Source organism: Photinus pyralis, unplaced genomic scaffold (assembly GCF_008802855.1).
Source record: "Photinus pyralis isolate 1611_PpyrPB1 unplaced genomic scaffold, Ppyr1.3 Ppyr1.4_LG5, whole genome shotgun sequence".
NCBI classification, from domain to species: domain Eukaryota; kingdom Metazoa; phylum Arthropoda; class Insecta; order Coleoptera; family Lampyridae; genus Photinus; species Photinus pyralis.
Genome location: NW_022170596.1, coordinates 3630643 through 3692892, shown reverse-complemented (window position 1 = coordinate 3692892; position 62250 = coordinate 3630643). Strand labels below are relative to the sequence as shown.

Sequence of the window (62250 nt, the reverse complement as noted above, 5' to 3'; positions counted from 1 at the left end):
ATGGCTAGTTATTATTATTGGCTTGTCGTGCATAGTAGCATGCTCAAAAGTCGCATGTATTAGAACAGCACACATAGTGCTTATTGGGTTTCTTTCTATCTCATAAGTCAGACCCGCAGGCCGCAATAATTTTTTTCCATACCTGCATAACCAAAGAACAGCATGAGACTTAACTTCGGAGTTGACGTGAGCCGCGGGCAGGGGCTTTGTTAGACGTGTCGCGTTTGTTTACCTTCACCATCTCGTTAGTATCTTAAGTCAGCAACAATTCGTGTTTTTATCGCATAAAATAAAATAAAATATAAATTCTAGTTTTTATCAAATTTGTAATAGTACATATTTACCCTTCTGCTTCCGCAGAAACATATTTTGTGTTCTGTTTCCGGTTCCATTATAACACTTCCATTGCATCAGTAATCATCGCACCAAATGGGTATTTTCTACTATTTCTTCCCTCCACTCTCCTACCTCCCACATCTTGTATGTATTATTCCTTTATATTATGTTCTTTATTAGGTTATTGCTTTCTATGCCATCTTTCACTGTCGCCTTTTCTTTCGGAAGCCTTTTTAATTGGCCCCATCTCTTGCCTAATTTTTCATTGTCCCCTCATCTACCCTTCTCTGCTTTTCTTATAGCACCTTGATAAAGTGCTTTTGTCAGTTGTAGCTGTATTTTTGTTCTTCCCATCTTCTTGTATTTTCCCCTTACTTTATTTATTAAGAATACTCTGTTTTGAATCCCTTGATTTCTTTTTCATATTCTCATACACACGCCGTTCCCTTTCTTTCCATCGTTGTTTTGTATCTATTTTTCACTTCCATAATTCCCATGATCCATCATTTTTTTCTTTATTTGTCTTTTTTTTGCATTTCTAGTAGGTATTTGCCTACATCCTTCACCTTCTTGTGCCACTCTTCTATATTCTGACGTTATATTGTGCTTCTCGTTTGTCCGGCCTTTTTTTATAATTCTTGACACTTTCTTGGTTCATATATCTGTACTGCTTTTCGTTTTTGTGTCGTTAAAACGTGCTTACTCATCTTATTTTTCTTTATAAAACGATCGCTATAGCTAACTAGAGATTGGATTCCATTGTTGTTCCTACCTATATCTATTTCATCTATATTGTTATTATATAATTTATTATAATGCGGCCGCCTTCCCACTATCATATGCGTATTGTCCTTTATGTGCACCTTCCATATGTTTGTGATTATCCTCCCTACTCTTTCTGTCCATCTAATAACAATTCTCCCTCTCGGCTGCATTCTTTATCTATTGTTGATCCTTTCCCATTGATACTATTCATAATCCCCCCTGACCCCCTAATTATCATTTTTTTTTAAATCAAATAAATAAAAATTGTAAATCGTTAATCGTTATCTCTCATTATTTTTACTCTACTTCCTAACTAATTGTTATTGCACCACTTTTCGTTCTTCTTTTTTTATCCCTCTGCGGATTAGTTATTTTATGTCAACTCTTTGGGTATCCCATTCTTCATTTTTTCATCATTTTCCAGCAATTCTACTACATACTTCAAATCGAGTTCAACATCCCAGAAATGTATTCTTACTACCTCTACCGCGCTCCAACATATAATCTTTGTGCTCTTTTTCTTGCGTCTCCCCTTTTCTCTCTATGCCCAATATCCATATATTTTTTTCCTCAACGTCTTCTCGGTTATCTGATTCTGTTTTCACCAATCAATTTTGTTTCATTTTACTTCCATTGTATTTTTAATAATTCAGAATTACCTATTCCCATCTTACTTTCTTCCTCCTTTCGCTCTTCGCCACGTTTCTTATCTTTCACTACCAGAGCTATACTTCTTCATCTCGAATCTACAAAATATATTGCTGCTCTTCAGTAGGTATATAGTACATACTCATAATTTTGCCACACTTCTTCGATATTTTGAAAAAAATTAATTGACGTTTTTAAACAGTTCAAATATTTTAGTAACAAAGAGAGCTATATAGAAAAGAGTTTCAAATAAAAGTTGCAAGATGCGATGGGATGTAGAAAAAAATTTTCAAAATGGCGGTTTTCGAGATATTGACATCGGATTTTTACGTCACTCGATAGAGAAAAAAATTACAAAACCAGTAATATTAATATTTCATTTGGGAATCAAGCTTGCATTTTTGCTTTGAAGTTTACAATGTATTTCTTTTGGCAATAATGACATGGCTGGTTCTGATTGAAACTAAATTCGTTCGTTTATTGTCTCGCCTAGTCAACCACGGCACGGCCATGGAATTATTGCCATAAGAAATACATTGTAAACTTCAATGCCAAAATGCAACGTTGATTCCCAAATGAAATTCTAAAAGTGTTTAGTATCACTGGTTTTGTATAATAATATCAAAGATGGCCATGTTATTCTACTCTATTTAAGAGGGCACTGGTCGTTTTGGATAGCCCATTATGTTCGATTAAATTTGCAACCCTATGATAAATAAAAAAGTCAATTTCTTTCTTAAGCCGTACACTTTTATTGGAAAATGTTCAGGACTAAGTGAACCTATGAATTTCAGAAACTTCAACATATACTAAACAATCTTTTGCAGTGAAGCTGAACATTTTGTAAAACAGCACCGCTTGCGACGCCACTGGTAACAAGACAAAAATTAATCGATCTGCTTTGTGCTTGTTGTGTTGCCTATACAGCCATATATTTTCAACTTGTGAACCAAAACCAAACTATTGCTGTATCTATACAGTAAGGGTTATCAATTAACGAATGTTAAGCAAAATCAGGGACTCTCTTTTAAATAAATTAACAAAAAAATACAAATAATAAACTTGGCGCAATCACATTTGTAAGGTTGGTAATAGCGCGACATTAGTGTAGGAATATAACCGAAAATGCGCATGTAGGAGCTGTCAGATTCTCATTCTACGTTTCCGCTGCTTCATCGTGAGCGGCTTCAGTGAGCAAGTGCAAGTAAAAAGATATAGCTTAAGATATTAATAAAATTCGCGTGTGCGGAGTTAGAATAATAATTTTTAAATCAAAATGAGCTGGCAGGATTACGTTGAAAAGCAGCTCTTGGCTTCACGTTGTGTAACTAAAGCTGCAATTGCGGGACACGACGGAAATGTATGGGCCAAATCAGAAGGTTTTGAGGTATGTGCCTTTAGTTTCTTTTACGTTAACGTTTAATCACGCAAAAATGACTCCGGTGCTATTCATATTTCTTACGATTTGGTTTGAATCAGGTTTGAGTCATTTGAGAACAATGACAGGTAAGGGCTGGGCTCTGAACATCTTAATGTGAGTTAAAAATTAGTCTTTCTTTAACAGTTTTGTGCCGTAGGTGTTGTTTTTGCGGGAAATTATCTTGTAAGGCCATTTTAAGGTGATTTCACCAGTTATATGCAGAAATTAATTGCTTCGTGAGACAATGCAGCCGGTTTATAATCAAGATGGCGGACACCGCTGAGTACGTGTATTTCGCGATTTTAGAGTTTATGTTGGCGATTATTTTTACTTGTTCAGGGAATGTATATTAATCTCGACGGTATTTGCACATTTTCGCTTTTGCCGGTCGTATTTCGCGTTATTCACATTTTGCGATTGCACCTGTAGCGATTTTACAATGGAGATTGCTTCATTAATTTTCAACTTTGCTTAATGATGGAAAGAAAACGAAGCTATGCCCTTACTAGGATATCGTTAATAATTCTAGATATTTTTAGAATGCGAGTTTTTAGATTTGAAAAGAAAATTCCCTACATCTGGAATATGTCGTTTTAGAAACTATTTTTATATCGACCAACCAGCAGAATTTGTTGTAAATGTTGTAAATTTATTGTTCGGGCATGATTAGCGAAAGTTATGTCTGAACGGCATAAACCCCGCCAGCATCTATTGATCGTATTTCTCTATTTGGCGGGTGGCGGTCAATGCGCTTTTGCAGCCTTCACCTTCATGTGCTCCAAGGTCCGTACGTTCTCTTTATAACACTGCAATGTTTTTTTTTCTCGATTGCCGGAAAAATTAAAAGAAAATGATATGTGGGTTATTTGCAAATCGCACCAAGTTCGATTTTATCCCAAAACTAAAACCTGTTTCGCAATGCCATGTCTGCCGTGCTTGTCTTTACATCAATATACCCGAAGCGCGTCTTCACGAACACATTTGGCCGAAAACAAAGGTCGGGGTTCAATTGTAATTCTTGCCACTGGAATTTGAGCTGGAATTAATGGTGTTTGTTCGCAGAAAATTCGAGGGTGGAACACAAAAAACACGTCGAGGGGCCGATGATCAACTGAACCGAATATTTAATGTACAACAAAAAAGTGTCTATGAGGATAAGACCAAATGGGGTTTTCAAGGTTATTGCTATGGCTTGCTGGAGCCCAATTTAAACATGTGCACACAATCCGTTTGAAAATTCTAATTTCAAAGACCTGCACGATTCTCAATTAATCTTGTTTTGTCTTTCGTTAGAGGTTTATGGTAGGTATAATACTACCTACATGCAATTTATGTTTAGTTCTTTTATAAATTGTTAAAGTCGGTAGCGTCTCGTCCACCTGAGTATGAAATTAGATCTTGTAACGGATATTGTCAGGGTGACATCCCTCAGGACTTCTTTATTTTTAGGAATTACCTACAAGTCTGAGTCAATAAATTAATGCATTTTGTTAATGCACTCAACATACCTTATGAAACCAGTTTCTCTAATGAGTCATTATTCAACAAAAACATTTGTAGATAGTGATAATATAATACAACTAATTCAATAAATGACCGTAAAACAGAATGTTTTCAGCGATTTCTTACTATATGAGTAAAAAGTTTAGTCACCTCACTTTAGACGTTTACAAAAAAAGGAAGATATTGGGTAGGAACGAATTTGATATGAATCACCATTTATTTATATGTGTTATTCTTGCCACCATGTATGAATCAATTTCAGTTTTCTGTACAGGGTGTCCCAAATTCGAAGATGACCATTGGAACCTCTATAACCGAGAGATACGAAGTCAGTTGAAGCAAAGCTATGTATTTTGAGACCGAATCAAAGCTGAAAAAACCGATATTCGCTAATTTTTAATTGCAACTCCCTACAAGCTGGAATAATTAGATTTTAAGTTGGACGTTTCGGTTTTTTTTGGGGCATCAACTTGATTTTTTAAATATTTTATATTTTGAGAGTTTCTGATTCTAGAGAAATAGATGTATCCCAATTGAAATTACCCTCTTCTTCAAGGCATTTAACGTTAATCCTTTTTGGCAAACTGAGCATTGCACGTTAAATAAGGCAGGATGCAAGCCCATCAGGCGACGAGTAGGCCCGATTAGAAAGTTGTAGTTTATGGCTCATAAAAAAGACAGAGTGAGCACTAATTTATCAAAAGGACATTCGCTTGTTTTGCGAGGGCTGGCCTGGGGAGGAGTGGAAGAATTAATTTGAAAGGATTAATAAAATCTTCAGTGCAGAGCTGGACATTGAACCTTGTTCTTGATGTTACTCTTTGCTTCCAAATTGTCAAAACGTTTATCATTTTCAATATGGTTGAAATTATAATTCTGAAGTTTTGCGGTTATGGTTAACATTTCAAAAAGATCTAAGTAAGAAAGTTGATATTGCGCTGTGTGATAACGGGCAATCAAAAATGAGTTGCTGTCGAGTCGCCTTTGGAAGTTCAAGTTAAGTACGATTGGATATCTAAATATTCTACACTAATCACACTAATATAGGTACACTAGAAAAGCTAAAGAGCATAGGATTTTACCTAAAAATTGAGTTAAGTAATTTGAATACTTATTTTAATATCAAAATGTCGAAAGTTGATATGGCGTGTCATGGTACACAGTGGGGTACAGTGGCGTATAGGGTTTCACCCAAAATTTGTTTCATCTTCTCTTACCCTTTCCGATTTTGTACATAATTTCTAAAACTCCGCCTCCATTGGCGTATGGGGGTGCAAACAGAAATTCAATATTCACGAAATTTGGGACTTTTCAACACGAAAGTAATGAACTCAAAATTAGATTTTCAAAATATTAGAATAGTTTTTCCACACGAATTACAAAAATTACGGGTAATTTGTCGGAATGGCCTTAACGTTCGTTACACTTGTGCTTTCCAATGAAGGTCTGCCACAGTCGAAGTCACTGATTTTTCTGAATTGTCATTTTCAAATAAGTATTTAGAATACCGAATTTCGTCCTCGATTTCGTCCACATGAGATTTTTTGCTGCAGCTCGAAGGAAATCTTTCGTAAACAGTTTTTGTACAGCGCGTTCGAGATAAGAGGGTCACTTCAATATCTCTTTTATTTGATGAGATATGAACTATTTGTCAAATATAATTATGTGACATTACGATCTATCCGATCGCATATTGAAAATTCCGGTTTAACGGGAAATCGATGCAATTTGTATTGCAAATGCAATGCGGATGTTGTTTTAAGATATTTGAAAAGAGCAATCAATTTGCTGTACGACAACATAAAATATGCATGTGGTTGATATACTCCGCCCTCTTCAAAAAAAAGTCGGATAAAATACTGTTTGATGCTTCTTGGTGTTCACCAAATGTTTCAGTTTGTGCAATTCTCGATGTGATGTTTCGTTTTCTTGCGATCATGATGACTTATTAAAATGCAGTAAAAATCTACTTTTATTGCCACAAAATCAACAAATTCTTAAGCGCCAACTAGTAGACTATGGAAAGGGCAAAGAATAGTCAAAACCGTTTCAGTTGTATCATAGACCAATGGTCTATGGTTGTATGCAAGGGTAACTAATCTGAACGTGCACTATTACAGTCAACTAGGTACTTGACCTTATGGCACATTATTGGAAAACCCATCAAACAGTGTTTTCCTCGGTCTTTTCTTTCACATCATATAACACATTTTTATACGTTCAGAGTATTTAGCAAAGTGCGGAGTATTCTGAGAATAAAACTCCGTTTTGTAGCGCATTTTTGAAAAATATAAAATTATATTCGTTATCGCTGGCTGGCTGGCTGTCCGGCTGAGATCTCGGCAATTACAATAGCTAGCCTTCAAATTTTCACTAAAAGCTTTCTGCTATAGTGTAGATGTGCAGGCTCTTGTCTATTTTGAGTTAGATTACTTGTGAGATCGATGATTTTTACCTTTACTAATAAAATACTTGTTTATAACTAGTTTTTACTTAAATTGGATTTAATTGTAAGTTTGCCGAATGTAAATTTCTTGATAAGAGCTACAGATATCACTATCACAAATAGAAATGTCGAGGTGGGGGCGGTTGGGGACAAGTAAATTGAGATGATACTCCATGTTTAAAGTGGTTGCTACGATTTTGAGCATTTTTGATATCTCTAATCGAAAAACAAATACGGCCGATTGCAAATTTTAAAATGGTCGCCTGATGTAAGAGTAAATATACAGAGTGCCCGTTTTTCGCGTTCGGTTATTTGAAGAGATGTATGTAATGTAATTTAAATTGGGGAAAATTTTGCTTTTTCTTGTCTATTTGTTACAAGTTTCTCGATAAAATTCTAACAAATTTCCATAAATAATTTTTCAACAGATTCGACATAATTCTTTTAATTTTTTTTCAAATATAATATTTACCGACGAGTGTAAGTTTATATACTCAGTCATGTTTAATCGTCGTAATGAGCACGTCTGGTCCATTCAGAATCCTCATGAACATCAAGGACGTCGACCACAAAGACGATTCGCTCTCAATATATGGTTGGGTTTATCGGTCCATACATGCATGAAGACACTTTACCTTCTAATGGATACTTGCAATGTTTAAAGACATATCTCACGAATTAGATTGACCGAGAGATTGATAATAATATTTGTCTCAACCGCTTGAATAACATCTGGTTCCAGCAAGACGGTGCTCCACCACATAACGCTAGAAGGGTAACTGATGATTTGTCACAATTCCCCCGTAAAGTTATGTTATCTCTAATAATGGAGACATACGTTCGCCGCGACGCTCGCCGGATATTTCTCCGTTAGACTACTATTTATGTGGAACTATGAAAAATTTTAACATTGCAACTGTTTATGCTTTCAAGAGTGTTTTCGTATATGGGTACAAAGTTATGGGTTTCGTTCAAGCTGCGAAAAGACAACGGTGTCGCATCAAGTGACGATTGTACCGTAGTCGACCGTGATCGATAGGTGAAGGAAAAGTCGCGGATGCTGTCGGTACAGTACTTATTAATAGTGCTCAATTGTTGTACGAAGAAGAAACATTTTAAGAGCAATACAAAATTTGAGGGGACGCATAAATGTGTGTTGCGAGGTGGATGGTGAACCCTTTGAGCATCTTTTGTTAATGTTCTTCTTTCGGTTTATGTTTATTATGCATTTATAGTTTAGTTTTATCTATTATTATTTAAATTAACTCTTTAATAGTTTCCATTTAACCAAAATCAAAATGTGGTCTTGTGTGCGTTAGAAAATAGTTTTGAGCAGGTTTTCCCCTTTCTTCTTCATAAAAGAATTTTTCCAAGAAGCATAATAAGTTTCTAAAAAATAAATAATTTTTGAATTTCATCAATATGTGGTTTTTTAACAAAAGAATGCATGTTCTTTCCAAAGCACTTTTCACAAAAAACGGTTTTGTTCCATATTTCGACGGAATCTTAAAGTTGAAACCTCGGTTGAAACACATATGGTACATCATTGTAATCACAAAAACGAGCTTTATTCAAAAATGCTAAAATCCAATATGGGTGCCATAAGAAATAATAAAGTTACCTACTTAACTTCCAAGTCTAGAGTGCCTTGGATCTTTCGATAACATATTTGAATTCCCCATAAAAAAAGACTTTAATAATGTTATAGTTTAAAACGTCCACTTTTTATCGTTTTCGAAATAAAAGAGGAAAAATTTAATTTTTCTACAACTGTCAAAAAAACCTGTCATTTTCTGACGGATTTCGATACGCGAAGTACTAGAATTTTAATCGGTTAATTAATAAGTAAGGTTACTCTTGACAACGTGCGCGAAATCGTCAACAGTGAAAAAAATTATCAAAGTCCTCGTTTGAGATCGAAGGGACTTCAGCGCATTTTTCTGTGGCAGATCAGTATTCTATTAGCCACTTTCGACTCAACCATCAATAACAGATCTTGTCGAAGGCTACTAGGTACATTCACTAACCGCTTCCCACTTTCCGCGTGCACCCGCAATTCGCTTTTAAAGATTTGATCACCACCATCAGTAAGATCGTGTCGGGGGCTACCACATTCCCTTTGACGGTACCCTCTTCCGACGTCCCGTTCATCCGCAATTCGCGTTTGAAGATTTGACTCCACCATCAGGAAGATCGTGTCGGGGGCTACCACATTCCCTTTGACGGTACCCCCTTCCGACGTCCCGTTCACCCGCAATTCGTGTTTGAAGATTTGACTCCACCATCAGGAAGATCGTGTCGGGGGCTACCACATTCCCTTTGACGGTACCCACTTCCGACGTCCGGTTCACCCGCAATTCGCGTTTGAAGATTTGACTCCACCATCAGGAAGATCGTGTCGGGGGCTACCACATTCCCTTTGACGGTACCTCCTTCCGACGTCCCGTTCACTCGCAATTCGCGTTTGAAGATTTGACTCCACCATCAGTGAGATCGTGTCGCGGGCTACCACATTCCCTTTTACGGTACCCACTTCCGACGCCCCGTTCACCCGCAATTCGCGTTTGAAGATTTGACTCCACCATCAGGAAGATCGTGTCGGGGGCTACCACATTCCCTTTAACGGTACCTCCTTCCGACGTCCCGTTCACCCGCAATTCGCGTTTGAAGATTTGACTCCACCATCAGGAAGATCGTGTCGGGGGCTACCACATTCCCGTTGACGGTACCCCCTTCCGACGTCCCTTTCACCCGCAATTCGCGTTTGAAGATTTGACTCCACCATCAGTGAGATCGTGTCGCGGGCTACCACATTCTCTTTTACGGTACCCACTTCCGACGTCCCGTTCACTCGCTATTCACTTCCATTGGCGACACGAGAAAGAGAGACAGCGATTCGAGATTTACGAAACGTTAAACCGCGTGAGTTCGCAACGGAAGGTAAAAGGCGAAGTTGACTACTTCTCGAAGACGCGCGCGCGCGCCTCGCAAAAGGTCGTTAATTTCGCCCCTAGGACAAAAAACAAAATTCCGCCACGCAGGAGTTGTGCGCGCTTACAACATCTTTCCGACGACACCAATTTGAAAAGAATCGGACCAAAACTGTAGTAGAAGATAGGAAAAAACTGAAAAACCTTCACGTTAGTATACTACGCTCGAGGATGACGCCCAGATGTCGCCAACCCCACATCATGTAGCCATGTCCCTAAGGTTGACAAATTTCACGGCCCTGTAGATACACGTACACCCGTTGCCTTTCTACAAGAGTTCTTCTACGCGCCCACATTTGCTGCCAGCCAGCCAGACAAAGTGAGATTAAAAGCTACTTTTTACAAATAAATTTGCAAAAATGCGCTAAAAAGTATTTCGCGCACGGGACAAAGTTGAACTTAAACAGCAATTTAATTAACAATCGGTTCAGTTGTAGAAAAAATATTGTATATAACGCTAGCGCGAAGTTATTTCGCTCATTTGACTGATATTTTAACTCGGCTTCGCCTCGTCAAAATACCTTCAGTCTCAATGCGCGAAATTGAACTTCGCGCTCTTGTTATATAAATAACTATTTCGGTTTTTGTTAAAAAATCTCAGCAACCTCTGAAGACATTCGAATTTTCGTAATTGCATATTATTGGGCTCCAAAATACGCAAATTTTCCCCATTTTAAACTACATTGCATCTCTCTTTAAATAACCGAGATTCCCATGATGGCGCTCGAGAAACTGGCACCCTGTGTAAGTGTATATCACCATCAATTTTGCATGTACTCAGGCTAAATGATGATTACGATACTGGTTATTGAAATGGAATCTTTGGCTGTTATCATTCACAACTGTAAAGACCTCGGAAGTAAGCTTTAGTCCGTCGGTTTCGCCATAGCTGAGCTTTAGGTAGGAACTTGTCGGCATCTCCAGATGACCAGATGTGCAAGTATCAAAAAAATCTGTTGTCCCCACTATGTTCTCGCCCATTCCATAACTTGCTTTTGTTGTTCAATGCGTTTTGGTTTTGTCAAGTTTATGTAAAACAACAAATGGACTGTGCAGCAGAAACGGTCGATGCGACAGTTGTGTTCAAGATGGCAAGGACGTAAAAACGAATGTAGGCAGATCATTTGGGCCGCTACGTATTTTATATTCACCGTTATTAACGTGGGGACTGGGGAGTATCGTAAATTTTCTACTTAATCAATTAACGCGCTTATACTAAAGTGCTGTAAAACATTTTGTACGCACAACAAATAATGTAATCGTTTACAACGGCCACTTAAAATTTCTATTATGTTATCGTCACGATTACATTCACATTTAAGCAACCTTCTTTTTTAACCGTAAGTGGCAGCCGCGTCAGATGAGAGAGGGTGGTAATGGGTCACGCACTGTTGACGAAGACAACGCGGTGGTTTATGTGTTAGTGCATATACCATATGGTAATGGAGATAACATTTAACGAAACTCTGATGTGGTTTATAAATATGTATTAAAAGTAGTATGTCACTCGCCCTTGCATTATTTTACATCACGCCTCGCCAGTTGGAAAGAGAAGTGCAACGTACTATCTCCGAAATGGAAGAAAAAGCGATGGAGTTTGTTTTAAGCGAAAAACGGGCGGGGGCCGTTTGCCCGTTAAAGGTTAGGGAGCTGCAGGCGGGCGACATTTGGATTGCACCTTTCCTGCGGTTTTATAACGAAATGCCACCGAATCCAGAGCGTTGTTTTTAAGCTCATTTTTTTGTAATAAACGTTTCATCTATTTTTACTCTAGTTATTTTCGTACAATTTGGCATCGGCAAGCCGAGTCGAACGTTCATATTTCCTTCTAAGACAATTTTTGAATAAAGATATCGAATTAATTATGACCTACGTAAAAAGCTTCGCGTGCGAGCAAGCCACAAGTTATCCAATTGATTGACTTTAAGCACCGCAATTATTTCGATTCACTTCCGATTTCCCAATGTTTGCAGTTTCAATTATCGCACTCATTTGTAAGTAATTATCACCACATCTGATCCAACATAGTTCACCTAAATAGCTTGCATAATTTGAAATAATTTCCATAGGTACATTGAGCTGACAGATGGACGTAGAATATATTCGTAACCGTTGGCGTCGAAATGCGTGGAGATTAAATTATAATGTCAGTGGAATTTATTAGTCTTCGTACTGATTAAATTCCACGACGTAACTAATCATAAAATTAGCTAATCATAACATGAAGATATGCAGTTCGATTAAAAACGTGATTACGTTACGAGCACATATTCAATGTACTTATTTACTCTGCTTGTAGGTACCTGAGCTCGTACACGAGTGATGAACAAGCAAAACTGTTCTCATTCTGGCAATATGTTGATGTATAATTTCAGTTTCGAATATGGTAAGTTTTATGTTTAGTAAAGGAATGTAGTAGTTTGGGGTAATTCGGGTATTAGGGTTTTTGCGTATGCGCATGAGCATAAACGTACTTGATCTACTACTGGTCTAAGAACCAATTACGCGAAAATATGACTATATTTGCTGAGAGTTCAGATAAAAAAATTGGAAACTTGGAAGTGAGATGGAAATTCCTCTGATTATTTTGCGTTGGCTAACCAGTATCGAATCATGTAAACTGTGAGAAGTGATACTTTCACATTGTAATCAAGAGCAACCATTGTTTTTGTTAGTAGCCATATATAGCCGATACTAACTCAACTCCATGTAAAATCCCATAAGACGATTTTCAAATCTCCTGAAGGTCATCTTCCTCTGGCGGCGATTTTGAAAACTAGAGCTCTCAAAGGGTAACGACCTTAATGGAGCCTCTGGTAGTCACTTTGAGGTCAGCCATTTACCAGAGGGAGGGGATGTCTTAAGAGGGCGTGGTTAACTACTTGGGGGAATATAAAGTGGTCGGTTGTTAGACGTAATTGATAGACAGCAAGATGACAAAAACCACTGAATCAGTTGCGAGAAAAGCAAAGGTATCGCCAGTGTATATATCACAAAAGAAGAGGCTTGAGAAGTTACTCATAAATTTGAAAAAATTAAAGTGGGATATTGAAGTATTTCAATGCCAACGACAAATTAATAAGTTAAATTTAAAATGATTGATGTGTTGGAAGAAATTTCGCTCATGGAGTTCTCGGGCTGGAAGACCTTCTGTAGAGATTAATGGAAACTAAGGAGCTACCTATCTATAATTGAATATAAGTTTTGTGAAAAGTTACTCGCTAAACAAAGAATTTGTTACAATTTTTGTAAACATGCAACCAATAAATTTTGTTTGAATGCATCTAATTTAATTTGCCAAATCCATTAGGTATCTAAACCCACCTACCAAGTAAATATTAAGAAAATTAAGTAGTTTGAGAGTAAGTAGGAGTAAATGTGTTCCGGTTAAAGTACTTATTAATGGAAAGGCATAATGGTTAATGCACGGTGGATAATTTTTGAAGCCCTTTGTAATTTAGGGGAAGGAAAAAGCCGTCCCTACACTCAATGGAATTAACGAATTTAAACGAATCGTTCCAGATGTTATTGTGCACTTTTTGACCTTATTATCATAAATGTAGGTACTATGTAAAAATAGACATTTTATCTCCGCCTATAAGAATGTATTCTCAATCTTCTTTTCACCTTTATATTGGGAATATTAGAGTAGGTACTTAATTTTCATTAACGAGTTACATCTTTAAAACGTAATCCTAGTAAAAGTATATTTTGTCCTATTATAAGAAATTTTGATAAGGTACACGAACTTAATTGTACATTTATTCAGAAAAGTGGTACCTACTTTAAGTAGAGCACAATGTTAAACAATATTTTGTTTAAAAACTTTAAAAAAATTGCTCTGATGCCGTAAGTAAATTCAGCGGGATTTATTGCGGTGGTTTTCCATACAGCGAAAGCGAATGATATCACAATGCGAGAGCGGCTTCTAATGAGACAATGTACCACGGTCTATCGCTGTAAGCCGCCGAGTTCCCCTGAAACATACTCGTCTATAGGGAATGATGTTTAGCGCGGGCGACCGTAAAAGCGCGGAATATGCCTCTCCGCAATATCCAGAAGTAAAGTGCATATGTCCTTTTTGGTTTATTGTACTGATTATTAAAATATGCACCGTTTCCAAGTAAATTCGAATGAATCGTACGTAGTATGCCCCCCCCCCCCTCCAACCACTTTTTTGAGACGTCACAAGGTCGCGACCTTGTGTTGTGGTGCAAGGTCGTACCCGTGGAAGTCCTACCGGTGAAGTACGTGGAATTTGAGTTTTTGAATCCTTTTGGTTTTTTTGCTTGATAAATCGATAGCGAGACGGAAAGATTTTAATTAATTAAAAATTAGTTGTTGATCCCTGTACCATTTCTTCAGAATTTGTAAAATTTTGAGGTTTTTAATTTTAGAAAGATATTTCACATACGTTTCAGAACTTTCGAATCGAAATGTCGATATTAATTTTATCATATATAAAAGAAATGAATTTTTTAATTATTTAGTAATTCACAATTTGATTTCTCAAAAAAAATGACAAATTATGCATTTGAAGATTTACAAAGAAGAAAAAGCAAAGAGTTATGCACTTACTTCTAACGTCCTTATAGTTCTGATTTGAAAACTATTATTTTTCAAAGCTTACACAATATTCAAACGTGAAAGGAATGCACAATTGCTTCAAGAGATGATGAAAAGAGCTGATAATATTTGAAGAGAGAGAGAAATAGACAATGCAGAAATGGTCCCGCGCATAGCAAAGAGTCGGAAAAGTGTTGCAAATATGAATAACGAAGGATTAGAGGATTCTGAAGAAATAAAAGATATAGATTAAAATTCACAGATTTCGCAATGGACGCAACCATCGGAGATATTGGAAATGATAACCGTATTATTCACCCGGGCTTGCTCCACTCGATCGCAAGCTCGCTGGTGTCCTCGTAAACGTAAACTTTCTGAATAATAAGCCTCATAACATACTCGCATTCCAATTAAAGGAGATGCGTGAGAATTTTAGATTGGAATTAACAAAACAATTGTACAATATTAAGTAAGTACCGTATCGACAGTATCCGCGGCTTTTCCTAACGATTGCGACCGAGTACGGTACAATTACCACTTGATGCGCCACCGCTGTCTTTTCTGCTTGAGCGAAACTGGTAACTTCATAACCATATACAAAACATAAGCATTTACAATGATAAAACGTTTTTGACAGTCTTACATCCTTTATGCTTAATGTACATTGCCAACATTTTGACGAAATCAAAATCACTGTTTTGCGGAAAAAGTGTTTTAGTTTCCGTATGCCTAATATACCTACCTACACATCCAAAATTTGAACAAAATCCGTCGAACCATTACCTCCGAAAATTGCCAACCAAGTTGCTTAAAACGTCGACATTTTTGGAGGAAAGTTTAACATGTCTCAAAAATGGCGATCGCAATAGACACCTAGCTCGAACTACGAAGCTAAAAATTAATCTTGAAATTCATTATTATGAGCCTTTCCTCCGTGCTGTTGTCTACTCATTGTATTGCCCCACCGTCAGATTTATTTATTAATTTCATGAGTCATTTGACTTCATACCGAGAGTTCAATCGCCGGTCAAAATGAAAATGTACGGCTTTTCACAGACTTTTTATATCCAAGTATTCTCAGATATTGTCAAATTTTCCCAGGTGTGATATGCTTGAAATTAAAATTATTGCTATTTATTGTAATGATGGCATGTTTCGATGGTATCAATGATGTAAAAAACAATGTCGGAAGCAGATCAACCATATATTCACCTTGTGCGAATTTTTTGGAAAGGATACTTCGAGTGGAGCGTGATCTGATAAATCTAGTTTCTGCGGGCCTCGGTAATCTAGAAATGGTAAGAGAGACAAATCGTTTATCAGGGTCATCTAAAAACTGACGAGATCGACACGGGTGGGTATACTTTTTTAGTAACATTTTTGAGGCCACTACTAAAAGAAGCAATGTTTCCGATTTTTGTAAATATCATTTCGGGAAGGATGTGGGATTCAATTTCAGGGTCTTTGACACTAAGTGTCTTTGCATCTTTTAGGTCACATGTCGACTTTGGGGTTTCTTTGCTAATTTCGTGGAGATTTTTTCCGCCGCCTTGGTCCTTCGTCCTTCTTTTCTGAAAAAATTACAAAATTGAAAGGAGCACGCAAAAAATCTAGTAAAATCGTTTTAATCTGTTGTATCGAAAAATATCGAACCCTGGTTTATTTGAACCTACTCCATTATTTTCTCTTCTGTTTTGTTATATATACATATGTTAAACATCATTCCCAAACATAGAAAGTATGAGCAACACATCGATTTTAAAAATTGGCCGATGTGAATTCAACCAACATTCACCCCATCTTTGATTTAGGTCTTCGGCCATTTTGACCAAGATATGTAACAATCTGATGCATTTCAAGCACTGCATTAATTGAGCCGTCACCATGAAAAGTTTTACGCAATTGAAAAATAACACGTAGCATGTATATATCTGTACAGTTTTTTAATCGACCTTGCAAATGTTAAGAAATGTTTGTAAGTTTAAATACTGTTAAAGTAAATATATGAAGGCGTATCACGGTTAATCTCATAGTATAGATTAATTGTATTAAGATTCATCACAGTTCGATCTTGTCTAAGGACACTATGTTATTTTTTCTAATCCTATGTCTTAAACATACCTAAAATGTCACCCAGTACTGCACATCTAAATCGTTCATTATATCATATTATATTATACGTTTTAATTAAAACACTCGCTCGCTCGTGTCGCAATATACTCATGCGAAATAGGCTTCTTAGCACACTCTTATTCAATATTGAATATACTATAACCTGCGACGGTGTCATTATGACAGATTTAACGTGACCGCTTCGATGCCATTACGGCTTTCATAATAGCATCAGTGTTCTTATGAATTCATTAAAGCACGCAAAATTTTTCACCGCGAAAGTCATAATTGAGAATCGTGACATCCTCTAGTATGGGTACTTCAGTGCTTGATAATTTTCAATTTTAATTTACGAAAACTTTTTCTACAACTGTCAAAAAAACCTGTCATTTTCTGACGAATTTCGAAACGGGAAGTACTAGATTTTTAAACGGTTAGTTAATAAGTAAGGTTGCTCTTAACAACGTGCGCGAAATCGTCAACAGTGAAAAAAAGTATTTCGCGCACGTGACAAAGTTGAACTTAAATAGCAAATTTAATTAACAATCGGTTCAGTTGTAGAAAAAATATTGTATATAACGGTTATTTCGCGCATTTGACTGATGCGAAATTGAACTTCGCGCTCTTGTTATATAAATAACTATTTTCTACAACTGTCAAAAAAACCTGTCATTTTCTGACGGATTTCGAAACGCGAAGTACTAGATTTTTAATCGGTTAATTAATAAGTAAGGTTGCTCTTGACAACGTGCGCGAAATCGTCAACAGTGAAAAAAAGTATTTCGCGCACGGGACAAAGTTGAACTTAAACAGCAATTTAATTAACAATCGGTTCAGTTGTAGAAAAAATATTGTATATAACGCTAGCGCGAAGTTATTTCGCGCATTTGACTGATATTTTAACTCGGCTTCGCCTCGTCAAAATACCTTCAGTCTCAATGCGCGAAATTGAACTTCGCGCTCTTGTTATATAAATAACTATTTTCTACAACTGTCAAAAAATCCTGTCATTTTCTGACAAATTTCAAAGTACGAAGTACTAGATTTTTAAACAGTTAATAGGTAAGTAAGATTGCTCCTAGCAACGTGCGCGAAAACGTGAAATAGTGAAAAAAAGTATTTCGCGCACGGACAAACTTGCACCTAAATAGCAAATTTAATGATTAATGAATAATCAGTTGAGTTGTAGAAAAAATGTTGTATATACACGAGCACAAATGCCACAAGCATAATAGACTGAATATGTGGAAAATTCAATTGTGTGGAAGAGTAGCTGGTTACAATTTGATTTCTAAAATGATGCATAAGTACAGCATTTTGGAATTGCGATGTGCTTTCCGAAAAACGTGCTTTAGAAATGCAACATTACGAAATTGTGGAATGGAAAAGTGGTGTGCGCTAAATAATGTCTTCTCCTACGCCAAGGAACGTAGTAGTATTTAAAGTGCCACTTTTCGAAACTATTTGGTTGTATTTTTATTTCTGGACTAAAGTTCCCTAACATCAATTCGTTTTGAAAGGTGTCATTTACATGCCAAAATTAAAAGAACCTCTCGGTCATTATACGTAATTTATTTAACCTTGAAGATATTGTTGGACCAAAACTCTTTATTGCACCTAATTGCTTTCTTTGATATATAATATTGCAGTTTTTGTCGTAATCAGCGGCTAGTTAATTAATTTTCTAAATGTAAAGCAGTGCAAGTATAATGCAATTACGACGTTCCGCGTTCGCTTCGGCATTCGGCAACGATGCATGCCTAAATTATACGAATAAACCGTTTTCTGTAGAGCTATTCTTTTCGCTTTGATTATTAAAACGAAATCAATGACAACTTTCTATAGTAATTTTAAAATGAATACCTACCAAGTATTAATAGTGGTTTCATGTATAGGATAACGGGTTATCACTGGCACCAAACTTCCTCTTCCTGATAAAAATTTTTCGATTTACCCATTTCCTTAGTTTTCCTGCGGTCGGGGAATTTCGACCAGAGATTTTCATTTCGTTAAACTGCAGGAACTATTTTCAGAAACTGGCGATCTATTTAAAACCGCCCACTTCACCTTATAACGAATTAGGAATTTCTATGACAGTTATAAATACTTCTGGGTAAGTAGTGCTGGACGCGATCATTCGAGAGTTTTCTCTGACTCATGTAGTTTATGGAAATTTTATTTAAAACTTACTTAACAACAAAGTAGCTATTTTTGGTCAGTTCATTTCTCTATTTACGAAATGCGGAGAGTACGACATTTTTGAAAATAAATCGCGCTGCCCAATGAGTCAGAATAATTGCCAGCTTGTAACTGCTGTGAATCAGGTAAAGCGATTAGGCGAGTACCTCCTCTTTGTTCATATTTGTAATTATAATAATGAGAGGTGCACCACAAAATGCAATTTAAATACTCTGAATTAGTGTAGGTGAAATCCACTTGGTTTGGTCAAAGTGACTGCTGAAAATCATAAGCATAATTGAGCATAACCACGTTCTTTTGATTACACAAACATTGACCTTGGAACTGTCGAAAAGGTATTATCTCGCGCACCTTCCCCAATACCTTTAAAATATTGACAGTGTGAGCTTCGATTAATTTTTTTTTAAATTTGAGTATTCGAAAAATGTGTCGTTTTATATTCCTACATTGTGTCTACCCTGTTTCGTATCTTTGTCAAAAATTGTTTTAAATATCAATGAGAAATTGAAACAGCTACAAAGTTGTTTGTGTCAACTTTTTTAATGATCGGGGTACATTTGGGGGGATTTCACGGCAAGTATCTGATGCTCCCCAACTGTTCAAAAATCACCCAATGGCACGAGGCCTTTTATAAATTTTAAACATTTGATTGTGGAAACAAATTACACAGATTATCTTTCACCTCGTAGCAGTTGAGTCATGCTGCTGAGAAATTCCAACCATGTCTTTCTACAATCGCAACTTCGGGATGCAATTGTCTGCAAAATTTTCATCATGGTGATTACTGATAATAGTAACCAGCCACCTTTGATTTTTTATACATGCAGTAAAAACTGACCTTTGCCCCTACTGGATGATGTCAGCATGATTAAGCATTGCTTTTGAGGACTTTTTATAGGTGTGTCAGGAGGAAACAGCAACAAATGTTTGTATTTGATTTTATTATATTTAATTATATTTTAATCTGTTGGTTACCTTTATTTTACGAAGGTAACTTCTTGTGTTTTTCGCGAGTTCATACAGGAAAAATTGTTCCATTTACAAAAAAAAACTGGTTTAAAAATGCTACATGTTTAAGGGCAAGTGTAACGATGATTCTCTTGAGAAGACTGGGTTTTTTCATTTTTTTGTGAAGTTCGCCCTTTTGGTGAATTTCGTTAAAAACCCTCCACAAAAATCATTACGACCGGTGGGATCATGGCGAGTTTCGCCAGAGGTTCGAGCTTAACAAATAAACTCTGCGAATGTTAGCACAATAAAAATGGCTGACAGTAGAAACGTTATTTCAAAAATTTGAAAAATATGATATAACCTCCGATATTACGTAATATAATTACATATATAAAGTATAGGTTGTGAGACATCAATGTAATCAGGAAAAAGAATGCAAAACATTGCCATTAACATATACAGGGTGTTGCTTTTCAGAAATACCAACTTTGAGTCAAATCTTTTTGACTATACTGAATTCTACGTACAAATATCTGAAATATGCAGTTTTTGCCTCTTTTCTATCTTACATGGGTTGTAAAATATAACGCCAAAAGTCAAACTTAAGTTAAGATAACGTTTGGTCGTTTTCATATTGAAAATTAAACGTGGTGTTGTGCGTGGAAAATTGGAATTAGTTTAGATATGTCGTGACCATACTGGAACCATTGGGAATCTGAGCCAATCCCCGCATCATGGAAATCAATATCGTCGTTTGTGAATGTATACAGAAATCCAATTTCGACACGTTTATCTACTTCTATAAAGAGTTGGTACGGAGGGAGGGACTAGCAATATCTTATTAGGGATCTAAAGGTAGTCACTTGTAAGAGAGAAGTTTTAATTAACTAAATTCATCACTTTTGTTGTAGATAAATAGGGGAAATGAAAAATTCGCATTGCTAAGAACGAATATTCGCACCTCAGAAATTTAAGAGAACAATTTCGAAATTTCGAGGTTACACTAGTTTTTAATCGGCCAGCCCCCGATTTCACGAAGTTACGCGTGCAGTAGTTTTTCTCAGGAAAATTCTTCATTTTTCAAGTATCAAATTTTGAGATCCGCATCATGAAATTTTCTGCATTTTTGAATGTTTGAGTGAGTTTTCTTTAATTTGTCTGAATTGAGTTTTGTTTTGAAGATGCAGTATTTGTTATGGCATATGAACTGAGACTGGCAAGTTTTTCTTTTTTATGTATGTTAAATAAACAATTTAAAACTAATATGCGTTACATTGTTTTAAGACAAAACGTTGGTTAAACATTGATTCGATCTTTTGGGTCTCGTAATTAGTATGTGTAGAATTTGTAAAAGATAATTCTCGAACGTTCCCGAATATTCGCAGAGATAAATAAATTACGGGAATTTTACAACTAAGAAGGGGGAAACATTGGAAAGAAATTTCGTTGAAATATTAATGTCCATTTATTGGCCATATTGTTTTATATATTGACCATAGAGAGTAGTAAAAAAGTTAATGTTTGATGATTAGAAGAGTTTGTTTTATATCAAAGCAAGCAGTTCATCATCACTACATGAACTATACTCCATAATGCCATGTTTTAAAACTGAAGCTGAGCCGAGCCGTTTATTTCACAATTTTTTCTAACCTTAAAGTAGTTTATAGTGAACTAAAACCAGCCTCCTTGGTCTTGATTATCATGATAAAGCGATTTGGCACGTTTTCCCCTGTGGTTAGATTATATAAACCTAATCGTTCAGTATATCCTTACAAAAAACTATGTAAAGGACATGTGGCAGTCTTTGTGGAGTATTTAAAAATGAAACCGTTTTGAGAACCCTCAAAATCGCGATTTACGGATCAAGGTCGTTACTAAGCATGCTTGATCACCACGTTTAAGTCTGAAGTGAAGACGTCCTTGAAACAACACCAACGGTGCATACTAGATTTATTCTTCACTTGATTGTAATGTATTCATATTTTTGAATTAGGGTTCAACCAAACAATACAAAATAATTGTTGCTTCAAAAATCTCGGTACCTAAAGTATAAAATTTATTTAAAACGTCAAATAAATCAGGAATCGTAATTTAATTAATTAGTTGCTTGAGTTGACTAAATAGAAAATGTAGACACCCACTCCCCGTCACCTCCAAACAATCATCGCGTGAGTAAATTAACCACAGGTAGCCGTCCAAATGCACAATAGAATCAAGTTTTTCGAGATGTCGAGAACTTGATGGTCAACGGCCTAATTATTGGCTAACCAGAACAGGTTAGATGAATTAATAGTTGAATGCAACAGAATAATTGTTACTGCGGGCCTTGCTCATTAGTGTTATTGTGCAAATCTGCTTCTGTCTTATATTTGAAAAGGATCCATTTAGTCATTTTGCGGAGTAGCTAATTAGCAAAATAATCCAGCGTATTGAATGTCTCATCACTGTTTTCGTTTAATTAGTGTGTTATGAAAGTCTCGCCAGGCATATGGAGAAATGAGTTGCGAAAAAATCCTTGGCAAGTACAAGAAGGTTACCAACTAAAATTATATTATATTGTCAGAGTTTCCGAATCTGCATACTATATCACTAAATTATGTACAAGAATTTTATTTTAATGGTCTTAACGGTATTTCTCCTCGGAAAGGTCGAGGAAAAGTTCACCGGTCGATCTTCCTCATATTGTTTTTCGACCACTTATCGGGCTTCAAAAATACGGTCACCTAGAAGAACAAAACAACAATAGCAATCGTTAATGAGCATTGGTTAATGAATCACTGGGAAGTGATTAGACGTTCAAGGTTTATTGATAAACGGCGCGATAAGTGGGAATGAATAATATGGTAAAATATTAACATTACATTCTGCAGGTTTCGTTCATCACAAAAATCTATGCGGGCAAGGATGTCGTGACACATTTATCAATCAATTTGCAAACATTAATTTATTACGGTATAGAAATGTGGCCATTAGTGGAGTGCTATTAATTAAAAGGACAAGAAAAGGGGCTGAACCAATAGAGGCAGTGTCTTTCTTACTTGTCTAAATGTATACCGACATAAAGCTGAGTTTTCCCGTGGTTTTCTGACCCAAATTCCAATACTTGTGTTTTGTAGGTAGTAAGTTTAAAGGGATGATCGACTGATTGAAGCAGATCGTTTCGCGATGTAACACATTGTTGAATAAATCAATCAGATGCGCTCAAAATCACTACTATGAACTATCTAAAATGCCGTAGATTTCCAAAACATGAAATATTGACATAATTTTCTACACCTTTTTAAAACATTTTCATCATTTGACACCCCGTAGGTACATATTTTATATGTTCCTATATATTTTGAAAGAAAACCGTTTCCGAAAAGAAAAAAACAATACTAAAAATCAAAATTTAAAAATATTCCATCGCTAAGAGATACGGGGGAAATTTCAGAATGAATTAATTTCTTAGTTAAGAGAAATGCAGAAAAATGTTTATTATTCCTTTATAATGATTATTGAATAATTTGCCGTTTTCAAAATTAATATACTGAATATATAAGGCTCAAGTACTAAAGTTATCGGACCTAACGCTAATTTTTTTAATGGAACACTGTAGATTTTAACATAAAAACAGGATATTTATTCTCTGAAAATAAAAAAAAATTCAAATATGTTTTTTAATAGCATCGTGGCCTGTTATATTTGTAAAAATATAATAAAATATAACTACGAAAATAGAGGGTCATTCTGAAGTTGACAATTTTTTTAATTTTCCCCTGTACTTACGTCTTAAGTGATCGAAAACTTTTAAATTTTGATTTTACGTTTTTAAGTTAGACCCAAATAGAGCACATGGCACACATTACTTTTTTGTTAGTACTACCAATTACGGAGATGCCCTATAAAAGTGTGGGACACCCTGTACGCGAATCTAGCTTCGTTAATCTCGAAATTTTCCGGATGCCTATATCCTTTGTACATTTTTAGTGAATAGTACAAAAATACTTTACAATAATTTAAAAAGTCACCTTTTACTAACCTATCACATACTTATTGTATTTTATTTAAGGATAAAAACTATAAATCAAATGCCTGGAAAATAAAATGTACACTTGACTCGTGAGGGGTCTGAAATATCGCTCATTGGGGCATGGGGTTTTAAAAGATATCAGAATAAGATTATTTGTATGAAATATTATAATAAATTGTGTATTTGCGTTAATTTGTGCAAATCGATTTGTCGAAAGGCAGGTTTGAGTCTTATTTTAGCCCGCTGCCTGGCGGGTACGCGTGTAGAAAGACGAGGAGTGGACCGGAGCCGTGTAATTAACAACTTTAGGAATAGGGCTAGGTACATGATGTGGGGTGGACGACATCTGGGCGCCATCCCCGAGCGTCTTATATTGACGTGGTGATTTTTCAGTCTTTTCGGAAAGATTTTGTAAACGCGCAAAACTCCGGCGTGACGGAATTTTGTTTTTTTTCCTGGGGGCGAAATTAAGCACCTTGCTGCGATTTTTTCACGCGGTTCAAGGTTTTTAAAATCTCGAATGGCGCTCTCTCTTTCTCGTGTCGTTAATAGAAGCTTGAGTGCCCCAAAATTGGAGTACTATTTTGTGGATGGTTTTTAGCGAAATCCACCAAAATGCGAATTCTGGGTGAACGGAACGTCGGAAGCGGGTACCGATAAAGAGAAATTGTTAGTCCGCGACGAGATCAAACTGATGCTGGAGTCAAAACTTCAAACTCCAATTGCGGTTGAACGGGACATCAGAAGCGAGTACCGACCAAGGGGATATGGTAGCCTTCGACAAGGCCCTTCGATCTCACATGAGGGCTTTGATATTTTTTGACAAGTTTGAATTTTCGGTTTAAGTAGTAGCGTCTATAACATGTGTAGCGATCGAGATAGTGATCTGTTATTTCCGGTCAAACAAAAAACTCAAGTCGAAGCAAATACGCAATTTAATGTAATGGAAATATTTGCTGTCCAATTTTGAGGAAAAAGGAGATATACAGGCGATACCATTACAGTTAAGGGTATCGAGATCGTTCTAACCCTAAAAGGTGATTGCGCAGAATCCAATTTTGGTACGAATACAAATCTACTATCTAAACCAAAAATGTTGGTATTTATTACTTTATTTTTGAACTGTTCACACCTGTTTTGCAATGTATTCGAATATAAAAAGACGAATTGTCCTTTGTGATCATAGTACAAACGCACTACAACGACATCATACAGGCAACATGATAATCGGAAACGTAATCCCATGTAAAAAACACATGCCCAATAGCATTTTAACGGACAAGACTACCAAGAATTAAAATGTGTCCAGTGTGACTATGCAAAGAATGATAAATCTAATTAAAAAATACATTTATTAACATACAAGATCATCAAGGGTTTCAGTCTTGGAACGATTCTAACATGCTACATAACAAATAAGTACTTTTCAAGTATACTTAGGGTTAATTAAAAAAGACAAACTAGTTTTATTAAAAGATTTACTTTCCAAATCTGCAATAAAATATGGGGTGCTCCATTCAAAAAAAAATGCAAGTTTGATACGCCACTGGAATATAGTTCGCTCCTGGTTTAGAAACATAGCGGAGATACTTATGCACAATGTTGCTTCTATATATTTTTTTTCGATACCTTTTATAAGAAATTATAATTCGAAGTCTTAGGTGCTACACCCTGCATAATCTAGCTTTTTGAATAGGAATCCCAAAGTGGCGTAAAGAATGTGAAGTTAGAAAATAACCACACAAAGATAAAGGGTACATGCTAAGGAAATTGTTATTCGCTGTTAAAGATAGAACTAAAGCTCACACGATTAAACCCTTTGAGATATAGATATGAAGATTAGAACATTCAATTTTGCATTAGAAAGCTTATTTTGACTCCATTATTTTCTAATTTAACACCATTCATGATTAAGGTAGTAATAAGAAAGAGAAAAAAATTTTGTCATGTGTATATCTCAAATGGTTTGAGCGTGGGATATTAGGTTCCATCTTTAATAGCGACGCTACAATAATTTAGTACACTAAAACATAAAATTGGGAAAATTAAAAAAATCGTAAATATTCAATTAACTAATTACAAGAACCAGATAATCGAATTATATCTACGTATTAATAAAATTTTTCAAGTGTATTATAGAGGTATACCGTTAACCAAAACCTAACACGTATAAAAACTTTCAAAAAATTAAGGAAAATTACTTAATCGTAATAAACAAGAAAATTTGTAAAATTATTTAAAAAAATTACAAAATTAGCAACACAGAAATTCAAAATGTTTAACCAATGCTACCGGGTGCCATATTCGCTATATTTTGACCTATCCTGTATGTTGTATTCAAACCGAGATTCAAAGAGATGTCAAAATGGTTATTTATGCACCAATTTCCGCGGAGACATGACCAAATTCTTTTGCTGTACGTCATCAATTTCAAAAATAGTTTGCTCTGCTGCCCATCTCTCTTGTCTGTGTTGTGCTGATAATATCCATAAAGTAGATGGTTTAGTTTTCTCAATTTCTGGGACACAGTAACGAAAAACCTGAAATGAACCTTGGACTATATTGATTAGACAAGTAACAATCTATTGTTAATTAAGCAAGCAGAATGTCGACATTAAATTGTTAATATTTCTGGGTCTACCAATTTATTGCACTAACACTTGCATCAATGTACCTATAGCAATAAAAATAATTCGCCGTTGTGAATTTTTTGTGTTCGTCTCCAAAAAATCAACCTTTCCCGGTTTACTACCTACTGTGTACATTTGCCAAGATTTTGATACTGGTCAATTTCGTAGGTAATCGCGCATGTATCTAATACTGGAATTGTACTACCATGGCGTCATAGAAGAAAGTGCTTGAACTACAATTTCACTGGCAACGTTTAATTGAAATTTATAGCGCGCACGCAAAAGAGGTGTACTTGGCGAAGCAAAATAATGATTTGATGCAGGATAGCGATTTTCTCATTCGTAATCTGAAAATCAAAATTTTCTCTCATTCCAGCTGGAAAGTCCGTATTGAGCCTGCTCAGTCACGCTTTCTTTTGAAGCTCCGCTATTATAACCAAATTATGAACGCTCGACTTGTTTAATGTGATCTATTTGTTTCTCATTAGTTCAATTTAAACAATTAATACAAAACGTATTATTACACGTAACGAATTCCGAACTTAAATTTATAAGCGAGTTTATGCAGGTCAAGCTGGAGATTATCTCATTGTGGAAAAATGTAAAAGTTCTTGCATGATTTATAAGTGTGTCCTTTATATATAATTGTAAAAGAGTGTTAACTGTGACATTAGAGGACGGCGATTACTTTACTTGTGGTTTGATGAATCATCGCCACGCGTGATTAGTGATGGAAGGAAGACTCGACGCTCATTAGAGGGTAATCCTGATGTTTCTTTTTTTCTTTCAGGTAACGAAAGAAGAACTTGCCAAATTGGTTCAAGGTTTTGAAAAACAAGACATCCTCACGTCGTCCGGTGTCACTTTAGCAGGGAGTCGTTATATATATTTGTCTGGTACAGATCGGGTCATACGAGCCAAACTCGGCAAAGTAGGAGTACACTGCATGAAAACAACACAGGGTAAGGATCGCCACTTTTACCTCGATCAAATAAAAATATTGCCAGGTGCACACGAAGCTTCCTGCTTCAAGAATTTATCTTTAATGCCTTGTCGTTCATAAAATCTAATATAATTACGTTCGAAAAATGTTATAACGACATCTTGAAATGTTCACATTACCATAAATTGATTTGAAATGCTTATTCGTGCATAGTAGGACACGAAACTGGTATTGCGGTTGTAAAAGCGTAAGGCGTGTGGGCAGGTTAAGTGGTGCCAAACAGCATCCAAAGATATTTATTTTTAGAAAATCAGAATGTTCACCCATTTACCTCATTATCCTGAATAAGAAATGTAATGGCATGTGTAATGAAAATATGCCGTTTGCCAAAATTAATTTCGCAATTCTTTTCAAAATTGCTTTTTTTGGTTGCCGCTGATTTACGTTTATCGGAATTTATGAGTCTATCAAGAGCAAAATTTCTATCGATTTGACCAAATCAAAGTGTTAAATGGAGGTTGTATGTTTTAGTTTAGTTCTACATAGTCTCAGCATTAATTCTTTATCGATCGAAATTTGTTCGGGAAAATGTCTTTTCTAACAAAATATTTCAAACAATTACCTACCTAAAATCAATAATATTTGTTCCAATGATGCCGAGTAGATTTATTAAAGGCCACTCCCTAACTCTAAAATAGATTGAATCAGACAAAAATATCAACTTAGGTGGAAGGAAATGTTTACACGCTGCTAGCTCTAATTCTTGATTATGGAAACTGGAGCAAAAAAAAATACAACCAAGTAAATATATACCAAACAATTTTGTACAGTACATTATCATCTAGTATTCTGTTTACTTCAGGTAAATCACTACTTTTATAGTGCTTATCATTATTGTACAGGTGTAATTTAATGAATGTGTTTATTTAGTCAGTATTTTTTGTGTCGTAAGCTGCTAATAGAACATAAATTATTATGTATAATTGCATTTGCTTAGTACTTGCTTTAATTGTTAGTTATTAGGCAACATTTGCTCTTCTAGTATAAAAACAGTGGCATCAATCATGGCAGGTAGCCGCCCACTGCAAAACTGTCTGTGAGATATACACCAACTATAGTATTATATTTTCACCTCTATCTAGCACGAATAAAAAGACATAAGTTTTGCAGAGGCGTGTACCTGCGACTGTTTTTATACTAGACAAGAAATTGTGTTGCATACCGTACGTAAACCAAACGATTCTTACATGGGTAGTAAAATATGATAACATCTCGGAAACAAGCGTGCCTAGATTCTTTATGTTTATGGTAGAAGTTTTACAAAGTGGTACGGGGTCGCGAAAACCGCAAGTCTTTAAAAACAACTGAGGTACACTGCAGTCTCAACCAAAATAGGACAGACGGTAGATTTAAGAACGCCCTGTATAGATTTTGCTCCAATTTGAACATCATCCCAAAACATTGCATTAAAAATCTCTCAAGGCTGTCTTGTAGAGGTCAAAAAGTGGTAAAGAGATAGTGTTTTTTTATTTTTTTTGTATCTGTCCAAATAACATAAAAAACGAAATTGGAAAATTTCGGGGTTTTCTGGCATATCTTCGGAAGTAATCGGAATTTTCTGGTTTTCTTTACAGCATGATAATAACTTTAATTGCTCAACTTTTCCCTAATTTAACCATCGTCGTATCTTCTATGGTTTCCGAGATCCCCATGATAGACATCCTTGAACATAGTGTATACTCATTATAATTTAATTAGGATACTAGACAGATTGGGGCAATATTTGTAATTCATAAGGGTGGAGGGGCAAAGCTACGATTTTCGCATTGTAGCTATGGTATGAAGCATCTAATACAATCTTATTTTACCTGCCTGTCTGTCTGGGAAACATTAAATTTTTAGAGCAATTCTCATCAAATGTTAACAGAAGACCCTGTTCCGTGGGTGGGATTAACAGAAGCGTTGGAAGAGAGTAATCTGAAAGAGAATATCTTGAGATCAGAACTAAAAAAGGACAACAAAGGCCCCCGCCACAAATTTAAAGTAATTACAAATTTTGCTAGGGAAACGATTGAACGCCCCTAAAAAATATAAATAATAATTATGTAGCATTAAGATCCTAACATTAATACAACTAAGTACTTCATCTATCAAATTCTGGTTTGTGTTACATGATAGTTTACATATTATATAATAGCAGCTTACATACTATACTCATACTGTATTGAGTAGCATTTTTATTGCTAATATGATATACTTTTACTTAAACAACGTTCACAACGCTACTACTCAAACTTTTTCTTTCTCTACTGTTACAGATACGGATGTGAATAACGCTGTCTATAGTTTGAAATCTAATGCAATGGGTGTTGATTCAATTTCGTTAACTATGCTTCGGCTTTGTCTGCCTTTCTGTTGTAGAGCTATTACTGACATAATTAACACGTCTTTAAAAATTGTCACTTTCCCCTCCCTCTGGAAACTTGCAATTGTTCACCCTATCTGTAAAAAGTATCCGCCTGAAAACCTGTCTCATTTAAGACCCATTAGTATCCTAACTGTGTTATCTAAAGTAACTGAGAAGATTATATATGTACAATTGTCCGCTTATTATATACGTGCAAATCACATATTACCGTTACATCAATCTGGTTTCCGCAGCCATCACTCTACTGCGACCACTCTAATTGATATAGTGGACGAAGTCCTAGCAGCAACCGATCGCTCTCAAGTATCTGTGATGCTCTCAATCGATTTTTCCAAAGCATTTGACTGTATTAACCATGAACTTTTGGTAGCCAAGTTGCATTACCTTGGACTTTCTTCTACCGCTACTAATTGGTTTAAAAGCTACTTACAAAATCGAATGCAGATGGTTAGAACTTTGAGGGATGGAAGCTACAGTGATTCTAACTTTTTACCTGTTAATATGGGGGTTCCGCAAGGATCTATCCTCGGACCGCTTCTTTTCTGTTTATATGTTTTCGATATGGATACGTCTTTAAACGGTTCCTACATCCACAGTTATGCGGACGATACATACTTAATCTATCCTGTCCATCGAAACAATCTAAATTACTCTCTGAGAAACTTGAATGAGCAGTTAAATCGGTTCGAGAGATGGTCTGAGAAACATTCCCTAAAGATAAATCCTTCTAAATCTTCTCTGATGCTATTGGGAACACCAAAATCTGTTACTGCATTGTGGGAAGATGTGGACCAAAAATTATATCTGAAAGATTCCCCGCTTCAATTAGTTAGGGAATCTCGTAGTTTAGGAGTAGCAGTGGATTGTCACTTAAACTTTTCCCTCCACGTCAATAAACTGATTCAAATTGCTTACGCAAAGCTTAAATGTATATATCGTTTCAAATACGTTCTTCCACCAAAGGTCAAGTGGCAGCTTGTAGATTCTTTAATACTGTCAACTTTAGATTATTGTGACACTGTCTATGGTCCGTGTCTAACTAGTGCAAATAAGACTCGCCTGCAAAAAATCCAAAACTCTTGCGTCAGGTATGCGTTTAACATTAAGAAATATGAACATATTTCCCATATTTATCAAGCACATAAAATTTTGAACATGGGCGAAAGACGTCATTTACATCTTGCATGTCTGGTTCACAAAATATTAGTATCTGGTGAACCTTTATATTTGTATAATAAGTTAAAATTTCGAAGTAGTATTCACGATCGTAATCTCCGTAACCCATTCTTTCTTGACATACCAAAGCACCATAAAACCCAGTTTCATGGTGCATTTACTTATTTTGCACCACTCATTTACAATAACGTTCCGAACTTTCTTAAATTATTAAGTCCAAACGGTTTCAAAAAACACCTTAGAGTACTTCTTTATCACTGAATCATATATATATTTTGTTGTTGTTGTTGCTTATCTGTTCTCACCTGGACTATCATACCTTATAAATTACCATAAATTGTTTTAAATACTCCATTATGTTTTTGTACTTTTTTTTTGTATCAAGGTTGGGATTAATAGCAGCCTTTGGCTGACACCCCGCCTAAATAAAGCCGTTATTATTATATACAGCACACAAAAAAAACAAAAGTTGGAAACTGTTGGTTTCAACCAGATGGTGCGCCCGCGCACAACGCCCTAATCGTACGAGAATATCTATCAAACATATTTTACATTTTTCAGGAAATTTGTCCGATAGTTATTCTCGCATGATTAGGGTGTTGTGCGCGGGTGCACTATTCTGCTGGAACCAACAGTTTCCAACTTCTGATATTTTGTGTATGATTTTGGGAACACCATAGATTAATCTTAATTTTCTGTATTTTTCAAATGTTCAAAACAAATTGGTAAATTTTATTTTTTCTGAAGCCAAGGCTGTTTCCTTCAAATTATTAATTAATATGACATGACAGCCAGATGTTTATTTGTTTTAAAAAGTTATTTTGGCTGCATAAAATTAGGCGCCCTTCGGAAGAGAGTCATTTAAAAGTAGACATAGGGAAAAACAATACACGTAAATCCCTATGTCTACTTAATAAATATCACTTTATGTATGTAGATGTATAAGCTTGAATAAAGATAGTAACTAAAAGCCTTATTGCCCACGTTCTCACTTTCATTTCGCTTGTTTACTACTGTCACTGTCAACTGCATACTAAATTCTACTGTCTATTGGACAAACAAAGTTTACAAAGTCCTGAAGAACAGAGCACTGGAAACATGTTTGCGATATGATATTAGTGTTCCTTTTTTTATGCACATTGTAAACATTGAACCCATTTCATACAGCGAGTTTTTAATGTAGATGTGGCAATGATTTGCACTTTTTGTAGTCCCTGAGGCATGAATCATCTTCAATAAAAATGGCGTCATTATAAATAGTTTGGCGTATGAGGAAATTCCTTTGATTTTTATGTGCTTAATTCTCAAAATTTGTCCAATTTATACTTCCACAGTAGAGTCTCATGTACTATTTATTTGTTGCAGCTGTTGTCGTATCCCTTTATGAAGATCCAATTCAGCCCCAACAGGCGGCTTCAGTTGTAGAAAAGTTAGGAGATTACTTAATTAGCTGTGGATACTAGAGGTTTGTATGTTATAACTTTATTTAAAAATAACACTGGTGAATATTTCATAAATTAATGTACGTGGTTCGTATCAGCAATTACATCATTTATAAATAATCTTTACTTCAATTTTTGGTAGTTTGTAAACAAGATAGTGCTATCATTGCACACACCTTTTTATAGTAAAGTGAGTCATTGACTTTAAGCAATTCGCTCTTTGCCAGTATTTTACTGTTTTGTACCCATATTGTGATCTGTTTTTCGCATTAGGATACTGTTATTTTTAAAAAACTTATAATGATCATTTTGTGCTAAAATAAAGAATGCATTGATTTTCTTTGTGTATGTAATTGCATTATTTATCATATCGGCAAAGGTTCACGATTTCTTTTTTTATTTCAGATAGTATAGGCCGCTGCCCTCTAACATCATGCGGCATCGTCACAATTTTTTTCAATAACAGCGAACCAGCAATGTGTATATCGAGTGTATCAGTATAAAAGTTTGTCAATGTCGGAACATTGAGTTTCTTTTAATAAATATAACATATTCTTGTACACATAATAAATTGGTATCGCCATGGATTATTTTATAAGCATTTACAGTTGTTTTCTTTGTTAGTAGTAATTTTAAAAATTTGCTATATCTTTAGTGCTTATAAAATAGTCTATTACCCTTAATAATTTTAGACTGTGGTCTCATATTTCGTTATAATTTTTAGATCATTTTTAGTATTGGTTGTGTTTGTAGTGTGCCATTGCTATCTTTCAGGCGGTGTGTGATGCTGCAGGCACTTAAATATAATTTACATTCGAGCATTTCATGTAAGCTTTTTCCTATACCATTGCTATTCTAATATTTGATACTGAAAATACAGTTTAGGATTTTTTAAATAAAAAAATCTCTAGTCCCACAAAACTTTCTTTATTTTTTTTCCTTTCCCTAATTGTGTATTAACGAAAACTTCGAAAGGTACATGTATTAGTAAGTTAATCTTATTGCCAATTTCAGTGAGTTTAGCACAAATGTAGCTATAAGTTGAAGTCTTCTAAGTATTCATTTTATTTTATATTTTTGTTAATTTTTTTAGCTTTTCTTTGTCATCTTTATTTAGGTGTTCTGGTGAGTTTTGTACAAACTGGTAAAGAATGATCAGAATTTTTGTTTTCATTGCATGTAAATTGTAGCGCGCACTAGTTTTTTTATATCACCTAACATTTAATTTTTCAGAATTTTGTGATAATTTTGTATAATTAGTACATGAATGATTATTTTAGAACAGTCTGCCAATTGTAAAGCATTTCGTACATAATTGATAACTTAATATATTGTAAAGTTTTATAAACATTACCGAAAACAATAATTTTGTGTAGTCTGCTGTAATATGCTGTTTTGCAAAATGCTCATGTTTGTCCTTTGGGCATCAAGTTTTACTACTTTATCCTTTATTTAAAATCGAGTAGCTTTGTAAAATTTCTTATATAATTCGCAAGGGATATTGTGTCTACCTAAATAAAAACATAAATTTGTATTATAATGTGTCTTTTTATTTCTTATTCCAGGCATGTTCTTTATTGAATTGTTTTCAACCAGGATGTTGATGACTAATAACTTCCTGAAGTTTAAATATAACCACTGCATTTTTCTAGAATATCAATCTTGATCATAATTTATTATTTGTGTGTATTTTAGTATCTAAAGTAGCAGGTTTTCCAACAATCGGAACAAATTTTGTAAAATTCATGCTGGAGGCACATTGAAAACTTAACAGGAATTATTCAAAAAGGAGTAACCATTTAGGGGGCATCTTTTATGACACCCCTTGCTCACTGGCTAATGCAATCCATGAAACTTGAATTGCCATGATCGGGCAAGACCTTCCTTATCTGAATTTGGAACTCTGTATGTTTAGATGAGGATATTTTAAAGGCATTCCATGTTGGAGCTGCAAACATTTGTTAATGTCTTTAAAAAAATGTAAGGTCGACAATGGCACATTTTTCATACATATAATTGTATTTTGTTGATAATACAGTCCACTTAAATAGACAAAAATATAGAAACTCTTTCCTATTTGACTTGAAAGTCAAGTGAATGTTATGATGTGAAGCAACTGAAGAGAGTTTCTTCAAAAATAGAATAAAAAGTGATTGAAAAAACGGGAGATCCTTTGGAGGGTGAAATTTGAAAAATTGCACATGACAGGGGAGAACAGGTATCAAATGAGTGAGATTTAATTGTAGCTGACGCTATTTATCATGTCCAGTGCTGTGTCAACTGTTCGTCAAAAGAGAATGGGAATACATAATTGGTGCAATTGCAAGAGAAAAGCCATCATGTAAATGCACGGACGTCGGCATACTACACATCTTATACTTGGAGAACCACTATGCGTTTGCGTCGACTCCTTTCTCATGTTGCGAGTAGCAACTCCCAAGATGAATGACAACGATCTTCAAGTCCTCTTTTGGGAACTGTCACCTTGCCCATTTGATTATTTCGCTTTAATGAAAAGGAAATCCAAAAGACAAAGAAATAAGCTTTATATGATATTTTACCTTACCCACACCATACCTCCAGACAAGCTCCACATTAATGCGATTGACATGAATTCGTCTGTGGCATCTAGTCGGGCAGTTAGGCAACACACCTAGTTCTCTACACCTTTTGTGCTACGTTTTCCGTTTCCACCGTTCTGCGTTGATGCCAGAGGATTTTCATAACGAAGCTTGGGGAGAAGGTTAGCGTCGAGTAACGGTATTCGAATCCCAGCTGGGTTTGAGTAATGGCGAATCTAGCGTTTGTTTTGTTTTTGTGTATCTACAGGTAGTTGAGGTAGTAACCACTTTATTCTTGCTTCTAATTCTACTAACCATGAATTTGATGTCACAATTTGTTATTATTTAGGTTTTGCATAAAATACATGCTATTGGAGCAATGCCTACTCGCATGCTTTTGCTTTGAGTACCGTTATCTGAATCATGTTTGTTTGCTATACTATACAGGATGGATTATGCCTTTATATTGTTTATTAAGTATCTACGTATTTATGTACTCATGGGGAAGTTTATTACGATGTGGGCTTTTACTTTGTATGCTTCGATGTAACTATTTCTTTGAGGGAGTACCGCATGCAGTTTGATTGTCAGCTGCATATGTTGCGCCTTCACCTCGTGGCCCGCTACCGGACGGGGCGTAAGCTATACGAGAAAAAAGGGTGCATTTATTCACATATTTCGCTTATTTATGTGAATTGCTTGTGCGATAATAAGACTGTAACAATAATACTGCTGCATTTGTCACTTGTACTTTTCGTGTTAAATTAATTAAAGTCGATTCTAGAGTAAAGCTATATGATTTTGACGTAACCTTTTTTGTACATGTACATTTACCATTTTACGAGTTGTTTTGCCTTGAACCACAGATGTGTTTTGTACTTGGTTTGATTTATCGTGGCTTCCACTTATTGTGTGTATGATGTCTCGTGTTTCGTTCTTGATGGTGATTTAACTGCATTATCTGATTGGATTTATAGTGTTTTCCAGAGAAGATGTGAGGCTGGTAGTTGGTATCCCTCCAGCACAGGTTTTTCGGTGCGTGCGTGAGTTGACAGAGGTGGACAGAAGATCGGTCAATTGCCGAGTAGCTAAACGTGTGGCGTGCAACAATTCTTGCACAAAGACAGTAATCCCGGATGTGAAGGGTTGCGGGTGACATGTGGAGAGGGTGAAGTGGATATTACCTCAAATAATTTTTGACAGACCGCGTTGAAACCGGCGTCTAACTATATAATAGACAGACACCTAGGGGGCGACCACCTGCTTCAGGTCGGATCCCCAGTGAAGCGCCGAAACCGGTGTTACTTACCTACTGGCGGGGTTTCAGCCAAGGTTGGTCTACCAACACAACTAATGGTCTGTCGTTAGGTAGACAGTAACATATGTCAGCCTCAACCTCTGCTCCACTAACGGTGTGTCGTACATTAATTGAACAGTCTGTTATTATCTATTTTATTACTCCATATTTTCATACATTTTGTATCCATATAACCAATGTCCAGATAATCGAGTTTCTACTGTAATCATAGCCATAAGAATATTAAGCATTGAATTGGTGGCCAGACGCCCCCTGGAAAATCTCCTGGTATCTCTCCTGTCCAGTCAGACCCTGCTTTTCTTTAAAAAAAAACTAATAATTTATGAAGCTTTTACTGTTTATGTACACTTCAGACACACACCTATCTATAATAAATTCTATAAACTTATATTACAAAAATGTGAGATAAAATAATGAATAAGTAAATTATTAGCTCACTGATAACATTAACATATAATTACAAAATAAAGCATTAAAAAATAATAAATAGTATAGAACACTTTGTACAAAAGAGCAAATACAAGTTCGTATATTTGCTTCTTTGCCATATTCACATGTATACTTTTTGTTAAAAAGTCGTCAAAAATGTTTCTACAAAAAACAATACAAACGCCCTTAGTACAGCAACTTACAACTACCTATTCCGTTTAATTAGCGTACATATTTCCCTCGACATGGGTGTCACCTATACTCTACTTATTGTTCAATTATATAAAATTGGGGCACTTTGATGTGAACAGTGAAAAAGTAGAGAAGCTGTGATTAATAATAATTTACAAATTTCTAACGTTTACTACATCATTCACCGCTGAATGTATTTTAAACATTGGTGCCTTGAGTGCTACACAAAAGTAGGAATATTTTTAACCATCGGGTTATATTTACAAGACAAATGGATTTGTGAGTAGCCGATATGGCATCATATCCAATTTGCTTTTGTTTTCCATTTTTCTTTAAAACTTTGATTGAAAAGTTAACTTCTCTAAACTGAAACTAAAGTGCAGCTAGCTGGGTAATTAAAAATCCACCTTCAATTGATGGAGGAGAATAGAATGATATGGATTTAATTCCTTATCTTTCCCATTACTGGGGATGGAACATAAATTATTAGTTTTCGCTACGAAGCATTTGGACATATTAGAAAAATCAAAAAATCTTTTAATTAGGATTTCCATCCCCAGTTTCTATTCATTACCACATAATTCACATGCATTGTGTATGTCTAATCATGTCTGCACAATGCCATAATTATTGACATAGGAAAAATTAAGTTAAAATGGCGCAATAAAAAAATAGTCATTTTCAACAATAATTAAGTATGTATCAAATTTTCTTACCAACATCTGGTTACAAAGTGTCTCAGTTATTTTCAAAATTTTCGTATGTTGCACCAAATGATGGTTGCATGGATGTATCAATAATGGTGTAGAAGCCTTAAAAAGATATTTTTGAACCATTTTAACTTTTTTAAAAAACATTTTTACTAACATCAATAAATAGACGCCGTAAAAGTTGACATCGTGTACTATATTTTACAGTCCAACTGCTTGATTTCAAGCTGTATTATTTTTGAAAATCTCAAAATAGGACAGTAGGTATAATGGAAAGATGGTATTCAAACTCTATTACTAATGTATAATTGTACGGGCACCTATGTTAGAATTTTTACATACTAATTTAACAAAGTTAATACAGAGAACTACTGTCAAAGTCGACGGGCTTGTTAAATTCAGTGAAGAGTTCTCTTTAATAACTATTATATGTTAATATACAAAATGGTAAAAATTGAACAAAGTATTTGAGCGCACAATAATTTACAGGGTAGTACTTACAATTGATAGGTAATGATCCTTATCTAAAATTTAATCACATATATAGGCAGTAACATTTCAAATCCTTGTAGTTTATAGAGCCCAATGATGTGTAAAGTAGGAAAAACTGGCTGCGCCTTTCAAAAAACGGAAAGATTGGGCAAACTTGATTCCACCAAATCAGTCACAAATAGTTCTAAAAATAGTTTCTCCACGTATATTAATAAAAAAATGAATGTATTTGTATAATTTTAGCAAAGAAGTTTTGCGACATTGTTTGTTCATATTATATTACCGTGACAGATTGATTAATTGCGAATCGTTGCTGTAGTCTGTAGGAGACTAGGTCAAGTTTTCTAAGTACAATGGAAATTTGATTGTTGATATTTACAAATGATGATAGCACGCAATCGGGTTGCACCACGATGGTAAAAAGGAATAGAGATTATTGCTGCTCGAGTGAGTAATGTCGTGATCTCTTCCATAAACTTTTGAAAAATCCCTTCTTCTTCTGAATCTCTTCGCCTGCTACAGAAAACATAACTTAGAGATATTGAAATTAAACAATGAAAAAAATAATTGAGCAGCTAGTGGTTATGAATCAGGAACAACACTGCCACCTTTGGCAATTTTTTGATCCGAAAGAGGCATATACGCGAATTTCTTACCATTTGCAGTGGGCTCCTGGAACTTCTGTGGAACTTCCTTCTTCGTGTCCTTTGTAGCATTACCTGTAAAAATGGATAATTAAAATCCTACACAAAACAATTTATTTTGTCAGCACAAAAATTGTAAAAAAAAAGATAAAAGGGAAAGGGCGAAGATAAGGAGGAGTCGACTATACTTATTTATTATACAGGTGTTTGTAATTTCTAAAAATATAAAAGTATTCTCAAACAAAATCGCGCCGATTTGAATCAGTTATTAGTAAGCGATTGAAAATAAATACAACAAGCAAATAACTGAGTAAGAAAGTTCGTTAAGGGTGGCTACATAATTTCAAAAGCTACCCAGAAAATGGCAGAAGACTCACCATTTTCAAATATGCAGCAATTCCCTGTAATCAAAAACCAAGAATGTTGGTATATTGTTTAATTTCATTATGATTAAATTGGAAAACACTCATCTGACATGTTATGAAGAAATTTAATGTTTGTATTAAAATATGTACAGGGCAGGTGTAGCGACGCGGCGGCATATAAAACGTGCTGCACCCTCATTGGTTATAATGGTCAACCGATGAGAGCGTAGCGTTCATGGCCGCAAACGTTTAAAAGCAGAACTCCGAACTATGAAAACCAATTCCCGCTTCGACGGCGCTTTAAGAAACAATCAGCTCTCCGCCTGCAGAAATCCAGAAGACCCGCGCTGCCTCCGACGACGCCGCTTATCGCGTGCACTTCGGCTACCATGGTATTGTAAATATATTCCATAAAACGCAACAGCTATTTATTTAGCGTTGCCCGCCAAACCATGAAAGAAACTAAAAAACAATTAACGCTCCCAAAATAGTTTTCCTCTATCTCCAACAGTAACTCCTCCCGTCATAAAAATTGAAGAAACGGTATTTGCTAGATGCATATTGAACAAAGGATTACGGAGGTCATTGAGTAGAATAGACAGTTGTCTATGGCTATGACAAACATAGTCGCTGGTTCGAATGAGACCTCAGAGATGGAAGTTTAAAATAAAAGTAATATAGAATAAATAAAACTACACGTGAAAAATTGAAGTGCACATGCCCACAATTATTTATTCGTGAAGTGATTTGTTTCACTATCAAAAACGAAATAATTTGAAGGTGACTTTTTGATGATAAACCATAACAGCGAAACAGACGAATTGACAAATCTATCTACATCCTCCTTGCTGAATACTATGGTTCCCTTTGTATTATGAGGAAAATCGCCAAAAAGCCATTTATAAAATATCTCATTTGAACATTAATTACTTACCCACCCTGTACACTATCATTATTTTTAATTATTTATATTTATTTTTAAGTTCTCACATTGATAAGGACAGTAATGATCTACTGTGAGAGGTAAGGCTGACATAGGGGACATAACATGCTCCATTAGCAAACTCACCTTTTCGAATAAGTAAACTCGTAACTCTTCGAAGTGCATCTCTCGGCGACCTTTGAAAGAATTTGGGCGTGAGATTAGGAGGAAGCGTTAACGGTTTTCTGCTCGTGTCCCAGGGGTTATGGCCAGGCGTTAGTCTATCCAAGTGTTCTATCGAAGCGGGCCGAGTATGCCTGTGTTTTGGGTACCATCCTCTACCAGGCCCTCCGGCTAACCTAAGTAGTTCTGCGCCAACCAGGGCTTGTTCCAATCCGGAATTTCGGCGGTAGCCGCCTGTGGAGACGTTACCGATTGTATTCAAGCTACTCATGGTGCTACTTTGTCGTGGTCCTGAATGATTGTTTGGTATATCGGGCGCCTTCCGATGCGGCGTCCTCGGTATATCGCAACCTCTCGCGAAAATAGGAGTTTCTGGTAAGCTACATGATGTTTGCAAATGGTGTTCTTCTCTCGAATTGGAACGTTTTTGGTACGTGCGACGTTTGGTACCCTGTAGTTCTGTAGGCAACGTTCTACGTTCAGGCGGTATGTTTCGGCTAGAACTACTTAAAAAGTTATTTCGTCTACCTCTACTATAACCGGCATCCATTGAACGCGTTTTTAAGCTGTTCGATGTCGGTTCCCTATGAGGAGGCACTGCTGGTGCTTCGCAATTGGGGGGCAGCGTGTCGGACCTTATTTTTTGACCAACTGAGTTTATTTCCGAATACTCGTCTTCGTCTTCTTCCACCGGCGATGGTGGTAAAGGAGGAAAATCGTGTTGTAAGACTTCTACTCTAACAGGAAAATCGGCGGAAGACGAACTTGTGATTGGACGCGATTCTTTTTCCCTGTGTGAAATTAGCATTTCCTTTGCGCTCTCCGACTTTTGGATACCATTGCGCTTGGGAGGCGGATAATGCTGCACACTTCCACCGTCAATCAATAACTGTCGGTAATAATCCTCGGATCGTTGAATTTCGTTATGGCTGCTAGATTTCTGAAGATCGTTAAGTCTTTGGCGCGCATCAGAATTTCTGTTGGGCTTGGACGGCACCAGTTTCTTTTTGTCGTTGAAACCATTAACTTGCAGTATGCACTTATCATCTTGTACAACTTCAATATCCCTCCTTTCAAGTAGCTCACTAATACTTTGCTCGATTTTTCTAAGCGGTGACACTTCAGTGCTGTCATGCTGTAGCGGACTTTCTGTATCTTCCTCTTCTTCCACTGTAACTGCCAATTCTCGCCTCGGCGTCAATTCCTCTGCGTTTAGAGTGGGTAGAGACACTACTCTAACGAGAGGTGACGTGGGAGAATTAAAGTCACTTACTGATTCGATAGGTGGGCCACTGCAACTTTCAATAACACCTTCTCTAATCAAGGATTGAATATTATCAAAAGTCGTGCTGTGCTTCTTAAAGTCATTTCCATATCTACATTGGGGAGTGCTTGACCTAGAGCTAGATAAATCGACGCTTAATCTTGAGGGGGAGCTGGTCAGTTCTTGACTTAAACGTCTGCAGTTATTTAAGTCTAAGCTGTACCGAGACTTTGGAGAATTCAGTTCCTGACTCAACCGTGAATGTGATGTCCCAAGATCGATACTGTATCTCGAATTAGGCGTCTGTAACTCTCTACTCAAGCGAGAATGTAAATCAATACTGAATCTAGAATGAGGTATACTTAAATCGGAACTCAGTCGCGAATTCAAAGATGAACTGGAATTAACGGAGCTGCCCATATTGAGCAGAGATTTTCTATCTTTCTTCCCGCGCCTAATTATGTATGTACTAGTTCCACTTAGATTTCCAGAATCTAACTCGGCAGGCAGGACAATGTGATCATCCGAATCGGAAAACGGAGATGCAATATCGTCCTCGGTGCTGCAAGGTGGAGGATCAGGCCATTCGTCCAAATCTTTCATTCTATTCGGGATAGAACTGGTGCTCGAATGGGACCCTGATTTTCGCCTTCGTCGACCTACTACCTTCGTACTGCCAGGCGTCAATAAGGGATCGTCGCCATCTAGAGGCACCTCCCAAGCAATGCTGCTTCGCTTGTTGGCAACGGGAGGTGGCGGAGGTAGCATTTCTTCCAGCGAATCGTCCGAGAAATGCTCATCATCCGCCAATTCGCTTAACGGCCGTAGTGCCGACTCCTCTAAATCACTAGATAAATTGTCTTCGCTCCCATGTCTTCTGACCTCGCGGTGACGTTCAATTGCCGTCGGTATAGTGCGTGGAGGTACTCTTGTAGGTGATGATAGTAAGGGATATAGTCCGTGTTGGTACGGTAAACTTCCATATCGAAAACCGGGGGGTGGGGGAGGAGCTTGAAGGTTAAAATCGTTATTTTCCCATCCGTACGGGCGCTGATGACGGGTTTTTGGCTAAAATATTAGACGGGATATTATTAAACATGAGATTGTGGTTTGAGTACGTACCAAAGTAGTTTGAGTTGCAATGTGTTTCGGTTCGAAAGTTCCGTTGAATGAGTTATTTTGAAATTTTGGTGGCGGTGGTATGGTTTCTATCCTTCCGTGGGGCCTTGTCAGCGGAAATTCTCTCGTTCTTTTGGGTGTCGTTCGTTTCGTTGGTGACACCCTATAGTGGGACAGAATAAAGCATCAATTTTTATCACTTTTATTTGCGCAACTAATGTATGTATAGAGTGGTATTTGGTATTTTAGTAGTCAACAATTTTTAAGCGCACACTGATTACATCATACCCTTTCTCATCTAAGTAAATACCTATCTTGTAACAATGTCTATGCGAATTTTTACCTTTTTGGAAAAATCTCCTGGGGGTGTTTATTTCAACGGAGAGTAGACCAATAGTGAATATTATTACGGAATACATTTCGGAAAAGAGTATTGGTCAACTATGCCGGGACAGGGGGATAATGTGAAATAAAGGTCCGATGATGATGCCACCAAACCACTCGAGTTTAAACCGCAACAAATTGTCCATTTTCTAAATGTAAGGCCTGTGGACCTCTTCTGGGTTGGAATCACTCCACCTTCGGCAACTCTGCTTAGTAAAAAATTCAGGAACCAGAAGTCTCATCACTGAACACAATTTTGTGAGAAAACGTTTCGCGAATCGACGACTGCCTTTTAAAGTAAACTTGAACAATATGGTCGAATAAGCGCACCACCAATAACTACAGATATTTCTAGTGGGCATACTAGGAAGGGGAATTGCGCATGTGAGCAAAAACTATCTTTCTTATTTATGGAGCGATGTTTAATGAATTTTTTTTATTATTTCCTTCTAATAAAACTATAATGGCGAAATTTCAAAAAATCAAATGAAACTTATGGAGTAGACGCACTTGTCGGTAGGGTCAGACGAAAATGCGAATATGTTGAGAGTGGATTGTTGAAAGTGGATAGTGGGTACCTACAAAAATCTTGACAAAACGCGTCTGTTGAGGGATCCAAAAATTCAAATACGAATATGTCGACAACGGAATGTCGGGCAAGTAATACGTCTTCTTAAGATATATGATGCAGTGTCGAAAGTGGGTACTCGCAAGGACAATAGTGAAAGTCTTTACACAACCCATCTGTTGGCTAAAACTTCAAATGCGAATATCTCAAGAACGATGTGTCAGATGTCGGTACTCACAAAAAGAAAGTGATAGGTATGCCTCACTGAACCTCATTCAACGGTACCACTTAATAATATCTTCAGATTTATGGTAAAGTATACAGTGCGTTCCAATTAAAATGTTAGATGGCCCAATATACGGCCACTATAATTTGGTATTGGGAGTTTTAAACCATTTAAATCTATATAATTTGATGATGTAAATTACAGAGAGTACCTACATACCCCAAAAAGATTTTATTTCAGAAGCTATAATAGTGCGAGAAAAATAAAGGTGGTGCTACATATAGAGAGACTAAAGAGTGAGCTGTACATTACATACTTTGGTAATAAAGTAGAGATGAGGCGTTCCGCTTCCTCGGGTGGTGGAGGGAAGTCGTTCGGATCTCCAGGATGTAGCACCGATTGTGTTACCGCGATGGTTTCCTCCGTTAATGGCTTGAACGATAGCGCGAATTTCGGTTTTCTTCCATTCATGCTCATATATCCGTCATCTTCTGACTGATGGCCTAATGAGGGACTTTCATCATCAGGAGTGGAAGGTATATGTCCTGTCGTAGGATTGGCGCCGGTTTGTTGCAAATGCGAAGTAACCCCAGTTAGTTGCTGAACCTACCGATAATACACGTTAAAACCAAAATTTAATTAATTGTACCCGCTTACGTTTTGCACCTGGTTTGCATTTTCCACATCGTCAAACTCGGAGAGAACACGATCTAACAGATCAATTGATCTTTGCACGTCGTCGCTTGATCTGAAAAGAAAATGAATACATATTTTCATTTGCTCACTTCGACTAGTGTCTTTTTCATTTGTAGAACAGGAGCATTTGCAGAAAACCTCGTTTATACCAAAACAATGTAAAGGCGTCAACGTAACAGTGAGGGCAATTATAACAACAATGCTCTACTTTCGAAGGAAAGTCTAAAACTCGGCAAGTAATATAATATGCCTTTGCCATTATACCCGATTTAATGTCTTCTATTGTTTCATTTGTTTAAAACCCTTTGACTTCTGACGATTCTCTTTGTTATTTAATCAACTTTGGGGAGAAGGGCGAGCGTCTCTAACGAATAAAGATATATTAATTAAGTCACTTTGAATTACTGTTAATATGATGCCGTGAGTATAATTTCGCACTTAATTTAATGGCAGTGTAAATAATTAAACGCGCTTATAACAAAATTATTCAATTATGAGAATTTCTGGATTGAAGCAATTTGTAGCTTTATAGTAGCCTATACTCCGTAACTTCAAATTGTAGCTTACAAAGTGTGTCGAACTAAAATAAATTAAATGTAAAAGATAAATTTCAATGGCGTATTTTTACAAAACCATTGATGGAATTTTAAGTAAGAGGTATAGTGTTTAGTTTATTTCATCGGTGCGTAGCTAGGGGGTGACGAGGTTCAGTTTAGCCCCACTTAGAACGTGATGTTGCCCCTCTAAAAATGGTACAAATATAAATTTACATGTATGTTAAAGACCTGGAAACAAAATCAAGCAATGATATTTAATGTACCACAAAAATTACAACCCTTCCAATAGACGAATCGTGCAAAGCAAAGAAAATTATTTGTAGATTAATAACTTTATAGATAAATAAACACCTACAGGTTATTTTGGATAATATTCTGATGATCTTCCTGTTCCTTAAGCCCCTACTTGAAAAATAACTGCCACTACGTCATCCTATCTACGGGTCTGGAGCCGATAATTTTCTCAATTTAGTTAGATGATATGGTGATTGGTTAGAAACGCATAATACTATTTGAAGAGTTTTGTTGATAAGTGTAGCGTAAATATTGGGACAATAGATGTGTTGACAAACGAAGCAGTCTTATGAACTAGACCGCAACTAATTAAAACAAATTATCCTTTGAAATGGCCAACGTGTGTCCGCATATACTGCGGAAAATAGCATAAAATCTTCTGCACAGTATATCTATAAGCCGAACTTATATTGCGCAAGTGGTTCATGACCAAAGTATTAATTTAAACTTATTCCATAATATAACTTTAACTACTCTACAGTATAATACACCAACACCAAATACTGTTTCACAACAGCAATTTAAGCTATACTGCGCTTTATGCCCAAAAACTTTGGGCTATAAAAAGAATTTACGAGGAAATGTTTTGAATGAAATTTAATTACATGATCCAACCCCACCGTTCGCATTTAACTAAAATAAAAGGCGGAAATTCGTTTATGCTTTTGTTTGCGACTTTGCCATCGCACTGTACTATAACTACATACATTGATAGTTATAAATTCAATGCTACCATTGAACGGAGCAGTGAGAGTAGAATAGAATGATGGCGAACAAGTTAAAGAAATCACTCCATCAGTTACATAAAAGGCATAGGTACTTTATTAAATGGTTATCCTATAACTGAAATCTGGACAGTATTAATTATGAAAGCACCATCCCCTTCACTTAATACTTTCAGAAACTTTAAGCATTTAAGCCTAGGGCAGAAGTTTCCGTACTGACACGATTACGTTCGACTAATTCATCAGACGGTCTTACGCTTTTGGTTACAACTTCGATTTAAAGTTTCAGGTGACAGCTTTTGATGTGGTAGAAAATTCACGCGGTAATGGAAAATACAAGCTGCGTTACCTGAGTAAAAAATTGAATGATGCCTGTTTTACCTGCAGCCTCTAAACTAATCCCATACAATGTGGAAAATATTGTCTGTAATGTGCAGGTGCTCCATCATGTTGGAAAGCCATCTGCAGTCGAGCGGCTACCAGAAACATTTTTCAAGAGTTCCGTCAGGTCCACACGAATGAAACTTAAACAGCGATAGCCGTATAAAGGCTCCTCGTACGCCAACGGATACAGAAGTTGTTGTCCCAGCCCCGAAATATTCGGTGACCATCTTTGATGGTCATGTGTCATGCGGTATGCGGGTATTTGGCGCTTAAGTAGGCGTAATGAGCTTTTGAAGTTGAATGTGGAGGATTTAGAAGACACCAATAAAAAAGTAATAGTTAACGTTACGGATCACAAAAAATAAGAAAAGTAGAGTATTTTAGCATTTCTCATTCCGAAAGAAGGACTTCCCTTCAATGCATATCAGACATCAGTTATATGTACAAAAAATACGCCGATTTGCGTCCTCAAAATTTAGAAACCCGGCGATTTTTCATTGAGATGGATATCTCGACCCTTAATAGTGTACTTAAATCGAAACCTTCCATACCACATCCAAGACATTCTGTTAGTTGATGAAGTAAAAAGTGTTGGGCGATCCCAATATAATAGGAAATCAAGAGCGGAATGAGACATTAATTCAATCATGCAGACGAATAGAATTTTCAAAAAATTTTCCATCGCTTGTGTTCATTAGTTTTCCCATGACGAATGGAAAGCCGTTTCCATATTGAAATGTGCTTGTTATAAAAACAAATCAATAACATTTCCATTTATTTATCGATATTGATGCCAATTTAATCCGAGATAGCAGACAAAATGGGTTATACAATTTACAAACCGTGTTCCAATCGCTTGTGTCCTCATTAGCGTTTCAAAACTGAAATTATCGTACGAACGACATTTCAAATATCGCATACAACACTCAAAAGTCATTAATCGTATATTTATAAAAGTGTTGATTTTATCCTTTCCCTCTGTCGATTTAAATAACTACAAAGACATGAAGAGACACTTTTTTGAGCGTAGGAGTCATATGAACCCTATCGTTTTATCCGTTGCGATTTGAGGATTAGGAACATTTTATACAGACTCGGCTTTTAAAATGGATATCAGGTGCGTCCGAGAATCCTTTATTAGCGGTAGCATAATTAATAGGAGGTTTATCCCTATTCCTAAATGTTCCTTAGGAAATTTAGTATCGATCTGAAATTCTCCGGAAGCGGTTGCTTAAATAAACGGTTTTCGTGCAGGTATAATTGACTACCAAATTCGAACAATACACTTGATTCATTAAGTTTATAGCAAATATAAACTTAGGAAACTTTCCTCCCGCGGTGTACGGAGGTGTTGAAACAATCTACGTTTAATAGACCAGCCAATTTACAACGATTAAATTGAATTGCTCCAACCTTATGGAAATGAGACGCACATAGAAAAATTCGGATCTTTTTATATGAAAGGTTTACGAGGAAACCGAGTTTGGCAGTACAACGCATAATTAGCTTTAGAACCCTTATTCAAAAGTGTCGCTTAGAGGTAAGGATCACTAAAAGCCTGCCAGTGTATTATGAACATCTGCGACCACCTTAATGAAGGTGATGCTCTTGTTGGTAGGTACTTCTCACATAAGCTAATTACCGTAGATGTTGACCTTTTGCCTTCAACATCTAAAACCGTATCATCAAATTACTCTACTTACCATTATACTAACTTAAAATTGCATGAATTTCGTTTGATGCGCTCCTGGAAATTTTTAAAAGGAAAACAGAAAAAAAGTAAGAATGAAAGTTTCTAACTTTATAAAAAAAATCGGGGGAGGGAAATGTAAATTTATGTTAAGTTGAAACAGATACATCTGGCGATGTCAGCTGTAAACTTTTGGTTTTAAATATGCAGCTTGTTTTGATTTATTGTTGCATTTTATAACGGGGGCACGACTAATTACATTTCATGTAACAGAAATAATTGCAAAAAGTACTTAATTAAATTTGTGAGTTGTAATTTGGAGTTTTCAGGCGGCGAAAAGAAAAATGTCTAATTTTATGAACCGCGTGGTTTTCCTCGCTACGAAAAGTGTATCGTACCATTTGGGAGGCACGAAAACAACAAAAAAAAAACTTTATTAAACGTCGTTCGATCATCAGACGAATCTGATGACGATGCCAATTTTGGTGTCGAAACGCGCTTGCTTTAGTAGCTGTTGTTTTTGGTGCCTGTTTCAGACGCTTCAGTCCGTAGCAATTTCTAGATGGAAATTAAGGTGATTTTCCGGCATTTCTTCTCCAACAAAGTCGCGATTCCCATTCAAAGGATCATGCTTTACGGAAGACATTTCAGGCGAGATGCAATTTTAGTATCGCACATGGAAAATGAGGCGATGTTGGGCGCAATTCATAAATAGTGAAGAGTTTCTTTTCCAATGTAAATAGTTCATCTTCAAAGAATTGAGCTACTGCTTGTATTCGATAATTTGACTCCTGAACGAAAATAAATGGCAGAAATTACTGCTTAAAATGCCCCTTGCAAATTACATCTGGTCATATTATTTTTAATTTATTTCAGCTTTATGGGCTTGTTTCATTGTTCAAAACTGAAACGTGTAAATCTTACTTTTCACGTACGATTTCTCGATTTTGTGTTTCTAGCCCAACTTTATTAATTATACGCCAATTTCATGCGAAACTGCTTTCGATATTAATATTTAATTTGATTTTTTTACACAAAGTTCAAATCTAGGAACGGTGCCAGCCTTAATGTTGTAATAGAATAATCTCCAATCACATAGAACTGTAAATATTTCGTGCAATTCTAGAATTTTTTTTGTTTGGTAAGGAATTACAAATGTTTTTTTAATATCTCGAACTATTCTTTATTTTCGTATACATTGCACACCCTGATTCATACAAAAACACCAAAAACCTATACTAAAATTAAACTAAAAGAATAAGTAGGTACAAATCTAGTTCTGTTTTAATTACAGACGAAAGTGAAAGTTTACGAGGTCTGATTAGTCTAATAGGCCTCCCTTGTCATTAGAAAGCAATCGCGCGAGAGCGGCGGCTTCTCCACCTATCGTACAGGTGCCATTTTCGATTTGCAGATTTCAGTTCCAGATATGAAAAATGAACACTTTTTTCAATTTATCTAGAAATGCTATTCTGAGTGCAATTAAAATCAGCAAAGCAAAACAAAATGTTTTTTTAATTAGGCGTCGTGAGAAGTTTGCATTCATTTTTGACTGTGATTATTTCAATTGAATAAATGAACTTTCACTAAAATTCGTGTAGAACTGTCGAATTATTATGGGATGGGAATTAGTGAGAAATTTACCAACTTTCGGTAATGGTTTGTTGAAGGTGAAGATGATCTGCTCGTTGAAAACCAATCGAAAGTACAACCAACTTGACGGTTTCAGGTAAAAAATTTGATAGATTTTAAAGAGCGAAAGTTTCAAAGCAAATATTGCGAGTAATACATTTGTAAGAAAATTTAGCTTGACACTAAAAAGGGGTGCAGAAAGTTTAATGAAATGCGTCAAAAGTAAAGGGGCAAATTAATGAAAGTGGTGAACTGTGAGTATGAATATGACACAAAATTAATATCCAAACTTTACTGTAAACTCACACAGATTTATTAGTAAATGATTATTTTCATCAAAACGTCCATTCACATTCGTGCGATCTCTGTATGAAGTTGTAGGTATACTTTTAATTTTAACGAATCTTTTTATGTACTCTCATGTACTAATAAATGTTTATAAAGAATACTGAAGAAAACAAAGGTCCGCTGCCGTTTTTATCCGAGAAAATGTGTAGGTATGAAAGAATTTCAGAATTATGCATTTTTGTAAGAAATGGAACTCGCTCTTTATGACATTCCATTTACAGTAAATGTAGTAGATGTTAATTTTTCTTGTAATACGGTATCTTCTTTGTAGGCCTACAAGTAAGCTTCCGCTCAATTCTATTCCGCGTCATTCGAAATAATGAATACTTTTAAAATGGCCCTCTGAAAACGGTCGAGAGGTGTATTACATTGCGTACGTGCTCTTGGAGACACTTCCAAATCTCTTGATTCGGATGAAGTGGGTGGTTTGTCTCGCAAGTTTACTGCCGTACTTGCTGATGGAGAAGCCCTTTAAACTTTGTAAGATTTTGTAAGGTCTTTGTTTTTATTTTCTAGCTAGTCAGAGCTTTTTCGAGTGCATTTTAGAAGTCACGCCATAGTAGCTCGTTTAGACGGAACATGGTAATATTCGACTTTTTGCTGCCTATAGCAATTTAAATTTAATGTAAATAATCACTCGATATGACCCATGTTACTGTTCAGACTTGTCAAGAGGAAGGACATAGAAATAGATATCTGATGTGTCTACAAAAACAGACCTGGGAAGTTGTATTTGAAACAGGCTTGTAGCCAGAATAAAGTAGCAGAGGTGCCAAACAGTTTTTTAGGGGGGACTTGAGAAAAAAAAAATTGAAACGACATTTTTTTTATACAGGGTGCCCATTATGGATGGAACATAGTATATATCTCGGTAAATATCGAATGTATACAAACATTTTTTATATGAAAGTTGTTTAACATTTTATTTCCCATAATAAGGCATCATTCATTTGTTTTTATTTCAGAAAACAAATGAGTAACGAAAAACAATTGATTTTTTTTTAATGGCGGTGCACCTTTTCAATTAGACTCATTTGATAGATTTTTTTCTCTTTTCAACTTTTATATAGAAAAATTTTGTATACTGTCGATATTTACCGAGATATATACTACGAGTACATTATAATTATTACATACATAATGGACAATATAACTGTAAGGAACGAATGTACACTAAACCACGCAAACGCATTTCCGGCGTTGAGCAGAACAGAAGAAAGAAGGCCAGACTGGCTCAAAAGGCAAAACTGTTCCAACAGTCACCTCCAAACCATCCACCTCCCGTGATCCAAACCTTACCCAGAGGCAGCTAGGCTCCTAAAGCTAACTTCAGTCAGGCGGAGATAAAAAGAGACAGAGGTCGGGTGATTCAACACCGATCCAACCGCCGACGACGAAGGACAGACCACAGTCCCCACCGAAGGCGGGTGTCAGCAAGGCTGGAGCACCGCGCAACAGCTATTAGCAAGCTGTCGAAAGGCAAATCAAAGTAGCGGTCATTGATTCCAATAACCCTCTTAGTAGGCTAACTACTAACCAGCAGCATATGGTACAAATTAACCTGGCCGAAGTTCTTGACCAGCATCTGTTCGCCCTAAAAGGCACTACACTAGCACCCACGTTCAGGGGTTGGATTGGAGGTGCTCGGGCGAGATCCTAAGAATATCATGCGAGAACAACCATTCCCTTGAGGGGTTGAAGGAGGTGGTTGGCAACCTCCCAAAATTGTGGCGCTTGGAGGTGCAGAATTACTGGACAAAAGTAACTTCCACACAGCCGTGTAGGGTCAGCACGTCAGTATAATCACCACAACAACTACGGAAGCATCATCGCCCCGGCTGTCAACCAACCAGTGCTTGCTCTAACTTTAGCAACTCACCCGGGCCGATTTCGAACTGAGATGAGTTTGCGAATGCTGAGGCACTGTTGGGGTCTGATTCTAGCAACGCCAGACAAACGATAGACAGGTATTGTCTACATACTGCTGTGTAAACAATGTCGCCTAGGAGGTTGAGGGTTAGATCTCGGTACTTGAAAGTGAATGCGGGTGTTCATGTTCTCATGTTAATCAATTTCGTGGAATTATTTACGAATAAACACAAAACGATTTTGCGTATCTGCTTAGTCTATTTATTTCATTGTAAAAAAAAGGGTATTTCTTAGAATTAAGGTTAACACAATTTTTATTTCAATTTCTGTTATCAATTTGTTTTGTTAATGCATTTGTGACAGCAACGGAGTTATTGGGTTTTCGTTTATTTTGTAAATGATTAATGCAATTGCCTAGAGATAAGGTGGTTTCTTAATCGTAAAAAAACTATTTTTTGTAAAAATGTCATATTTAAGAAAAGATAATTCCGAGTAAAAATTTGCGTACGTGACCAAAATACGGGTCCTTAATTATTTAAGAAATTTCAATGCTATCTAAGGAGGGAAGTCCGTTTAAATACCGGAGTATGTGCTTTGAAGACCCTTTTTGCCAGTTTCGAGGCCGAGTTGAGGTCCTTTGAAGACGCTTTTTCGGCAGGTTTGAGGCCGAGTTGCCGTTTTGAAATTTGAGGGCACACGCGTGTTTACATTTCAGTTGGTTCGCTGTGCTCTAATTTTGTTAAATAGGATTTTATGCTTAATTTCATTTGTGGTCGCAGAATAAACGTTGTTTATGTAAAATCATGCAAGTCGTGTGTTTATTCGATCCTTTTAACGATTCAGATAGATGTCTCATGCTCAATTACGATTAATTTTGTCGATTCGCGTCCAAAGTTCAAATGCTTTCAAAATTTGTTGGAGTTTAAGGAGTATGATCTTGAACATTTGTTTGCTTGGAATCAGGAATTTAAAGTCAGAAATAAATGTTTTTATCTCGGTTTTTATTGTGCCGGGAGGATGAGGAATCGTACTGAGAGAAATTTCATTAGCTAGTTTAGGTTTGAGGTGTTTTGTATATGACCCGAACTTAAAGGGTCATAGTAATACATAATTATATAAAAGAGAATTTTATACAAATAAATCTGCAACACTGTAGGGCGGTTGCTGTTACTTTAGGCAGGCGCCTCACTGCAAAGCAGGACATTGCCTTTATTCAAAAACCTGGAGTTGTTCAATTAAAGATTTCTGGTCTTGGAGGCATAAAAGAAGCCGGTTTCTTTGATAAAAACCTAGAACAAGTATTTATTTTTTTATTTATGCTGCCACACATGTGTGGTCGTGATATCAGTTATGCTGTGACTCTCCCTCCAGCTCCGGCTGTTTCTACTATCTCATTCTCTCGCACTCTATTAATTTCTGGAGCCCTTACTTTTTTTTTTATCAGTGACACATGATATCATTTTGATTCTTCCTTTATTGGCACAAAGAAAAATTAAATTATGTTGTAATAAGCGAATAAAACGCGTCTACCATTTTGGTCGTTTACACTTAGTGTAAATGGCAAAAAATTGATACATATAGATATATCACAGTATAGGTATTTTGTACCACATATCTAAACATGACAACGTTTGGTAGGTACTTTTTTTGTCATTAATTTATAAAGATCCGTGTTTCAAAATTTCATTGAAAAAGGGCGCGTTTGCGTACTTATTTCATTTTCCAAAGTTGAAAAAAATTGTGAAAGCGCGAACATGCACGTAAAAATAGTTCTATTAGATCACGCTTCATTTGATACAAACCTGTTGGGTCTTCCAAAGGTCAGCGGTACAAGCAGTCAAATGTCATTGCAACGGATGCACAAAAGGACAAATTCTAAACTCAATGTAGGCGCGTTGTGTTTATGTTTACTCAATTTGTTACACAAAGAGTACTAAAATAAGAATTATCTAATGTAGAGAGAATGTGAAAAAACGGAAAATTAATGAACTGGAGGTTAAACGCCGTTTAACGCCCACTTTATTAGAGGAAAATGTTAAACTAAATACATATTTGCATTTCTATATTTAAAGCATATACACACAAAAGTCCCAATTCTTTCTTGTGCATCTAGATTTTGGAATAAAGGTACAATGAATTGAAATATTTTCATTCAAACTGGCTTTCTATTGATGCCGACAAGAGCACTTTTCATCAAAAATAAACAAAGTTATTAGAAACCCTTCCCTACAAAACTACCTATAACACCCTATATTAGCATTATATTGCATCTGTTGTTTTGCAAAATTAACGCCACTGATCCCTATCCTAGACATCCTAACATAAACCCTTTTTATTTGCATATTAAATACTAAAGCCCATCCTCCTACCAAAGTGAAAAGGTTTACTACCCCTGGGGTAATAAAGGCTTATTGCACCGAATTTCTCTGTACATCGCCATCTCCGTATAATAATTTTGGTCGAGATACTTACTCAATATTCCCCTGATTTGCGCTCCTCCTTAATGCCATTCCTGCTCGTGCCATCACATCTGCAACGGAAAAAGAAAAATAATTCATTATTTCCACCTGAAAGTTGCGACATCGTTATGAAAATGCAAATTAAACTAATTAAATAGGGATTAACATTAGATACTGCTACTTGAGCTTAAAACGAAACTAATTAAATAAGTTTCGCAATTCCTGTCAAAATATTTTGAAAGTAAAACGCCGATAAACTTTGTTAATGAAGGGAAATGATGCTAGCGAAACCTTTCCACTGATTTAATTGGTTTCTTTTAAGGGGATTTTAAAGTTGTCTGTATAATACAGGCTACAAAAGATTTGAGATGAAAAATAATTCTTTGGTAGCAATTGGAATAACCACAACTCCTGTTTAGTAGCTTTTTTTTATTACTGTTGGTATATCGAAGAATTCTGCATTTGCGGTTAGAGCGTGTTAGTTTATTAATTAATTGGTTATAATTCGTTCGAAAAGATAAACGCACACATACCTACTTTTTGAATTTTAGATAGTTTTGGTATGTTATAATGACTTTTAAAAGACACCCTCGACTTGATCAAAAACTTGTTATAACCTATAGCTCGACTTGGCCTCGCGCTATTATTTCATCAAATTCTTGTGAGACATACAGGTCTAACCAGAAAACCTTAAAATTGATATTAACAATTTTTTGGTTTGCTTTGAGTTTGAATAGAGGAACCTACCATAACAATTACGATCAAATTGTTCCAAATATAAGACAATTGTCTATTAACAATAATAAAGATTTCAAAGGCATTACAACAAATCTTGGGGACTCTCAAAGGCTCTTGGAGAATTGTTGTGATTGTCGATCATCCTTACACATTCCTTAGAGACTCGCTTTTAAGGGCCTTTAAGAGTCAATCCACAATCTGTAAGTAGAGAAGCCCACCCTTCGCTTTACTTTTTGTGACGTCACAGACCCTCCCCTATGACGTCACTGGCTCCTCTCACTTTCCCGCCATTTTGCTATGCTCCGTAAGACGTAAACAACTTCTAAGAAAGTATGCAGTGATTTCAGGTGTCACAAATTATCGATTGCCTCAGGGGGAACATAAATCAGAAATAGTCGAAAAAAGGGGAAAAAGGAAAAAGGCCAACGTGTTTCATTCCTCCGGCACCCCTGACTACAGGGATACCGGAGGCGGGCTGCTCAGGGCTTCCTGGCCCTCTTCAGCCAGAGAACGGGATTGTAAGGATGGGTAAAGTTAGGGATGGGAACGGAAGGAACGGAGTTAGGGTGCTGAGGGGGAGAGTACTGCTCCAGCATTCGCCTCGTAGATTTCAACATAATGCTAGCATTATGCGAAGCTACGTATGTCTGAGGAAAACCCCCTGACAAAACCCCAGACAGAGCAGTCGGCAGCGGGATTCGAACCCACAACCTCCCGAATAGCATCGGTGAGCGCGACCACTGCGCCACGTGCCTCGGTGAAATAGTCGAGAGAAGCTACGTGTTAACGAATTTCTTCCCGTTGTATTCCAAAAGTGTAATGATTTTAGGGAGCAGATCATCCCTAGCGAAAAACCAACACCACTATTTTCCATCATTCCAGCATTCATTCATACCTGCAGGTTTACATCGTTATCAGGTTGATAAAAGACGTTTATGCCGAATTGCCGACCTGAGAAATTCCAAATCACAATGAGCCTGATTGCACTACCGATTTTAGAAATTTCAATCCGGTCAATTAAGTAAGTGGAATTAATAGTAGCCAAATAAATGTGTTGCGGTGAAGTTAGGACGTCATCAGGCTGCAAAATTAATTAAAGAAGTTATATTTTTTGTGGGCAGTATCAACCGAATACGCCGGTCCGCCCTGATTTCTCTACGTTCCCCCTCCCTATTTTGGAATGGGTATTAAACGTAAACGCTTAATTTAGAGGGGATCTTTTGCCTTTTGAATTCCACAACTACGGTAGTTTTGAGCTTTTTCGTATATTTTATTTGCATTCATACAGTTTAACTTTTGCTTTTACATTAAATTTACCGCACAGTATCTACAGATTTTGCATTTCTTGCACAGTAATTTCTACCGCTCCTGTTCCATTAATTATAAGATATTGTTTCCCTTTCCTGCACTTGCTTTCCCGTACACACCGCTAACTAATTTGCTTTGTTGCTTTCATTCTCTCTAGGGAGTTTGTCGTAATTTTGTTTTAGTTTTTGCGAAGTGACCACCGCTGAACTCGTTCGATCCCTGGATTTGCCATTTACTCTAATTAAGTTTACCCGACGCTTCCGAGACCGTCCCGCCGACTTTGACCAGGGACATGGCCATACTGCTTGGTGGTGCTGGAGTCCGTCCGTCCGGTCCCCCGACTGGCGCTATTTTCGTCCGTTCACATGATTTAGTTAGCTACTATAATTTCTAAATTTGTTTATTTTTCTTTTAAATTAAATTGTGATCTAGCCTTTCGGTTATTTAGTTATATCTTAGGAATCTTAGTTATATTTAAGGAAAAATTATAAACTTGAAAAGGGAATACCCAAAAAAAGAAAAGCCTAAGTAAAGTAGTTCTTTCCATTTTGATATCAGGGGTATTCCCTATATTTAAACAGCGCGTAGACAATGCGTAGCGCCAATATTATAAGAGACAGCGAATAACTTGAAATACAAAAGTTGTGGGTGTATCATAAATCGCTAGAAAATGTAAAGCAAAAGAAACAAATGAGTATCGCAAAGTTAGTAAAAAATGCAAATCTTTACTGGAGCGCCCTGTATATGTATCAAAAATTGAATTGATCTTTACCTTCTGATTTCAAAAATATATAATATGTACGCATTTGCTGTAGCAGTTTTTGAAATATTTGCATTTATATATTATTAAATTGTTTTACCAAATCGCAGTTATTGCTATTATTATATATTATTAATTTACATTTTCTAGTGATTTATGGTAAACCACACAACTTATGTATTTAAAGCTAGTAGTGTTACAGGGACGACACTACAAAAAATTGAGGTCATTGAACCTTGAAAATGAAATGACACCAAAAACTGGGGTCATTTTTTAATTTAATTTTATTTTTGCCTTTATTTTTGAGAGGTTTCACCTAAGGCTACTCTACCAATCCAACCCACTATACATTTACAAATACCCATACCCGAACCCGGACTCGAACCAGGGACCTTTAGCACCAGCTTTAACTGAACTGCGCCACACGGCCCGGTTTGATGGTCTTAAAAATGAAATATGACACCTCAAAAAAATGGGGCTATTGACCTCTGATGACCTTGAAAACGAACTAGGACAACACAAAAATGAGGTCATTGACCTCTGATTACTTTGAAAATGAAATGTGACACCACAAACATAGGGCCATTGACCTTGGAAATAAAATAAGATTTGACCATTGAACCATTGACTTTGAAAATAAATATAGAGGAGAGTACAAAAATGACCATTGGCTTTTAACGACCTTCAGAGTAAAATGTGACGCCGAAAAAATGGGGCCATCGACTTTTGATGACTTGAAAACAAATGCGCTTTAGTTTCACCTTGATCTACTTTCCAAGCTCACAGCCACGTGGCAAGTGACCTTTGTACTTCACCTTGACCTACTTAACACGGTAATGAACATCTCTTACAATGAACGCGCTACGCGCTGTGTAAGTGTAAGGAATTACCCTGTAAAGATGGAAAGAATTTTTTTATGGAAAAAATATATGATTTGGCCACCTACATTAATGTTCCCCGTAATGATTATTTTAGTATGTTGGATAATTAAAAATAAAGGTTTTTTTCGGGTAGTTGCAACACATTTTTAATTTAAAAGGTTAAATATTTAACAATGATAGTCCCCTTTTTGTGAGCCTCTGTGACGCTATAGGGTTCTAAATGTGCTAGGACCATATTTATTTAAAGGGACACATTGTTTAATAATTTAACCGCATCGAGAATTTTTTTCTGTCTGTGTCGTAGCAATTATTTAGTGGGTGGTTCCGTTTCCAAACTAGAATTATTATCCTTTAGTATTTCCTTTTAAGAAAATCTCTTAGCACGCCTTGTACATAACCATTGTGCCTGTCCCTGTATATATTCCCACTTTTTATGTGCGGCGCATGAGCCGCCGAAGCTAGAATTGCACTGCATTTGCGAATGCGATCAGCAAATTCATCGAACAACACTCGAAAAAAAACAAGATGTCGCCGTACAGCCATCAATAATAATGAACGTGCTTGTTAAAAAGCATCACGGTATTTTCATCGAGTAATTTGTACGACGCCATGTAGCCGTTGTTATAATGCCTTCGTCGAAGTTGTCGTTTAACCAGCTGTAATACGCTGTTGATTCAACAAAAGCAACAATGCCATCGTTGACATCGCCTTTGTTTGTATTAACCAGGGTATTAACCAACTTCGAAACAACAAGTAAGTCTTTCCTTTATATTCTATTCGTAGTGATACCAATTTCTCGTTTTGTGTCGTCGAACTGATCACCAACCAGATTTAGAATAAAATACTTTATTTGTATTTTTACATAATAAACACATGAAAAATCATTCGTGTCAATATTCTTCATTTTCATTTCAAATTATACGGTCCATTACATTATAAATATCAAGGTGACTTCATTTGTATGCTTCCTAGGTTATTGCAAACAATAAATAAACACTCGTTTATGTAGGATACATTTTTGTATGGAACGCCGTTTTAGTCTTTATACCAACATTTTATCATGTATCATTTTAAATAACAGTCAATCTTATGTCTCTAAATTTTTCGTTTGTTGTTTTTATCTTACGTATTAAGAGATTGATTAAAAAAAAGTTGATTAATAAAGATGATACATGAATTAAAATGTTTGTTGATAATTTTAATTAGGCGCTAGTATACACGTAGTCAAATAGACTAAACTGTAGTTCCTGAAACTTCCGCACAATCAGAGATACGAATTAAAATTATCAACAATCATTTTAATTAATGTAACATTTTAAATAATTCTTGCCGATTTTAACAGCATGAATTCATATGATTGTTGAATTAAAATGTTCTCTGAAAATATTTGTACAATTTTATTCCAAAATTTTACAATGTGCCATTTTAAATAACAATCAATCGTATGCCTCTACTTTTTACGTTTGTTATTATTGTCTTACGTATTAAATATGATTGTTTAAAAAATGTTACTTAATAAAAATGTGAAATGAATTATATTGTTATATTGAATGAGTGTATATGAAACTGTATTACAACAAACAATTAATAACAAACAATTAAATTGAATTGCAAGAAATACTTCGATTAATAAAACGATTTTGTCCAACAAACATAAAAATTCATTCATTTTAAATGTGGAATTAAAATTATCAACAAACATTTTAATTCATCAGTCATATAAATTCGACTATTTGAAAATTGAAGCCGAATATTTTCAACAATCACTTTAATTCAACAAACAAATAAATTTTTATTGTTAGACGTAGTAAAAGAATCTTTTAAAATGATTGTTGAATTAATATGATTGTTGAATTAAAATGTTACATGAATTAAAATGTTTGTTGATAATCTTAATTAGGCGCTAGTATACACGTACCCAAATACACTAAAGGATAGTTCCTGAAACTTCCGCACAATCACAGATACGAATTAAAATTATCAACAAACATTTTAATTCATATAACATTTTAATTCAACAATCATTTTAAATAATGCTTTCCGATTTTAACAGCACGAATTAATATGATTGTTGAATTAAAATGATTGTTGGGAATATTTGTACAACACTTCAATAATTGAATTAATATGATTGTTGAATTAGTTCTAGTTAGTTATATTACTGTTCGGTTATGTATTCGTTTGTTGATTTGTATTGTTAAACTTTCGTTATACACATTGCTATATAATTCATACATCATTTCAATTAAGTGAAGTTTTTTAAACAAACGTATTTAATGTTTCACATAAAAACAACAAACATAATAAATCGGGAAATAAAATTAACTGTTGTTTATAATGTTACATTGTAAACTTTCGTAATAAAAAGTAAAACGGCGTTCCATATTTTTGCATCGAATGCGAAGCCCAAGTTTAATTTTCTATCTTAATTAAACAAGTTGTAAATCAGCATATGCATGATTAAAGCGCATTTTTGGTAATGCAGTGAGTATTTTATTAGCGAAGTTTAAAATTATCGATCTCACGAGTAATTTTGGCTGCGTTAAATAATTAATTTTATTTAATTTCAATTGACGGTACGTCTTCATTTTGTAAAACAAATCACAAAGTAAATAATAAGTTTTTATACTGGTAGTGCTATCTAACGGTAAAATTATAGCACCTACGAAACCCATATCGAAATTATTTTCTTCAATTATCGATCTCATAAGTAATCTAACTCAAAATAGACTAGTGCCTGCACATCTACACTATAGCAGAAAGCTTTTAGTGAAAATTTGATGTCTCTAGCTATTGTAGTTGTGGAGATCTAACGCGGACAGCCGGCCTGCCAGCAATGACGAATATAATAGCGTATTTTTTTCAAAAATGCGCTAAAAATGCAACCTACCGTTCTCTTTATACGCACAAAAACTTGTCAATCAATCTTTGCTAGTGATACCTTTATCTGTAGCAATGAGTTACAAAACGTAAAACCCCAATAAACATCAATAAAATTTTAATAAACTGTACGAGTTTCAACAGCAAAGCTGTCATGATCAGCGAATAACTGAAAGAGAAAGTTGTTCAGTTATTCGCCGAATTGTTGAAAAGAGTACGATTTATTAAAATTATTGTGATTTATAGGCGTTTGACATAGGCATCAGTGTGACAATGAGCTAGAATAATAATTAGAGCTTTCGAGCTCGATTGGCATGAAAGATACCTTTTCGTTTCTAAAAATTTAAGATTAAAGTGGCGTTGATAATTTACGCCAATATGGATTTATTCGCACGGACTGTAATTGGACCCCCGACGTCATTGCACGCCAAATTTAACAGGTTGATGCCGTTCTGAGTGAACCGAAATTATATATTTTACACTAGAACGATTTGAGATATTTTGTATAAACTTATCGGCTTATCGAACCGCCCCTATCTTGAAGGTTATATTATTTTTACTTTCGAAATATCTTTTGAAAACAGTTAGACTTCGACTGCGACGATCCAAATGGACTCTATTTCTAATTTACTTACTCAAGCACGCAAGAAACACAAACAAAATGATGTATAAATGCTAAATGCTCTTAACTATTTACGCTGCCAAATAAATAAATTACGCAGCATTAATATTCCAATTACGAAACGGCGGTTCTCGTCCGCGTTTCATTGAATCGTTTCCCTTCTATTTTGTCCAAGGGGAAGTAAAAGCAGTATAATAAATTTGGATCTACCGCTGCAAACAAACAGTACACATTTATCGATTGGTTCTTGATCTTAAAACGAGTAAGATAAATTAAATTGTAGCATGTAGCAAGACTGATAATGTTTTTATACTCTCCGCGGAGTGTAATATAAATTGCCACCCCCTGAGGAGTAAATTCGAATTCCTGCTCGAGGGTGTCAGACGGTAGAGTATGGGGGTAATCTCGGTACGGTGTCGTATAAAGAGAGTCGGTTTTATTAAACTACCATTAAGAAAATTGG

The 62250-nt window shown here is 35.9% G+C and overlaps 2 protein-coding genes across 5 annotated transcripts; one reads left to right on the top strand and one right to left on the bottom strand.

Annotated features, from left to right (window-relative positions):
- Positions 1-2887: 2887 nt before the first annotated feature.
- LOC116170574 (profilin) lies at positions 2888-33388 on the top strand. Its single transcript, XM_031487065.1, has 4 exons — positions 2888-3136; positions 27369-27540; positions 32491-32590; positions 32973-33388. The coding sequence occupies exons 1-3, from the start codon at positions 3026-3028 to the stop codon at positions 32586-32588; spliced, it is 381 nt and encodes a 126-aa protein (XP_031342925.1). The 5' UTR covers positions 2888-3025; the 3' UTR covers positions 32589-32590; positions 32973-33388.
- Positions 33389-36762: 3374 nt separating this feature from the next.
- Positions 36763-54682, bottom strand: LOC116170415. 4 transcript variants are annotated; one of them, XM_031486791.1, is made up of 8 exons: positions 54612-54682; positions 44602-44692; positions 44261-44550; positions 42770-42929; positions 40348-42715; positions 39291-39314; positions 38926-38988; positions 36763-38785 (listed from the first exon to the last, which is right to left on the bottom strand). In XM_031486791.1, exons 1-8 carry the CDS (start codon positions 54662-54664, stop codon positions 38703-38705), a joined length of 3132 nt encoding a protein of 1043 aa, XP_031342651.1. In that variant the 5' UTR covers positions 54665-54682; the 3' UTR covers positions 36763-38702. The 4 variants fall into 4 exon arrangements, with proteins under 4 accessions (XP_031342651.1, XP_031342652.1, XP_031342653.1 ...); XM_031486792.1 differs by having other exon boundaries at positions 36763-38782; XM_031486793.1 differs by lacking the exon at positions 39291-39314.
- Between the last annotated feature and the right edge of the window lie 7568 nt (positions 54683-62250).

What these genes read in the sequence shown, in the direction of transcription:
- LOC116170574 (XM_031487065.1), top strand. Translation starts at nt 3,026, where the DNA reads ATGAGCTGGCAGGATTACGTTGAAAAGCAGCTCTTGGCTTCACGTTGT. An exon ending in CCAAATCAGAAGGTTTTGAG is followed by an intron (nt 3,137 to 27,368) that starts GTATGTGCCTTT and finishes TTTTTCTTTCAG; the next exon opens with GTAACGAAAGAAGAACTTGC. An exon ending in CTGCATGAAAACAACACAGG is followed by an intron (nt 27,541 to 32,490) that starts GTAAGGATCGCC and finishes TATTTGTTGCAG; the next exon opens with CTGTTGTCGTATCCCTTTAT.
- LOC116170415 (XM_031486791.1), bottom strand. Translation starts at nt 54,664, where the DNA reads ATGGCACGAGCAGGAATGGCATTAAGGAGGAGCGCAAATCAGGGGAAT. An exon ending in TTGCAACTCAAACTACTTTG is followed by an intron (nt 42,716 to 42,769) that starts GTACGTACTCAA and finishes CTAATATTTTAG; the next exon opens with CCAAAAACCCGTCATCAGCG. An exon ending in CCAGGAGCCCACTGCAAATG is followed by an intron (nt 38,786 to 38,925) that starts GTAAGAAATTCG and finishes TGTTTTCTGTAG; the next exon opens with CAGGCGAAGAGATTCAGAAG.